The following is a 60,948-nucleotide window of genomic DNA, read 5'->3' on the forward strand; positions in this document are numbered from 1 at the left end:
AGGGAATGCTGGAAGTGGAAAAGCTGAGTAAATAATCAGGAACCACAGATGCAAGCATAACCAACAGAATACAAGAGATGGAAGACAGAATCTCAGATGCCAAAGATAAACTAGAGGAAATAAATTCATCAGACAAAGGAAGTCTTAAGTCCAACAAATCCTTAACACAAAATATCCAAGAAATATGGGACACCGTGCAAAGACCAAACCTAAGGATAATAGGTATAGAAGAAGGTCAAGAAAATCAACTCAAAGGTGCAGAAAACATATTAAACAAAATCATAAAAGAAAACTTTCCCAACCTAAAGAAAGACATGCCAATGAAAGTACAAGAAGCCTACAGAATGCCATATACAGTGGACCACAAAAGAAAGTCCCATCATCACATAATAATTAAAACACCAACCATACAGAATAAAGAAAGAATACTAAGAGCAGTAAAGGAAAAAGGCCAAGTAACATATAAGGCAAACCTATCAGAATTACACTGGATTTCTCCATGGAAACTCTGAAAGCCAGAAGGACCTGGATAGATATTCTAACAACTCTAAGAAATCATGGATGTCATCCCAGACTACTATACCCAGCAAAACTTTCAATCACTATAAATGGAGAAAACAAGATATTACATGACAAAAACAGATTTAAACAATGTGTAACCTTTAATCTACCCCTATAGAAAGTTCTCGAAGGAAAACTACAACCTAAGGAAATTAACTACACTCACAAAAACATAGGCAATAGATAATCCCACTTTACCAAAACCCAAAAGAAAAAGCAGGGTAAATCCATATACAATACTATTACCAACAACAAATCAAAAACAAACAAGAATAAGCACTCAATGGTCCTTAATTTACCTCAATATTAATGGTCTTAACTCGCCTTTAAAAACAGAGTGGATACAAAGACAGAATCCATCCTTCTGCTGCATACAAGAAACACAACTTCAAAGATATACATTAACTCAGAGTGAAGGGTGGGGATAAGATATTCCAATCAAATGGACCCAAGAAACAAGCTGGGATAGCTATTTTAGTGTCTAACAAATTAGACTTCAAACTAAAATCAATCAAAAGAGATGAAGAAGGTCATTTCATATTCATCGCAGGAAATATCCATCAGGTAGAAATCTCAATTCTAAACATCTATGCCCCAAATACAAAGGCACCAACATTGGTAAAAGAAACATTATTAAAACTCAAATCACAAATAAGACCACACACAATTATAGTGAGAGACCTCAACACCCCACTCTCACCACTGGACAGGACCACCAGACAGAAACTTAACAAAGAGACAAAGGAACTAACAGAAGTTATGACCCAATTGGGATTAACAGGCATCTATAGACCATTCCATCCAAAAAAAAAAAAAAAGACTATACCTTCTTTTCAGCATCACATGAAACCATCTCTAAAATTGACCACATACTTGGCAACATAGCCAACCTCAACAGGTACAAAAATTAAAATAACCCCCTGTATCTTATCAGACCACCATGCTTTAATGTTAGAATTCAGCAACAACACAAACTGCAGAAAACCTACAAACTCATGGAAATTAAGTAACTCCCAATTGCACAATTCCTGAGTCGAGGAAGAAATAAAAAAAAAGAAATTAAAGATTTCCTAGAATTCAATGAGAATGCAGACACAACATACAAAAACTTATGGGGCACTTTGAAAGCAGTAGTAAGAGGAAAGTTCATAGCTCTAAGTACTCACATGAAGAGAGTAGAGAATAGTCACACAAGAGAGTTGACATCGCAGGTGAAAGCTCTAGGACTAATGGAAGCAAATTCACTCGAGAGGAGTAAATGCCAGGAAATAATCAAACTGAGGGCCAAAATTGATAAAGTTGAAAAAAAGAAAACAATTTAAAGAATCAATGTAATAAAGAATTGGTTCTTCGAGAAAATCAACAAGATAGACAAACCTTTATCCAAACTAACCAAAAGGCAGAGAGAGAGAACATGCAAATTAACAAAGTCAGAAATGAAAAGGAAGACATAACAACAGACACAGAAGAAATCCAGAGAGTCTTCAGGTCATACTTTGAAAACCTGTACTCCACAAAATTGGAAAATTTAAAGGAAATGTACAATTTTCTGGATAGATATCAATACCAAAATTGAATCAAGAACAGATAAATAACTTAAACAGACCTATAAATTCTAAGGAAATAGAAGCAGTCTTCAAAAGTCTCCCACCCAAAAAAACCCAGGGCTAGATGGCTTCAGTGCAGAATTCTACCAGAAACTCAAAGAAGAGCTAATACCAATACTCCTCATATTGTTCCACACAATCGAAGCAGAAGGTTCATTGCCAAACTCTTTTTACGAGGCTACAATTACCTTGGTACCTAAGCTACACAAAGACACAACTAAGAAAGAGAACTACAAACCAATATTCCTCATGAACCTTGATGCAAAAATACTCAATAAAATACTGGCAAACAGAATCCAAGAACACATCATAAAAATCATCCACCATGATCAAGTAGGTATCCTAGGGATGCAGGTTTGGTTCAACACTTGAAAATCTATCAATGTAATCCACCATATAAACAAACTGAAGAAAAGCCAGGTGATCATCTCACTAGATGCCGAAAAAGCCTTTGACAAAATCCAACACCCCTTCATGATAAAGGTCCTGGAGAGATCAGGAATTACAGGATCATACCTGAACATAAGAAAAACAATATACAGTAAGCCAACAGCCAACATCAAACTGAATGGAGAGAAACTCAAAGCTATTCTTCTAAAATCAGGAACAAGACAAGGCTGTCCACTCTCTCCATATCTCTTCAATATTGTCCTTGAAGTTCTAGCTAGAGCAATAAGAAAACAAAAGGAGATCAAGGGGATACAAACTGGAAAGGAAGAAATCAAGTTTTCACTGTTTGCAGATGATATGGTAGTCTACATAAGTGACCAGAAAAACTCTACCAGGGAAGTCCTACAGATGATAAACACCTTCAGCAAAGTGGCAGGATACAAGATTAACTCAAAGAAATCAGTAGCCCTTCTATATATGGATGATAAATGTGCTGAGAAAGAAATCAGAGAAACATCACCCTTTACAATTGCCACAAACAACATAAAAAACCTTGGAGTAATGCTAACCAAAAAATTGAAAGACCTGTATCATAAGACTTTTGAATCTTTAAAGAAAAAATTAAAAAGGATTACCAGAAAATGGAAGGATCTCACATGTTCTTGGATAGGTAGGATCAACATAGTAAATATGGAAATGTTGCCAAAACCAATCTACAGACACAATGAAATCCCCATCAAAATCCCAGCACAATTCTTCACTGACCTTGAAAAAATAATTCTTAACTTTACATGGAAAAACAAAAGACCCAGGATAGCCAAAACAACCCTGTACAATAAAAGAAAGTCCAGAGGCATCACCATTCCCAATTTCAAGCTCTATTATAGAGCTATAGTCTTGAAAACAGGTTGGTAATGGCACAAAAATAGAAAGGTAGACCAATGGTTTCCAATAAAGTTGAAAACCCTGATATTAACCCACACACCTATGAACACCTAATTTTTGACAAAGAAACTAAAGCTATATAATGGAATAAAGAAAGCATCTTCAACAAATGGTGCTGGCATAACTGGATGCTGGCATGTAGAAGACTGCAGTTAGATCCATGTCTATCGCCATGCACAAAACGTAAGTCCAAATGGATCAAAGACCTCAATATAAACCCAGTCACACTGAATGTATTAGAAGAGAAAATAGGATATACCCTTGAACGGAATTGGTACAGGAGACTGCTTCCTGAACATAACACCAGTAGCACAGACACTGATATCCATAATTAATAAATGGGACCTCCTGAAACTGAGAAGCTTCTGTAAGGCAAAGGACACAGTCAACAAGACAAAACGACAGCCCCTGGATTGGGAAAAGATACTCACCAACCCCACATCTGACAGAGGGCTGATCTCCAAAATATACAAAGAACTCAAGAAGCTATTCTCCAAAATACCAAGTACACCAAGTACACCGAGTACATCCTAGAGTTATAGATCCTAATTACATGGGTGTAGTAAAGATCATGGTAGAATCTCCTAGAGGGATTACAGCCATTTCTCCTGGAGACAGGATAGCACAGCTACTGCTTTTGCCAAGTTTACATGATAAATTTCCAGCTCAAACCAGAGAGAGAGGAGAGGGAGGCTTTGGTTCCACTGGATCGAACTTAACTTTCCTAGCTTTAGACCTTGATCATCTTCTGATCCTTGAGTTAATAGTGAATGGTAAGAAAATCCTAGCTTACTAGATTCTGGAGCTGATAAGAGCATCATAGCCACCAAAGATTGGCCCTCTGTCTGGCCTATACAGGTCTCTTCTCAAACTCTACAAGGTTTGGGCTATGCTAAGGCTCCTGATATAAATACTAGACAATTGCCTTGAAAAGATCAGAAAGAGCATTCAGGAACCATGCAGCCTTATATGTTAGACTTACCAATTTCACTATGGGAAAGAGATTTGTTAAAGGATATGGGTTTTAAACTCACAAATGAATACTCAGAAACATCTCAAGATATCATAAAACAAATGGGATACGTCCCAAGTCCAGGCCTTGGAAAGCATCTACAGGGTCGAACTAGTCCTATTATTCCACAACTGAGACCAAAGAATCTAGGTCTCGGTTTTTCCTAGGGGCCACTGGGGCAGGTATTCCTATTACCTGGAAAACAGAGGAGCCTGTATGGGTTCCTCAATGGCCACTTTCCTCTGAAAAACTGAAGGCTGCTAGGACTCTAATGCAGGAGCAGCTGGATCTGGGGCATATAAAATCCTCTATATCTCCATGAAATACGATTTTTGTCATTAAGAAAAAATCTGATAAATGGAGATTGCTTCATGATCTCAGAGCTATTAATCAGCAGATACAAATTATGGGCCCTGTGCAACATGGTCTTCCACTTTTAACCTCTTTACCTGCATCATGGCCTATCATCTCTATAGACATTAAAAATTATTTCTTTTCCATACCTTTGTGTGCCAAGGATTCAGGGCACTTTGCATTTACGCTGCACTCTTATAATCATGAACAACCTGATCTAAGGTATGAATGGATAATGTTGCCACAGGGGATGGCCAATAGTCCTACTATATGTCAGTTGTTTGTTACAGAGGCCATTGCTCCTTTGAGAATGGACTTTCCAAAGATTAGATGTGTTCATTATATGGATGATATTTTATTGGCTGCCAAAGATGATAAAATGCTCAATAAGGCATATATAAAATTGATAAAATTACTTGAGATGCGTAAATTAGTCATAGCCTCCGAAAAGGTACAAAAGGACACTGTTATTAACTATCTAGGGGCTAAGATTCTCCCTCATACAATTATTCCACAGAAGATAGAGATTAGAAAAGATAATTTAAAAACTCTTAATGATTTTCAAAAGTTGTTTGGAGATATAAATTGGATAAGGTGTTATTTAAAATTACCTAATTATGAGTTAAAACCATTATGTACATGCTTATAGCCCAAATCTGTAGTTTTTGCTAGGACTCAAAGTTATAAATATGTTCCTGCTGTTTGAATAGATATCCAGATATCTGCTTTTTCTGCACTGTGGGCTTCAGTAAATAACTTTTAACCTCTGTTCCTAGTTTAAACATGTCTTAAACAGGTTTCTGCTTCTGGCAGACATTTGAGTATCAGTCGCTGACTACAGGCTGTTCTAAGTAGACTGGGAGCCCTGGACTTGCTGTGGATGTGAACCAGTCCAGCTGATATGGACACCCCCTGTCTCTGCAACAGTGTCTGCTAACCAGAAGCCCCTGATGGATTCCCCAAATTCCTTTTTTGCTTTTGACTAGCATTTCAACCTTCTGGGGTCCCTAACTTCGCCCCAAAGTCAGCAGGAAGTAGTTTGAGAAAGAATTCGACGCCCATTTTCCCTGGTTAAAATGCTAAGTCAGGAGGGACTCCCTTGCATGGGGATGGCAATATCTATCACTCCCTGATAGGGGCACTAGAGAGACAGCAATTCCATGATTGGAATTTCCAAAAAAGAAAATGGGGGAATGAAGGGACCAGCTTCCCTTTTGGCAGCAATAATGGCCGAACACGTGCTTCTATGACCTTGTCCTAGAAACTAGAAAGTCAGATGCCTACCTCGTGACAAGGAAACAATCAGAAGTTAGTCACTAGAAAGTCAGATGCCTGTCTCGTGAAAAGGAACCAATCAGAAGTTAGCTGGTGGCGCTATGCTTTATGGCTCTACGTGTGCTTTACAGACAAGTGCACAGCAATGACTCAGAGAGCATAGCAACCACCCTGGGAGGGCCTATGGGCCATAACAACCAGTTGACCAATCAATACAGGGCAAGCCCTCCAAGCCTGGAGGCATATCAATCCTGAGCCTGTGCGTACCCCTAGACACTACCCAAGCTGCTATGTTGGTACAGGCCTTTGCTGCTGTGGAAGCAGGACAATCCCCTCAAGCATGGTTATCCATGCTGACAGACAAATAGGTGTCTGTCTCGCCCTTGCTGAGTGAGTGATGCATATCTGAATCAGTTATGCTCAATGACGGGCACCTACCCTCTTGCTGAACAAATAAGCATACATGTGTTCCCTCGACCTAAGACATGAGCCTGTGAGGGCGACACGGTGACTCTTTGACGGGTAAGACAGGGACACTGGGGTTGAACCTGAGACAGAGATGACTGAAATCTGATAACAAATAGATACTGCTACTCCTATAATATTAAAACAAAAAGGGGGAACTGCTGGGAGCTGCAAAGTACCGTGCCCAAAAGATGGCGCCAGTTTCCACCTTCCGCCAGCCTGATGGCATGTGCTCTCTGTGGTAAACAACTCCTAATTTGGTAAAGGCCATGTATCCTCTTAATTCTGCTTGGAGACAACCTATCCTGGCGCGCCACGTAGGGTTAGGTGAATGGTAGATGTAGACTATATCAGGCCCCGTCTTCCTCTACCCAGGCCGCCATTCACTGTAAATCATGGTTCCCGATTAAACTGTGTGAAGAAGATTCCTCGGTGTTTCGTCGTTCTTGCTGGTCAAGGGTGGATGAGACACTGGATGTCTCTAAAATTTTGTTCAAATGACTGCAGAACCTGGGAAAGCTGTTGCTGCTATTGATGCATAACATATTGCCATTATTGGTCTTTATATATATATATATATATGCATATATATATATATATATAGCATATATATATGCTAATTGAAACTCAAATATGTGATGAATCCAAGGTGTTTCAGTGAGTCCTCACCTGTGCATGCAAATTTGATTTCATCTTTAGTAAGTAGTAAATTTATATGCTTGCTAAATAAAAAAAAGTAAGTGACACACTGGAAAAAAAAAGAAAACATCTTGTAATGACAACTCTTCCATCTTTTCTATTCTTTTTCTATTCATCTTTTTTAACTGCACTAGTTCCTCCCATACTCTGAAACAATCCAACTGGAGAACCAAATCCAGAGATTCTGACCTAAAATCGTATTTTGGTGCTGACTAACTTCTTTTGGTTTTCAAAGTATATTATAAATGTGTCTTTCCAACAACACTCACATTTTCTCCAAGCTTAATACAAATAAAAATATTAGTTGAATTTAAAAATGATAATGTCAATAATGTGGAGGTGACCAAGAAGATAAAGTAAGTCTTCAAATACCAAAAATAGGAAAAGTTCACAAATTATCAGAGTTTTAAGAAAAAATTGGTAATCAGTACCTGCCCAGGAGATGCGTCCTGAGCTTTGGTACTCTGAGCAAAATAGCATCCAATTGTAAACAGCAACTTAAAAAATGGACTTTGGGCATCAATTTCCTCCATGGAAGGTAACAAGAATATCAGCATAAATCTCTTTCTGTCTCCATATTCCTAACTTAAAGCTACTCTTACTGATGACAATCATAAGGACCTGAATTAATACTATGCATGTTTTCAAAAGTCAAGAAAGCAAACAAGACCTCTAAACCAAAATTGTAGCTCAAATGGTCTCTGATGATAGTGACCTGATACCCAAGAGATGCAAAGGAAAGCCTGCTCCAGAGGGTGCTCTTTAGACCGAGGACATGTGAAGGTCACATGGGTGTGCCCAATAAGAGGGCACTTGCCATTAGGAAAAAAAGCCACTATGAGAGTGTCAGCAGGAAGAAATAAACTCTCTAGAGTCTAAAGTTGTACAAACAAGATTATAGATAAAGAAACTATCATGTACAAAACACTAAATTTGTTAAAAAAAAAAAGAAAAGGAGGAAATGTAACAAGATGACCAAAATTCTATTAAAATTAGCAAGGCAGATTTGAAAAGAAATTGGAAGTCTTTTCCTAAAAGAGGTATGTGTGTGTGTGTGTGTGTGTATGTATGTATGTATGTATGTATGTATGTATGTATGTAAATTCAGATGTTATGTTTGTTGCATAAATGTACTTCAAATGTTATATTTTATTGCACTGAGTATAAATATGAAATGAGAAACTCATTACATGAGCTTTGTAAATTCAAATTAAACTCAAATAAAGAGAAATATTCATAAACTGAAAAAAAATTTGCAGGAAAATGGATGGAACTAGAAGAAACCATTCTGACAGGCAAGGTAACACAGTTACAAAAAGACAAACATGGTATGTACTCACTCATATGTGAATTTTAGGTGTAGAGTAAAAGATTACCAGCCTACAATCCACATTGCCAGAGAAGCTAGTAAACAATGAGGACCCTAAGAGAGACATACATGGTCCCCAGGAGACAAGATCTCCTCAGCAAATAATAGCATTGGGGAGGGGAGAGGGAACTAGGAGAATGAGAAGTGGAGAAGAGGAGGGGTGAGGAAGACGTGATGGGGCAGGGAGGATGAGTTTGGGGAAGAACAGAAGAGAGCAAGATAAGAGATAATATAATAGAGGGAGATATTATAGGTTTAAAGAGAAATCAGGCATTAGGGAAATGTCTGGAGAGCTACAAAGGTGACACCAACTAACAATCTAAGCTACAGAGGAGAGGCTACCTTAAATGCCCTCTCCTGATAATGTGTTTGATGATTAACTCATATGCCATCTGATAGCCTTCATCCAGCAGCTGGTGGAAATAGAAGCAGACACCCATAGTTAAACCTTGAACTGAACTGAAATCCAGTTGCAGAGAAGGAGGAGTGATGAGCAATGGGGTACAGACCAGGCTGGTGAAACTCACAGAAACAGCTGACCTGAACAAAGGAGAGCTCTTGGTCCCCAGACTGATAGCTGGGAAACCAGCATGGGACTGATCCAGACACCCTGAGTGTGGGTTTCATTGAAGAGACCTTGGAAATCTATGGGGCCTCTTGTAGTGGATCAGTACATATCCCTAGCATAGGAATGGACTTTTAAGCCCATCCCACATAGAGGTACACTCCCTGACTAGACAGAAGGAGGTTGGCCTAGGCCCTATCCCAAAGGATATGACAGACTTTGAAGATCCCCTATGGAAGGTCTTACTCTCCCTTGGGAACAGAAATGGTATGGGATAGGTAGGGTGTTAGTTGGGGGGGGGGCAGAGGAGGAGGGGAGGGAGAGGGACCTGGGATTAACATATAAAATAATTTTCTTTCTAATTAAAATAAAACCATTTAAAAACATTCTTAAAAACTTTACATTTTAATACTTTGTCTAATGTGCATTTATTGAAAAGGGATTTTTTTCACCCATAAAATATATTCTCATGTTGGATTCCCCTCCAACCCTTCCTAGACCTTCCTCCCACCTCTGTCATTGAAATCCACAACTTTTCTTTGCTTTCTCTACTTAGAAAACAGATAGGCATCTACATAATAAAATAAGATAAAATAAACCAGAATATCATAAATTCCATTTTGAAGATAAGGAAATACTTTTATTTAAGTGCAAGTTAATCTCTGCCCTCTCTGTTTTTACTGTCTCTCTCTTTCTGTGTTCATATGTATGTTGAGAGAGAGAGAGAGAGAGAGAGAGAGAGAGAGAGAGAGAGAGAGTGTGTGTGTGTGTGAGTCTGTGTGTCTGTGTGTGTGTGTGTGTGCGCGCGCACGCACGCCTCTTGGTTCTCCCTTCGTCCTGATCGCTGCTGAGGTGAGTGTCCCCTCTTCTCCTGCTGGACTCCAGCCACCACCCCTTCCTTGGATCTCTCTGGGACAGAGGCTGGCATAGAGTGGACCTGCCCAGACAGGGAGGATCTTCCTAAGTCTGGAAATACCTCACTCTCCTTTTCACCTCTGCCCTGACCTCTGCTGAGAGTCCTCATCCAGTGGATGATGAAAGCAGAGGCAGACACCCACAGCTAAACACTGAACTGAACTCTGGAACCCAGTTGCAGAGAGGGAGAAGTGAAGATCAAAGAGGTTGGGAGCAGGCTGGTGACCCTAGACTGATGTCTGGGGGGCCAGCAAGGGACTGATTCATACCCCTGAACGTGGATGTCAATGAGGATGCCTCAGCACTCTATGGGGCCCCTGGTAGTGAATGAGTATTTACCCCTGGCATAAGAAAGGACTTTGAGAGCCCATCCCACATAGAGGAATGCTATAATAGCCAGGACACAGGGGGGAGGACCTAGGCCCGGCCCAGGATGACAAGACAGACTTTGGGGGAACCCCCATGGAGGGCCTTACCCTCCCTGGGGAGCAGAGGGGAGATGAGCTGTCAGCCTGGTGGGGGTTGGGGGAGAGGGTAGGGCAAGGATGAGGGGATTGACATGTGGAGCAGCTTTGTTTATAATTTGAACTAATAAAAAATAATCACTAGGGAAAAAGTGTATGTGTGTGTGTGTGTGTGAGACCTGAGGACATAAGAGTTCTTTGGATCCTATGGGATGCATGTAGAGGCAGCTGTAATCTGCTAGACATGGGGCCTCAGAACTAAGTTCAGGTCTTCTGTGTGAGCTACAAATGCTCTAAAAGGTAAGTCACCTCTCGGGTCCCACAACTGCCAATAACAAGTTTCTGCTTATTTACAATTTAATAGCAGTTTGATTACATTATAGTGTGTGCAAAGTCCTCAAATACCCTCCAAGAAAATGGAGGAAGTAACAAGGTACATTTCTGTGCATATAACACCTGCATAACACTAAGTGAACAAGCACTTGTTAAGTATTTTCCTTTCTGAACACAATGTTAATTCAGTTATTAATCAAAAATACCACCCACTATTTGGCATTTGTCCCCTGTATTTCTGTGTCACAGGTAACTTCAGAGATGAGCTAGAGGTATCACCACATCTTTCGTGTCAGCTAGGTGGTCTCTGCAGTCACACCTGAACAGGATGTGACCATCTTAGTGAGGATGAAACAGTGAGGCACTGTATCTCACCTTCTGTGGAATCTGGGCGAGGCCTGCTGCAATCACATTGGCTCTTTCTTCTGTTAAGTTACCCACCATGGACCCCAGGGAAAACACCACAACACCGTGTTCTCCAGAAGACTGGACAAAGTCCTCTATTTCCTGTTAATGGAATATCAGCTCATCACAAAGAGCAGCAACACAAACCTGCATAAAAGCTGACACCACCCTCCACAGGAAGACACCGAGCAGCATTAGAAATGTTAGAGGAGTGGGTGCTTTAAAACTGTTCACATCCACATATAAGATGTACAGTTGCAGCCAACTGGACAGTTAGAGTTCTCTGTGTTACATGCATTCATAGTCATACAAACAATTCTGGAACATTTTCATGTTGAAAGGAAAGACTTGTTGATAATAAATTCAAAGATGTCTTTCTCGATTCCCAGTACCTTGACCCCCAAACATCTGCTTTCTGTTAGTATTATCTTGGCCACTAATGTGGATTACAGCAGGTATTCTTATTTTATTTCTGTCTTGGTCTTTGGCTAGTTTACTTAGCATAATGTCATTAAGGTCATACCATGCATCTCTTTACCTAGGTTTTTAAAGTATTATTGATATTTTTGGATTTGCAGAGTATATATTTTTGTCAACAATTCTAGTAATATCTAGGTTGCTTTCTCTACTCTTAGTTACTATTCTAATAATGTGAGGAGATACCAAGATTAAGGCAAGTTATAAAAGAAAGCATTTAATTGGGGGCTTGCTAAAAGTTTCACAGGGTGAGTCTATGAGCATCATGGTGGGGACCACCATGGCAGGCAGGCAGGCAGGCAGGCAGGCAGGCAGGCAGGCAGGCAGGCAGGCAGGCAGGCAGGCAGGCAGGTATGGGACTGGAATAGTGACCCAGTATTTAACCTGAACCATAAGTTGCTGACAGAGAGAAAGAGACCAGGATTGTTTTGGACATTTGAAACCTCATAGTCTACCTCCATGACACATTATCCCCAACAAAGCCACACCTAATTCTTCCTAAATGGGCCTCCAACTGGTAACCAAACATTCAAGTACAGGAGCCTGTGGGGACCATTCTTATTCAAAGCACCAAGCACTTCCCTTCAGGAATAGTGCTGCTATGGTCATCCTTGCATTGCTAGCTCATAGAGGTTCCTCATTCAGTTCCTTTACATGCATTCTCAGGAGTGGAATTCATTAACCACAAATCTACTTCTAATTTTGTTAAGGATGTCCATTCTCTTTCAATTTGTGTGTTTGTAACTGATACGGTTTTCATTGGAAATAATCTTCTATTTGCTTACAATTTATGTAACTGTGTCTGTACTGAAGTTTTGGGGTGTATGCATGTTTGTACAGGAGTATGTTTCACTTATATGATTGATAAAGAAAGTAAATAGACACACCTCAACTTCAACGGCAGACGTTACCTCAGAGCAAAGGATTGGGAAATGATTTTCCAATCAAATGGACCCAAGAAACAAGGTAGTGTAGTTATCCTAATATCTAACAAATTAGACTTCAAACTAAAATTAATTCAAAGAGATGAAGTAGGGCATTTCATATTCGTCTTAGGAAAAATCCATCAAGGTGAGGTCTCAATTCTAAAAATCTATGCCCCAATATAAAGATACCTACATTTGTAAAGGAACATAGCAAAAAAGTAAATAGAGCCATTTTGACTTGTGAAAATGTATTTTTCTTTGTTCATACCCTATTTTCTCTCAAATCATTTTGTATAGGACTGGGCTTTTGGACCAATCTCTGTATTTATTATATGTGTGTTCTTTTTACACTCAAATATAAGAAAAAGTTTTTTTAAAATAGAATTTTGCTGAATTAATTCAATCAAAATGAAATTCACACTCTTGTGATGTAATAGATAAATGTTTCTACTGGCTTCTTTCTTTTTCTAAATTCCTGTGGTACTCTGAGTTTGACACACATTCTGAAGAATAAAATATAACCACTCCTGCTGAAATGCAAGGAAAATAGAAGCAAACAAAGGGAACACTATTTACCTTAGGTAGAGGCTTGGCAGGTCTGCAGTGCAGTCCTCCAACAAAATCAAAATTTGGTAAGACAGGGTGAGGAAACTCCAAATCCCAGTAGGTTCGAATGAGCCATATATCTGCCTTGCCCATCATCTCCAGGAGTGTTGTGGGTCTTCCTGAAGAGAAATCAGAACAGTGAAGGTACAACAGGTGACACAATGTCAGGTGAAGATGATTGTGTCAGGTAGTCTTCTGAAAGCACTTTTGAAACTGTAGCCAGAGATGTTTACAAGTGTGGGATATAAATCATGTATTTGTATATCTATTTATATACCTGTCTATCTATCTATCTATATCTGTGTGTATAATATTTGATACAAATTAATAATGTATGTTTCTCATTCTTATGCTGAGAGTATATAAATTCACTGTGTAAGTGACATGGCAGAAAACATCACATGTGTAACACATCTTGGAAATTTATGATTACCAAATATCTAGATAGACCACCTAAAATTATTCAATGACATTAGATGTAAATCTTGTTTTTTATATTCAGGGAAACACATTTCTTGGAACTCTCCATCTAGTTTACTCTGTTTAACTGTTACAACCCTCAATGTATGTACCTCTAAGGGAACGTAGGATTTTGTACTATTTTGTTTTGTTTTGGGATTTTCTGATAGAGCCCAGGATGGTCCTTATATCACTGTTTCCAAGTGGACCTTGAACTCCAGATTCTGTTCATATAGCTCAAATGCTGGGATTACAGGTGTGTTCTGTTGTGCCCAATGTGAAATTTATGGGGGATTATACATTACTTCAGCACCTCATTTTGAGACAGGGTCTCACTATGTAGTCCTGGGTAACCTCAAAGAGAATTTCCAATGATTCCTGGGTTCCTTGTCCTCATATTGCTCTTGATTCATGATTGACAGTGTAATATTTAGGCCTGTGTAAGTCTGTTTGTAGATAATAAGTATAGCAAGTCATAAAATATGGAAAGAGAAATGTTTGGCCATTAGGTATGTTTTAGAACACTAACTTTTAATTGATATTTATACTTCAATCATACATTTTAAACACAATTTCAACCCTTCTAATACATATTCTTCCAGATCCTTCATTCATATGTTTTTTGTACTTGGTACATAAACAGTGTACTCACAGCTGTGCAGAAATTTGGTAGCTGGAATGAGAAATTAGCTCAAATTATAAAAGAGAAAAATAATGTATATAAAGGCAACAATTCTCAATGCTATGTAGATACCTATGATAGAAACACTTATTAATCAGTCCTCAGTCCATATGTGCAAATCATGAAGATATTGAGTGTGTTTAAAGCTACTATTTTAGGGGCTAGTGAAATAGTTTAGATGGTAAAAGTTTTTGGCATGAAACCTTAATAACTTGGGGTCAGTCCTCATGAATACCTGAACACCTGAATGGATCTTGACAATCCAAAAATAATGGAAGTAAAAAGTCAACAGATTTGAATTTGCAGTCCACAGAGCAAAAACTGCCCACCCATGACACAAGTGTTCATGTGCATGCTCATGATAATAATAATAGGAATAGCAATATAATGTTGTTGATGATGATGATGATGAGGGTGATGAGGGTGATGATAATTTTGTCATCACACAGGTAAAAGTACTGTTTTAAAACATGAGGCAAAATGGTTTGTGGATATGTTATTTCTTAGAGAAATTCTCAAAGCTTTGATGTGTGGAGGTTTGCCTTTCTGAAGTGTCCTGTGAAAGTCATAGCTAAGGCTTTGCAGTTGACCTTAGGACATAAGCTTTTCTACAATGCTTTAATTTCAACAGATAATTTCACAGACTTTTTACAATTTTCCCTAGGAGAGATAAATCGGTCTGCTGCCAATCCTATTCTTTCAAGTCTCCTTCAATGACACAGTAATTGAGAATATAACAACAATCCCAACTGAACAGCACTCACCTAATACTTCAGTATAAAGCTGATTCCACTTCTTCTCATTAAATGTTTGGAACCAGAAGTCAAAACAAAGCACATAGAGTACATTTTGCACCCTCTCCATGAACGTCATCTGATCACTCAATTCTGACAGAGCAGGTGGCACATAGGAAGGAGGTAGTGGGAGTCCTCCACTGTACTTTTCATATGTGGAGCCATAAAAGAAGCGGAGACTGAACACCAGTGGTATCTTGAGAATCTCAGCCAGCAGATCACCACAGGGTATGAAGGGATCTGCCAGGATGACATCAAAGCTTGAAGTTTGTAGTTTTTTCATGAGTTCCTTGTTGAAAACTACATCTTTGCAGAGACTTTCAAAATAATCTGAATCTACCCAAACCAGTTCTTGATACATTAACAAGTATCTCCAAAATGATAGCTTTGGCAGCTCATAAATGCTTTTCCTGATTGATTCCATGTAAAGTTCCTCCAAATCAGTCATGGAAAATGATGAAGGGTATGTCTCAAACTCAATAGCAGATGTGTCCTCAACCTCATAAGAAAGAGAAGCTGAGGGTATCAGAACAGTCACTTCATGACCCTTCTTCACAAGCTCATCTAGGATTGTCTTTAAGTTGAGCCAATGGCTGTATTCCATTGGCCACACCAGCACCTTCCCACTACTTCCAGATCCAAAGAAGCCACTCAGTTGTAGCAGGAGCAGGGCTGCTGTCATTTTCACAGACATCTGGTTAAATTCAGAGCTGTATTTCAAATGGTAATTGCTCTGCTCCTGCAGATATAGACACATGTAATAATTAGTTAAAGTATAACTTCTACCCACAAAAGCAAATATACACGGGATATTTATAGCCTATGGCTAAGTTCAAAAACAAGAAGGAAGATGTCAACCCAAGAAATGATTCCTGATTCTCAGTGACCTTGAATGTATAATGTACTTGGAGAACAGTGGAAAGTAAGATCTCTTTCTCCCCTACCTCCCAATGGCTTCCTTGAAAAAGAACTTTAAAGAAAGACAACTGTTGAGTCACATTTTTTAAAATATCACAGTTCTGCGTGTCTTCATATGAATGTTGGCAATAGAGATCATTTGCCATACTATTTAATGATTTTAGATATATGACTCAGAGGTTCTCAGTATATTCTCACAATTCTAAACACTGCTGTTAAATTTAGAGTCTATTTTATCTTAGATAGAAGCCCCGCTCTTTCAGCTTTTCCAACCTGCCCAACCAAGACTCTGCATTCTTGTAACTAGTCAGCCTGCAGGAGTGAATATATTCTGAGACACTTCTGCTTCCCTCCTTGACTATCAGACTATTGAAAGAATGGACCCCAAGAAATTAGAAGTTTCCCTGTGACCTTTTGCTGGGAGAAGAAAAGTCTGATGCCTGGGGACACCCAGGAGGAGTCTGTCCTCAAGAGGGCCATTTGCAAGTTAGTAGACAAAGCTTTCTAAAGAGCCTAGGAGCTAAGGGACCACATCATGGTGGACTGCTTAACTATGCACTTGGCTTGTCAGTATCCCAAAGCTGGAGTTAAGTATGGATGACTGGCTCTCTCTGGTTCTCTTCCTAAAGTGGTCACAATAAATAAATCTGGTGGGTTTTCTTTTTTTTTTTTTGCATTTCACAATTAATTTGTCTCCTGTGATTGGCTCTGTGTGTGTGTGTGTGTGTGTGTGTGTGTGTGTGTGTGTGTGTGTGTGTGTGTTTATTTGTTTGTAACCTGGCTTGTTGGGACACACACAGTGTGACACCTTAGGCATGAAATGGCCTTGTTTCTTATTCTGGGTTTTTTTTTTTTTTTTTTTTTTTTTTTTTTTTTTTTTTTTTTTTTAGAAAGTCCCCTATCCACTTACATTTTTTTTTTATGGAGACTTTTTTTTTTTTTTAAAGATTTACTTATTCATTTTATACAATGTTCTGTCTGCATGTATGACTACTCGCCAGAAGAGGGCACCAGATGTCATTACAGATGGTTGTGAGCCACCATGTGGTTGCTGGGAATTGAACTCAGGACCTCTGGAAGAGCAGTCAGTGCTCTTAACCTCTAAGCCATCTCTCCAGACCTATTCTTGGGTTTTTGTGTAGCTGGTAGAAAATGGGTGGTGCTTTGTGACTGGCTTTGATGCTTATAAGGTTTGGAAGTACTGTCATGTTATAGGACATAGACAGTTTTACTTTACTTAATGTTAAATCTATTTTGTAACATAAAGTCCACACGTTCTCATTTCTAATTTAGTTTTGTTCCCAATTTTTGACTAATATTGTTTTTTTTTTTTTTTTTTTTTTTTGAGAGAGGGTTTCTCTGTGAACTTTGGAGCCTATGCTGGCACTCGCTCTGGAGACCAGCCTGGCCTCAAACTCACAAATAATATTGTTTTTATTAATATTCATGTACTGTATGTTTGCCTTGTTCTACATTCTTGTCTCAATCCCTTATTTTCATTATTCCCTCCTCGAGGCAAAAAAGTCATCAGAAAAAGACCAGGGTGCCTCCCTGCATAAGCTCCTGTGGTGTCCTACACACAGCACCAAGCAAACCATGAGTTTCTATGTGGGCTCCACAAGGTAAGAGGACTGTGCAAGCTGGGAGAGGAAAGTGGGAAATCGGGTGGAAATACCATTATTCTCTTGGGCAGAACCGACATCTGACATCTGTTCTCTGGTAGCCAGCAAGAGGGAATCCTACAGAGTGAGATGACAGAGGTGCTCCTGAGTGTGCAGTGAAGGATACCTGTGCAACTCATGACCTGTCCTGAGGGTGAGTATGAAATTTGGGTGCAGCTGGTAGCCTGGGAGCTGGGAAGGCAGGAAGCATGGGCTGAGACTTCTTGCACGACCTTGCAAGTTTAATGGGCTCTGGGTGGAGACCTGTGGAAATCTAGATCCTACCTGTCTGCTACTGTGTCCCCATCGCAGTTCCCTGTAAGGGTGTATCTGCTCTTACTTCTCTCTGATGTGTAATACATGAGCCTTATGATCAGGAACTTTAAAGTCTAAAGAACTGGCAGATTGTTTCCACGGAGCTGCTCAGGTTGCCATCCACAACACAATACAATAGTATCCTGAGGTCTCCCCTTGCTCTCTATTGTTTCTGTCTAGATTATAATCAGGTAAGAGGAGGAAGCCTTTCCTCACTGTGGTTTTCAATTGTTTTGAGCTGAGCTTGGATGACCTGGAGTGTAATGAGGCTGGAAATACTTCTATCTGAATACTGGCCACAAGTAGCTGTTTCATGTTTCATGGAGATGTCAATTCAGATCCTCTGTGCATATTTCATATGACGTCTTCTCATGTGTTTTCCCTTCCACATTATGGGGTTATGTTCTTTCCTTATACAGCGATTAAGTCTCTCTCTCTCTCTCTCTCTCTCTCTCTCTCTCTCTCTCTCTCTCTGTGTGTGTGTATGTGTGTATGACTTTCAAATATATTCTTCAGGTTTGTGATTTGTCTTTTCAATATTCTCAGTGATATTTTTTGATGCAGAGAAGATTTCATTTATATGACTCCAAGTAATGAAGTTCAGCTTAACTGCTTCTTCTTTTGAGAGTAAACAGAAAAACAGACTTCAAATTCATTAAGAAATACTTTTCACACCATTATCAACATCTTATATTTATAATTATTACCTCTCCTTAGTTCATTTTAAAAGATCATTTGTAAGTGGTAAGAGTTTTGCCAATAGTTTTCTTAGTAGCCCTTGATAAAAAAAGAAAAATGAAAAAGCACAACCAAACAAAGAAACAACAAACCTTGCAACTTTTCCATGGATTGTTTTTGATACTTGTTAAATATCATCAAATTGTATTTTTATATTCTCTGTAACTTTAGCAGTCTCACACAATATATGAAAAAGCTTCAAAATAATAAAATCCAACATCAAACATTAAGAATCATTTAATGCCAATATATATTATTTTGTATTTTAATTAGAAAGAAAATTATTTTACATGTTAATCCCAGGCCCCTCTCCCTCCCCTCCTCACCTGCCCCCCCCCTCCCGGCAACTAATACCCTACATATCCCATACCCTTTCTGCTCCCCAGGGAGAGTGAGACCTTCCATAGGGGGTCTTCAAAGTCTGTCATATCCTTTGGGATAGGGCCTAGGCCAACCTCCTTGTGTCTAGTCAGGGAGTATACCTCCATGTGGGGTGGGCTTAAAAGTCCATTCCTATGGTAGGGATAAGTACCGATCCACTACAAGGGGCCCCACAGATTTCCAGGGTCTCCTTACTGACACTCACATTCAGGGTGTCTGGATCAGTCGCATGCTGGTTCCCCAGGCATCAGTCTGGAGACCAAGAGCTCTCCCTTGTTCAGGTCAGCTGTTTCTGTGGGTTTCACCAGCCTGGTATGGACCCTTATGCTCATCTGTCCTCCTCTGCAACTGGGTTTCAGTTAAGTTCAAGGTTTGGCTGTGGGTTTCTGCTTTTACTTTGACCATCTGCTGGATGAAAGCTGTACAATGGCATATGAATTAATCATCAATCTCATTATCAGAAGAGGGCATTTAAGGTAGCCCCTCCTCTGTAGCTTAGATTGTTAGTTGGTATCATCTTTGTAGCTCTCCAGACATTTCCCTAATGCCTGATTTCTCTATAAACCTATAATGTTTTCCCCAATATATAATTTATTATGATTATGTGTCCTTAAATTTTAGACATTACCTGTGCTAAAGAACATAATATATTTATGTAACAGTTGTGTTTAAATAAAAGTCAAAAGTCAAACCAAGCTCAACAAACAAATACCAAATGCTTATTTCCAAACTTATGACAATGAAAATAGATAGGAATTGTAAACACACACACACACACACAGAGAGAGAGAGAGAGAGAGAGAGAGAGAGAGAGAGAGAGAGAGAGAGAGAGAGAGAGAGAGAGAGAGAGAGAGAGAGAGAGAGAGAGAGAAAAAGAACACACCGATCTAACAAATTATGTATTTATTTATTGTTTTTGTTTTTTCTTTTTGAGAGAGAAGGTGGCTCATGTAGCCCTTGTTGTCCTCAAACTCTCTTTACATGTCATGCTGGCCTGAAACTCAGAGATCCACTTTCCCTTCCTCCTGGAGTGCTTAGGTTAAAGGCATGTGCTACCATGCCTGGCTACTGTCTTTGTTATTTCTTCTCTTATATTTTTTACATAAAATATTTTTTTTCCTTTTTGTGTTTGGAGGCAGGATTTCATTCTATAGAGTTGGCTGTCATGGAATCACTCTGTAGACCAAGCTAGTCTTGAACTCACAGAAATCCTCTTGTATCTGCCTCCAACATGTTGAGACTAAAAGAGTATGCCAGCACTGCCTGGCTACAAAAATATCTTTTATTAAAAATTAAAAAAGAAGATGCTTAAGTTAGCCAGGCATGATCATACACACTTTGGATACCAGCACCCGGGAGCAGGCAGATCTCTGGGAGTTCAAGGCTAACCTGGTGTACCAAGAGGGTTTGAGGACACCCAGAACTGCATAGTGAGATTTTGTCTCAAGGATAGGTAAACAATTCTCAAATGCAGAAACTGAAATTGTGTGCTAACCAAGACAGAAGGAGTGTGTTTAAAGTGAACCTTTGAAGGGCCAATCACTCTGAATCCACTTTATGTCATCTAAGATGAACTTTGTTTTCTGTTCAGGACTGTGTTGAATCCAAGTAATGGCAGGAGCCAGAGTCTGCTTCTATTATCCTATATTTTTTCCCTTTGAACAATCAGTGCTCTTTTAACCCTTGCAAGCTAAGTTTTCTATTTTCCTGTGTTGCCTTTATAGCCTGACCTGTAACCTGAGCACTTTGGCATAATCTGTTTCCAAGTTAAAAGAACTATTTGGCCAGCTTCAGCTCTCTCCTATATTTCATTTATTTCTAGTATCATTTTGGTTCTATTGTCCTGGTTTGGAAGGAGCAAGGGCTCTTGATATAGCTGAGTTTTCATCTGTCTTTTTGTAGGTTCCTCTGTACTGGTTGTAGTTACTCTTCTTTTTTCTGTTCTTGTCCAATGCTGATATTTTCCTGGGTAATGTGATCATAATTAATTCCCAACCTTTTGTGGGTCAGTCTTCTTTAAGTGTGGCAGGAAGATTGTCACAGTGTTCACTTAATTTTCGCTAAGTGTTTCGCTGCTTTTGAACTCTGATGCTTTGAAGTGTTTATGGTTGAAGGCTCAGCTCTGTGCTAGAAGTGAGATTGTTTCTAATGTCAGTGCATGTTCTTCTCATACAGGATTACCTTCTTAGTGATAAAATTTTGTTAATTCACCTGGCACTATAGTAATATTCAGCTTGCATTTGAATAGAAGTTTTCTTATCTGTTCTGGAATTCAGTGCTCACACTACAGGAGTCCATTTCAGTCAATGTTTTATTGCATGGATTAGGGTGGCAATGGGGTAGACCTGTCTGTGAATCTGCACTTCACAAAGAATTTTTATCTATAATATATGGAGCCACATCATTTGCTAGATACAGTTTTTCTTTTGTCTTGTTCTCATCTGGAGACTTGGCTTCTTGTAGATAACTCTGCTGTCTTCTTTGTGAGGTGATAACTATTATTTTCCTCTTTGCTATTAAAAGTCAAAAAGTAATTATAGGAACACTTTTACATCAGAAAGGTAGCCTTTGCCTTGGGATCAGGGTCACAAGTATACCCTGGTTTTTCTAAATAAATAAGCATGTCATCTGCATACAGAAATCACATTATGCCTTGAAGGATTCTTCCCATTGCTAGAATACCACTAGCACATCATATCTGAATCAGCCATGATATCAGATTAGGATATTCTTGTTTTTTGAATTCTAATTTTACCCTTCCCATGGGAATCTTATAGTGCATGCCAGGATTACAGAACTATATTCTTAGGTCTGAAGAGCGGGCTCAGGGGTTAAGAGCACTGACTCTTCTTCCAAAGGTTCAGAGTTGAATTCTCCCCAACTACATGCTGTCTCACAACTATCTGTAATGAGATCTGGTACCCTCTTCTGGCCTTCAGGCCTACATGCAGACAGAACACTATAAGTAACAATCTTATTTTACATACCCCATTCCCATGCCCTCTCACCCTCCCATACCCCCCATCGACCTCCCCAACCCACCCCCACCCTCTCTCCAAGGCTAGTAAGGCATTCCACAGGGGATCATCAAAGTCTGTAACATCATTTGGAGGAGGGCCTAGGCCCTCTTTCTTGTATCTGGTCTGCAATAGTATTCCTCCATAGGGAATGGGCTCTCAAAGTCTATTTGTGCAGTAGGGATAAACACTGGCTCCACTGTTAGAGGTCTCATAGGCTGCCCAGGCCTCCTAGCTGCTACCCACTTTCAGAGGGCTTGGTTCTTTCTAATGCTGGTTCCCCAGCTTTAAGACTAGGATATCTGTGCTCTCACTAGGCTAGGTCAACTGTTTCTGTGGATTTCTCCAGCAAGGTCTTAGCTACATTGCTCATCCCTTCTCCATCTCTACAACTGGATTCCAGGAGTGTGTCTCAGTGTTTAGCTGTGTGCAGCTTCAATCAGCTATTTGATGCAGGCTTATGCTTGTCTTTCTGTGATTGGGTTACCTCACTCATTATGTTTTCTTCCAGTTCCACCCATTTGCCTGTGAATTTTAAGATTCCATTGTTTTTCTTTCCCCCCGCTGAATAATACTCAATTGTGTAAATGTACCACATTTTCTCCATTCATTCTTTGGTTGAGGGGCATCTAGGTTGCTTCCTGGTTCTGGCTATTTCAAACAACATTGCTATGAACATTGTTGAACACATGTCCTTGTATGAATGTGCACTCTTTGGGTTATTTGCCCAAGAGTGGAATTGCTGCATCTTGATTCCCATTTTCCTGAGAAGCCACCATACTGACTTACAAAGTGGTTGTACAAGTTTGCACTCCAACCAGTATTGGAGGAGTATTCCTCTTTCTCCACATCCTCTGCAGCATAGACTGTTATTGGTGTTTTTGATTTTAGCCATTCTGGCCAGTTAAGATGGTATCTCAGAGTTGTCAGTGTTAGATGTATCTCAGAGTTGTTTTGATTTGCATTTCTCTAATGGTTAAGGATGCTGAACACTTTCTTATGTGTCTTTCAGCCATTTTAGATTCCTCTATTAAGAATTCTCTATTTAGTTCTGTACCCCACTTTTGAATTGGATTGTTTGGTGTTTTGGTGGCTAGCTTCTTGAGTTCATTGCATATTTGGAAATCAGCCCTCTGTTGGATGTGGAGCTAGTGAAGATCTTCTCCTATTCTGTGGGCTGCAGTTTTGTCTTGTTGACAAAACTTTGTCCTTTGCCTTACAAGCTTCTCAGTTTCAGGAGGTTTCAGTTATTAATTATCGATCTCAGTGTCTGTGCTACTGGTGTTATGTCAGGAAGTGGTTTCCTGAACTAGTTTGTTTGTGGGTACCACCTACCTTCCCTTCTGAGAGGTTCAGGGTGGCTGGATTTATGTTAAGGTCTTTGATCCATTTTGACTTAAGTTTTGTGCATGGTGATAGACATGGATCTATCTGCAGTCTTCTCCATGCCTGAATCCAGTTATGCCAGCACCAGTTGTTGAAGATTCTTTCTTTTTTTTCCCATTGTATAATTTTAGCTTCTTTATCAAAAATCAGGTGTTTGTAGGTGTGTGGGTTAATATCAGGGTTTTCAATTTGATCCATTGGTCTATCTTTCTATTTTTGTGCCAATACAAAGCGCTTTCAGGATTATAGCTCTATAATAGAGCTTGAAGTCAGGGATGGTGATGCCTCCGGAAGTTTCTTTATTGTACAGGGTTTTTTTTTTTGTTTTTTGTTTTTTGGATATCCCAGGTCTTTTGTTTTTCCATATAATGTTGAGAATTGTTCTTTCAAGGCCTATGAAGAATTGTGTTGGAATTTTGATGGGGATTTCATTGAATCTGTAGATTGCTTTTGGCAAGATTGCCATTTTTATTATGTTGATCCTACCTATCCAAGATCATGGGAGATCTTTGCATTTTCTAGTATCTTCTTTAATTTCTTTCTTTATAGACTCAAAATTCTTATAATACAGGTCATTCACTTGTTTGGTTAACATTTCTACAAGATGTTGTATGTTGTTTGTGGCAATTATAAAGGGTGATGTTTCTCTACTTTTGTTCTCAGCCCATTAATTGTCTATATATAGTAGGACTATTGAGTTTTTGAGTTAATTTTGTATCCTGCCATTTTGCTGAATGTGTTTATCAACTGTAGGTGTTCCCTGGTAGAGTTTTTCGGTTCACTTATGCAGACTATCATATCATCTGCAAATACTGAAAGTTTGACTTCTTCCTTTCCAATTTGTATCCCCTTGTTCTCCTTTTGTTGTCTTATTGTTCTAGCTAGAACTTCAAGTTCAGTATTGAAGAGATATGGAGAGAGTGGACAGCCTGTTTTTTCTCTCCTTTTAGTTTGATGTTGACTATTGGTTTGATGTATATTGCTTTTGTTATGTTTAGGTATGTTCCTGTTATTCCTGATCTCTCCAAGACCTTTATCATGAAGGTGTATTTGATTTTGTCAAAGGCTTTTTCAGGATTTAGTGAGATAATCATGTGTTTTTTTTCTTTCTTAGTTTGTTTATATGGTGGATTACTTGATGGATTTTTGTATGTTGAACCATCCCCGAATCCCTGGGATGAGCCTACTTGATCATGATGGATGATTTTTCTGATGTGTTCTTGGATTCGATTTGCCAGTATTTTTGTATCAATGTTCATGAAGGATATTGGTCTGTATTTCTCTTTCTTAGCTGTGTCTTTGTATGGCTTGGGTATCAAGGTAATTGTAGCCTCACAAAAAGAGTTTGGCAATGTCCCTTCTACTTCTATTGAGTGGGACAGTTTGAGGAGTCCTTGTATTAGCTCTTCTTTGAATTTCTGGTAGAATTCTGCACTGAAATCATCTGGCCCTGGGCTTTCTTTTTGTGCGGGGTAGACTTTTGATGACTGCTTCTATTTCATTAGGGGTTATAGGTCTATTTAAATTGCTTATGTGTTCTTGATGTAATTTTGGTAAGTGATATCTATCCAGATAATTGTCCATTTCTTTTAAATTTTCCAATTTTGTGGAGTGCAGGTTTCCAAAGTATGGCCTGATGAATCTCTGGATTTCCTCAGTGTCTGTTGTTATGTCCCCTTTTTCATTTCTGATTTTGTTAATTAGCATGCTCTCTCTCTGCCTTTTGGTTAGTTTGGATAAAGGTTTGTCTACCTGGTTGATTTTCTCAAAGAACCAATTCTTTGTTTCATTGATTCTTTGTAGTGTTTTCTTTGTTTCTACTTCATTGATTTCAGCCCTCAATTTGATTATATCCTGGCATCTACTCCTCTGGGATGAGTTTGCTTCTTTTTGTTATAGAACTTTCAGTTGTGCTGTTAATTCTCTAGTGTGACTTTTCTCCAGTTTCTTCATGTGGGCACTTAGTGCTATAAACTTTCCTTTTAGTACTGCTTTCAAAGTGTCTCATAAGTTTGGGTATGTTGTGCCTTTATTCTCGTTGAATTCTAGGAAGTCTTTAATTTCTTTTTTTATTTTTTCCTTGACCCAGGAATGGTACAATCACACATTGTTCAATTTTCATCTGTTTGGAGGGGTTTCTGCAATTTGTGTTGTTGTTGAATTCTAAACCATGGTGATCCTATACGATACAGGGAGTTATTCCAAGTTTTTTGTATCTGTTGAGGTTTGCTATGTTGTTGAGTGTGGTCAATTTTAGTGAAGGTTCCATGTGGTGCTGAGAAGAAGGTATATTCTTTTGTGTTTGGATGAAATGTTCTATAGATGTCTGTTAATCTCAGTTGGGTCATAACTTCTGTTAGTTCCTTTGTTCCTTTGTTAAGTTTCTGTCTGGTGATCCTGTCTAGTGGTGAGAGGGGCATGTTGAAATCTCCCTCTATAAGTGTGTGAGGTTTTATGTGTGATTTGAGCTTTAGTAATGTTTCTTTTACGGATGTGGGTGCCTTCATATTTGGGGCATAGATGTTCAGAATTGAGAGTTCATTTTGATGGACTTTTCCTGTGATGAATATGAAATGACCTTCTTTATCTCTTTTGATTGATTTTAGTTTGATATCTAATTTGTTAGATATTAGGGTTTCTACACCAGCTTGTTTCTTGGGTCCATGTGATTAGAAAATCTTTTTCTAACCCTTTACTCTGAGGTAACATCTGCCTTTGATGTTGATATGTGTTTCTTGTATGCAGCAGAAGGATGGATTCTGGATTCTGTCTTCATATCAATTCTGTTAGCCTGTGTCATTTTATTGGTCAGTTAAGACCATTGACATTCAGAGATATTACTGACCATTGATTGTTAATTCTTGTTTGTTTTGGACTTAATGGTGGTGGCGGTATTGTATATGGATTTCCCCCCCTTTTTTCTTTAGGTGCTTGGTAAACTGGGGATTATCTATTGCCTATGTTTTAGTGAGTGTAATTATTGTCCTTGGAGTTTTCCTTCCAGTACTTTCTGTAGGGCTGGGTTAGTGGTTACATATTATTTAAATGGGGTTTTGTCATGAAATATCTTGTTTTATCCATCTATAGTGATTGAAAGCTTTGCTGGTATAGTAGTTTGAGCTGGTATCCATGTTCCCTTGGCATTTGTAGAACATCTATCCAGGACCTTTTGGCTTTCAGAGTTTCTATTGAGAAGTTGGGTGTAATTGTGATAATTTATATGTTACTTGGCTTTTTTCTTTGCTGCTATTAATACTTTTTCTTTATCCTGTAAGTTTGGTGTTTTGATTATTATGTGGAGAGAGGACTTCTTTTTGTGGTCCAGTCTATTTGGTGTTCTGTAAGCTTCTTGTACTTTCATAGGCATATCTTTCTTTAGGTTGGTGAAGTTTTCTTCTATGATTTTGTTGAATATAGTGTCTGTACCCTTGAGCTGTATTTCTTCACCTTATTCTATACCTATTATTCTTAGTTTTGTCCCATATTTCTTGGATACTTTCTGTTAGGGACTTGTTGGACTTGAGATTTTCCTGGGGTGATGACAGTATTTCCTCTAGTGAGTCTTTAACACCTTATATTCTCTTACATCTCTTTTATTCTGTTGGTTGTATTTACATCTGTAGTGCCTGATCATTTACCCAGCTTTTCTATTTCCAGCATCCCCTTATTCTGTGTTTTCTTTATTGTTTCTATTTCAGCTTTCAAGCCTTGAACTGTTTGAATTGTTTCCTTCACTTGTTTGGTTGTTTTTTCTTAGCTTTCTTTGCACCCTTTAAGAGATTTGTTTATTTCTTGAATTTTTTGATTTGTCTTTCCCTCCATTTCTTGTATTTTTTGTTTGCTTTTTCTTCCATTTCTTTGAGTGATTTTCTCATTTCCTCTTTGAGGGCCTCTAATATATTCATAAAGTTGTTTTTAAGGTCCTTCTCTTCTGCTTAATCTGTGTTGGGATGTTCAGGTCTTGCTGCTGTGGAGTCCCTAGATGCTGGTGGTATCATATTGGTCTTTCTGTTGTTGAGTGTATTTTTATACTGTCATTTCCCCCTCCCTTCTTCTAGTGTGTTCAGGTGGGATCGTTCTCTCTTCTCTCCTCTCCTGGTGGGCCAAAAACTTCAGTGTCTGCAACTCTGGACAGACCAACCTCACATGGTGTTCTCCTCACTCAAGCAGAGTGTGTAGAGGGGGCCAAGAATTAGGTGTGGTCATACTCCATGTGGTGAATGCTGCCTGGGTGGGTCCACTACATGCAGAGTAGGTCCAGAAAGTTCCAACGGGGGATGGTTGGATTTGGGCCCCAGCAGAGCCCACACTCACATCAAGCAGAGGGCAGAGGGCAGGGGGTGGGCAACACCGAGTTGTGGCCAACTCTGGATAGTGCCTCCTGCTGGCGTGGGTCCACTACATTTGGAGCAGGTTCAGGATGTTCCAAGGCAGGGATGGTGGGATTTGGGCCCACCACTCTCACCTCAAGTAGAGGGCAGAAGGTGGAGGGTGGGCTAAGACTCACTGTATACATACTTAATAAATAAACCTTTTTTAAAGAAGAACTAGATTCTTAGATTCATTGAAAAACCATTTACTGAACATCAGATGGTTCTCTGAAGTGGGGATATATGAAGACTTGTTGTCTGTCCACGATGAACCTAATATAGGGTGGGTGTATGCTGTCCTGAAATTACAAATTAGTGATGAAACCTTTCAGTGCCATGTCCCGAGTGCCATTTGCTTTTTTATTCCTGTTGTTTAGGATTCCTGGATTTTTACTCACTGCAACAGAAATAAAATCTGATGGTGATGTGATGGCACATGTCTATATCAGAGCAGTAACTGAGAAGACCTCAAGATAAAGTTGGAGTTGTGTAACTCCCAGATTCATCCTTAACTAGCTTTCTTATTCAATACAGGACCTCCTTACTTATTCAGTGCAGGGACATCATGATATAGAAGGACTCACCCTGCTGTGGACAGGACACCTGGATGGTCCCTTCTGTATCAGGTCAGTGGGTATGCTGTGGACAGGACAATATTATGGACCATAGGTTGAGCACTCCTACATCAATCAAGAATCAAAATACATTCCCACAGACTTACCAGTAGGTCAGACTTTCTTCACAGATGACTCTAGGCTTTGTCAAGTTAGTAACTGAAGCTGAAAAGATTGATAACTAAATATTTTCCAATATATTTAAGCCCCTACTCTACTGGGAACAATCTGATAGTATAAACCTGGTTAAAGGTAAAGAAACTCCTAGCTTGGAACCCACTGTCACTCTTTTGCTGAATGGTCATGCTGACAAATTACATTCTAAATGTTTATGTTAATAGGCAAAGATGTGGATTGTTTTCAGCTTTTGTCAGTGAAGCATTTGTTGTAGTGTGCACCAATAAATGCAGAGATTTCCAACTTCTCAAAAAGTGAGAGTGATCAGGTCCATACTATGTCTCAGTGAATACTACAGAAGAACGGTGAAAGAGTGTAAGAACCCAATGAGGAGGGCAAGCGCTATGGAACACTTACTTCTGGGCATGCAGTGGTCATTGCATTCATAAATTCAAAGGAATTGTCAGCTGCAAAGGACTTGCATAAGATTAGGAGCCAAAATTCCATAAAAATGGGGAGGAGCTCCTAATACTCTAGTCATAAATAAAGAAAAATGGCAGTCTAAGATTCCAGGAAAAGATAATCATTATTATGCAGATTGGGGGGACACTGGTAAACTGCACACGATCCATCAATGTCTCGCCCACATGAATGCATGTATTCATCTACAGACAGTACTAACTGGACTTACTAGTTTGTTAAAAATAAAATAAGAGAACAGGAATTTGCAATTGGAATATATTGGGTGAGATCTAATGGGAAGAAGGGATCTGGTCATGGGGGAGGAATATAATATTTCCCTGAATCAAGGTAAGAGATTCTGAATGAATAAATTAAAGAAAATCAAGAAAAGAAATTGTGAGTTGTGGAGGCATTTCAGAATTGGGATATAATATGAGATAAGTGATTTTTGGATGGGAATAATTTGTGGTGTTGCCTTTCATATGTACTTTAAAAGGGCGAAGAAAAGGAACCTTTGACAGCTCAAGTGTACTTCAAAAGGCTGAAATAGAGTGATAATGTCCAGGTCAGTTGTGATGAAGGAACACACAGAAAGCCTCCCTTGCGGTGATGCACCGGAGGAGGTCCATGTGTCTGTCCTCCCCACTTCAGTTACTCCCTTTTCTTCTTCTTTCCACCTTTAGCAAACTTCTGACAACAAAAGAGACAGCACTTTGTGATGATGAAGATCACAGTCACCACACAGGCAAGCAGGAATCCAAGCACATCCAGAGAGTGGTATTGGAACCAGGTGAGGTCATGTGCTGCCACACGAAGGTGCTTGGCTCCTTTATTGCGCATGACATACTCAACCCAGAAGACAGCTCTGTCCAGGGGCTTCACTGGCTGATCATGGTGAATTCTTGATAGCCGCATGGCATTCTCCTTATAGCTAAAGACATCAACAGCAAGAAACAGTTAATTTACTGAAGTGATTGAAGCCAAAGAAAGGTTCTGGGGAAGCATCACTGAGAGTCAACAAACTCCATAGAGGAGCTCTAGGTACAGTGTGGTTTTCACTGGGACATGTAAGCTGGCAACTTCTGTGAAATTCTTTCCAAAACTGAAATGGGAAACATTTGGGGAAGGAAATCTTTGCAGCAGAACCAACGTTCCTAAGCCCTTTCTAGCACTGTGGTGAGGTGGTTCTTACAGTTTGACAATGACACATTGATGCCCTTGAAAAGAAATTGTGTCAAAGTTCTTTGAAAACCCAATATAAGCATTATTAGTAATTAAAAATGGCAACTTGTGAGAAAGGCAAATACTTTGCACAATATGACCTACGGGCTGGGATGTAGGTCATTGATAGGTTGTGTAGAATGCTCCAGGACCTGAATTCAACCCCTAGTTCTACCCACAGAGACAGAAGCACAGTAATGACAAGGATGGTGAGGAACTGGTATTTGTCAACATTTTTATTTTTTAACCTGTTCTAATTGTGTCTGTGTATGGAGGTCAGAGGAAAACTTGTGGGAGTTAGTGGTCTGGTTTTACACTGTAGTTTCTGGGAATTGATGTCAGATTGACAGGCTGATCAGTGACTGCAGAATGTGGAGGTATTACTACCATAAGTGGATGCTGGAGTGGAATTCAGCACAACTACAGAAAGAACATGGATTTCCCCAATAATTACCCTGGGTTTCAGCTCTCTTACTATTAGGAATCTGTTTAATGAAATAGTACACAACATATCAAAATGATAGTTTCATAGTGGTTTGAGTGACACTGGTCATGATAGTTAAGAAGTGGAATTGACTGATGTACCCAATGTTGGATGATGGATAAAGGAGTTGTGGTATGAAAAGTAGTTGATTATTATCAGTCATTATAAAGAAGGAAATCTTGATTTTACAATAAGGATAAAATTAGATGCTATCATACTAAGCTATATAATCTAGGCCCTAAAATACTGGTTCTCAGTCTGTGGGTCACTGCCATCAGAAAACACGTATTTCTGATGGTCTTAGGAATCTCCAATGATAAAGTTATTTTTTTCTGCCACTTCATAATGGCAATTTTGCTACTGAGAAGTGTCTTAGTTCCTAAGACACACAGGTTGAGAACTACTGCCATAAAGAAAAACACTGCAAGTTCTCACCATTGTGTGGAAACTACCAGGGCTGATTTCATGGAAGTAGAGTGTGGAACTGTGGAAACAGTTGGTTCAGAATGCAGAAAGTGAGTGGAGACAGAGAGAGGTGAGGTAACATGAACAGCCTGCCACTGATAGCAGGATAGTGCTCTACAGTGAGCCAATGACTGTCAATTACAAGTTACAGGACTGATTAAGTAATGAGGGGATTTTGGCATGAAATCCCAAATGCACACGGAGACAGAAATGGAAGTGTTCATATTTTGCCATAATGTATTATACATATATAACTATATACATATGGATATATAGTCCTAATTATTCTAGTTTTGCAATTTAGGTATTATTATTTAAAGAAAGAATAAGAGTTTTCAGAAATTCGTTATCTTGAAATACGTTATAGTTTTTAGCTTAATTATTCTGCGTGTTGATTTGATCCTGTTTGTGCAAGTTGTGTCCCATCATTTAGGAAGAGAAAATGTTTCCCACCATCAAATTATTCTAACCTATCTTCTTATACAGTATGTCCACAGGAACTGTTTGCATTCTTTTTTTTTCTTTTTTTCCGAGACAGGGTTTCCCTGTGGCTTTGGAGGCTTTCCTGGTACTAGCTCTTGTAGACCAGGCTGGTCTTGAACTCACAGAGATCCGCCTGCCTCTGCCTCCCGAGTGCTGAGATTAAAGGCATGTGCCACCACCGCCCGGCCTGTTTGCAGTGTTGGTTGACAGTAAAATCTCCTTCCACAATTGTTAAACGGATTTTATATCATTGTTATTGTTTTGAAACTTAGACTAAAGAAGAAATGTATTCTCCTTTTACTTTGGAGAGAACCTATCTTGACTAGTACTAAATTGAACAAAATCACTGTACTCACGAAGCGTCAGTTGTGACTGTCTTCACTGCATTGAGCAAATCTGTACTGGACATTGTGAGAAAGTCCAGTCTAACACCTGCTCCTTTGATCTTCATGTGAACAACATTATCAAATTGGTCTCCAAACAAAGGAATGCCAACCACAGGGACCCCGTGGTAGATGGCCTCATAGAGGCCGTTGGTGCCACCATGAGTTATAAAAACTCTGGTTTTAGGATGACCTAGCAAGGGGAGAGATTAAGAACAATTATTAATCTTATGTCTGAGAAAAAAATGAGAGGCAAAGAAAAGGCAAAGAAAGGGCAAATACTCTCTAGATAACAATATCATAATAAAGGGATTGCACTGAATTCCTCCCATGTCTTAGAGGAAGGAGACCCACAAGTCCAGGAAGATGATTGAAGACCACATAGGGGTAGTGGAGTGTGGAAGTAGAAATGGAAAAAAAAAAGGAAGAGCTCCTCTGAAGTGGAGCAAACAGTATGTGCAAGCACAGGCAGAGTTTCAGGAGAATATTTTCTCCTAAGAAACTGTGAAGCCACTGCTCGTGATAGGTTGCCTCCACGTAGTAGGGGGTTGGTTGCTCATAATGATGGATGAGACTTAGGACAATCAATACGTCATCAAATATAAGACTGCCTTATGATATGGAGTTTTGGGAGAGCTAGAAAATGAAGAGCCATTCATGAGAGAATGCCATTCATTCTGGCATCAAAAATTGGGCTATCCTAAGGGAAATGTAGATACAAAGGTATGGAATATGAGGTGAACACAAACATGAAGAAGTGGCTTAAGTGTATCTGACTGATAATTACAGCAGAGATAAAAACGGATTGTCCCATCGCGAATGTGACTGTACATCATATTCATATATGTTCTTCATCCATTTTCTCCAAGTCTAGATCACTGTTGTCATAAATGCATTAGTTGACATTCGCCTTTCAGAGCAGCCACTCCTCATGTCTCAGGGGTCTCCTGATGCTTACCAAGAAGGTCATTCTGGGGGATCCATTTGTACAGCCGAGTGTTGGATCCCAAGGTGTCTGGCTTCTTGCCTTCAAATCGCCAAAGAACCTGTTAATGTGAAGCTAGTCTCTATTACTTTGGTCAAATATCAAGTTACTCCTGTTAGAATTCTGGCTAGATTAAGAAACAATGGAGATAAATGCCCAGTCTCTAAGAGCCAGGCAGTGAGGATGGATGATGGGAACCATGAAGAGTACCACACCCAGGATGCAAGTGCCCTTCACTGTCCTGCTTTTGTTCTCATGCTTGTCCAAGTTTCAGCATGTCATCTCACATTTAGTCAACAGCAACTTAGGTGTAGTTATGTCCAATAATGTCAATCAGGAGTTAAGAAATGTGTGAATGTAATTCTAGATCAATAATCCATCACAGTTACTACTATATACCTGTTTCGTTTTTCTAATACATATTTATAGCAGTTTTTATCTTCCAAATTCACTACAACTATTTGTCCATGGTATTTGAGTTAGTTCACTTATAAACCTTTTATCATGTATTTTATTAGATTAGACTCTGAAATTGTGACACTGTCTAAGTACATGGTCACTCAAGTCACCTGCCTTTTCAGTGTTAACAGGCTCAGTCCCAAAGGTGTATTTGAAAGTTGGAAAATCCTGTCTTATCTGTTTTAAATTCCCTAGGAAACATAGCAGCATAGGTCATCTTTAAATGTAGGTGATTATATTTGACCAAGATTACACAGGAATGTAACAGTGTGACAATACTCCAGTTTTAAATGTTACATATTAATTCTTTTGTCTATTTTCCATTCATTGAAAAGACATTTTTTCCATACATAAAATATTTTCTAATTTCGTATTGTCCTCCAACCCATCTAAGACCTTCCTCCCCACCCCTCTCATTGAAACCCACACCTTTTCATCTCTTTCTCTCCTTAGAAAACAAATAGGCATCTATAATAAAAATAAAATAAGATAAACAAAACAAGCAAACTAGGATGGCTCAAATTCCATTTTTAACGTAAGGAATTATCCTATTTTAGTGTAAGTTAATCTCTCCCTGTCTCTTACTTCTCCCTCTTCCTCGATTTCTCTCTCTCTGTGTTCATGTGTATGGTAAGTGTGTGTGTGTGTGTGTGTGTGTGTGTGTGTGTGTGTGTGTGTGTGTGTGTGTGTGTATGTGTGTGTGTGTGTGAATGAGGCCATAAGAGTGCCTTGGATCCCTTGGGATGCTGGTATAGGCAGTTGCAATCTGCCAGACATGGGACCTCAGAACTAAGTTCAGGTCTTCTGTGTGAGTAACAAATGCTCTAAAGGTTAGGTCATCTCTCAGTGCCCACAACTGCTAATAACAAGTGTGTGATTATTTACAATTTAATAGCAGTTTGATTACATTGAGTGTGTGCAAAGCCCTCAAATACCCTCCACAAAAATGGAGGCAGTAACTAGGAACATTTCTGTTTATACAAGACCTCCCTAACGTCAAGTGCACAAGCACTTGTTAAGTATTTTCCTTTCTGAACACAATGCTAATTCAAAGTTGTTAATCAAAAACACCACCCACTATTGGGCATCTACCCCCTGTATTTCTGTGTCACAAGTGACTTCAGAGATGTGCCAGAGCTATCAGGGTAGCTTCAATGTCACAGAGGTGGTCTCTGTAATCACACCTGGACAGGATGTGACCATCTTAGTGAAGATGAAAAGTGAGGCACTGTATCTCACCTTCTGTGGAATCTGGGCAAGGCCTGCTGCAATCACATTGGCCCTTTCTTCTGTTAGCTTACCCACCATGGACCCCAGGGAAAACACCACAACACCGTGCTCTCCAGAAGACTGGACAAAGTCCTCTATTTCCTGTTAATGAAATACCAGCCCATCACAAAGAGGAGCAACATCAAGCCTCCTGCATAAAAACTGACAGCACTCTCCACAGGAAGACACCGAGCAGCATTAGAAATGTTAGAGGAGTGGGTGCTTTAAAACTGTTCACATCCACATATAAGATGTACAGTTGCAGCCAGCTGGACAGTTAGAGTTCTCTGTGTTACACATATCCACAGTCATACAAACAATTCTGGAACATTTTCATGTTGAGAAGCAAGACTTGGTGATATTAAATTTAAAGTTGTCTTTCTCCCTTCTCAGTACCCCCAAACATCTGCATTCTGTTTGTATTATCTTGGTCACTTACGTAGATTACAGAAGCCATTCTTATTTTATTTCTGTCTTGTTTTTGCATAGTTTACTTAGCATAATGTCATTTAGGTCATACCATGCATCTTAAAAACTAGGTTTTTAAGTGTTATTGATGTTTTTGTATTTTCAAAGTATATAATTTTTATCAACAATTTAATGTTTTCTAGGTTGCTTTTTCCACTCTTAGTTATTGTTCTAATATTGTGAGGAGACACCAAGATTAAGATAAGTTATAAAATAAAGCACTTAATTGGGGGCTTGCTAGAAGTTTCACAGGGTGAGTCTATAAGCATCATGGTGGGGATCGCCATGGCAGGTAGGCAGGCAGGCAGGCATGGGACTGGAATAGTGACCCAGTATTCAACCTGAACCATAAGTTGCAGACAGAGAGAAAGAGACCAGGATTGTTTTGGGCACTTGAAACCTCATAGTTTACTTCCTATGACACATTACCCCCAACAAACCCACATCTCCTAATTCTTCCTAAACAGGGCACCAACTGATAACCAAACATTCAAGTGCAGGAGCCTGTGGGGACCATGCTTATTCAAAGCACCAAGCACTTCCCTTCAGGAATAGTGCTGCTATGATCATCCTTGCATTATTATCTCATAGAGGTTCTTCATTCAGTTCCTTTACATACATTCTCAGGAGTGGAATTCATGGACCACAAATCTATTTCTAATTTTGTTAAGGATGTCCATTCTCTTTCAATTTGCGTTTTGTAACTGATATTAGTTTCATTGGAAATACGTTTCTATTTGCTGACATTTTATGTTACTGTGTCTGTAGTGCTGTGCATGGGTGTATGTATGTTTGTACAGGAGTGTGTTTTCTCTTGCTTGATTAATAAAGAAAGTAAATAGACACACGTAAAGTTCAATGGCAGACGTTTCCTTAGAGTATAGGGTTGGGAAAAGATTTTTCATTTAAATGGACCTAATAAATAAGCTGGTGTAGCTATCCTAATATCTAACAAATTAGACTTCAAACTAAAATTAATCCAAAGAGATGAAGATGGGCATTTCATATTATTCTCAGGAAAAGTTCATCACCATAAAGTCTCAATTCTGAACATCCATGTTCCAAATATAAAGGCACCCAATCCATTACAGAGACATTACTAAAGAAAGTAATTAGAGCCATTTTGACTCGAGAAAATGTGTTTTTCTTTGTTTACACTTCATCTATTTTCACTCAAATCATTTTGTATCGCACTGGGATTTTGGACTAATCTCTGCATTTAGTATATGTATGTTCTTTTTACACTCAAAAATAAGAAAAAGTTTTAAAAAATAGAATCTTGTTGAATTAACTTAATCAAAATGAAATTCACACTCTTGTGATGGAATGGATACATGTTTCTACTGGATGCTTTCTCTTTCTAAATTCTTGTGGCTCTCTGAGTTTGACACACATTCTGAAGGAATAAAATATAACCACTCCTGCTGAAATGCAAAGAAAACAGGAGCAAACAAATGGGACATTATTTACCTTAGGCAGAGGCTTGGCAGGTCTGCAGTGGAGTCCTCCAACAAAATCAAAATTTGGTAAGACAGGGTGAGGAAACTCCAGATCCCAGTAGGTTCGGATGAGCCATATATCTGCCTTGCCCATCATTTCCAGGAGTGTTGTGGGTCTTCCTGAAGAGAAATCAGAACAGTGAAGGTACAACTGGTGACAAAATGTCAGGTGAAGATGAGTAAACCAGGTAGTCTTCTGAAAGCCTTTTGATAATGTAGCCAGAGTTGTTTACAAGTGTGTGGCTTGAATCATGTGTTTGTGTGTCAGTCTATCTGTCTGTCTATATCTGTGTGTATAATGTTTGATAAGAGTAAATTTGATAGTAGATAAATTCACTGTGCAAGAGACATGGGAGAAAAATACTACATGTGTAACGTATCTTGGAAATTTATGATTACCAAATATTTAGATATGCCTTTTAAATATAATCAATGCCATTAGATATGAATCTATTTTGTCATATTCAGGAAAACACATTTCATGGAACTCTTCATCTAGTTTACTCTATTTAACTGTTAGAACCTTGATGTATACGTATGTATTAGTATATGTATATGTATATGTATATGTATATGTATATGTATATGTATATGTATATGTATATGTATATGTACATGTATGTATACATATGTATGTATTGATGTGTGTTCCTCTGAGGGAACTGAGAATTTTGTGCTGTTTTGGTTTGCTTTGAGATTATCTGATACAATAGAGCCCAGGATGTCCCTTATGTCACTATGTAGCCAAAATTGACCTTGGACTCCAGATTCTCTTCTACATCTCAACTACTGGGATTACAGGTGTGTGCTGCGTTGCCCAATGTGAACCGTTTAGGGGATTGTAGACTGCAGCAGCACTTCATTTTGAGACAGGGTCTCACTACATGCCTAGCTAAGCTCAAAAATAATTTTCATTTATTCCTGGGTTCTTGTCCTCATAGTGCTCTTGATTCATGATTGACAGTGTAATATTTAGGTCTGTGCAAGGTTGTTTGCAGATAATAAGGATAACAAGTCATAAAATATGGAGAGAGAGATGTTTGGTCATTAGGTATATTTTAAAAGTCTGTAACTAATAATCACTATCTACACTTCAGTGTTACACATTTCAAACATAATTTCTACCCTCCTAATAAATAAATATAGATTCTCCAAAATCCTTAATTCATATGTTTTCTGTTCTTGGTACATAGTGTATTCACCAGATGTACAGAAATTCAGTAGGTGAAATGAGAAATTAGTTGAAATTATCAATAAGAAGAATAATGTATAAAAAGGGAAAAGTTCACAATGCTATGTAGATACCATTGCTAGAAATGCTTATTAGTACTCAGTGTATATGTACAAATGAAGATATTGAGTTTGTTTAAACTACTATTTTAGGGGCTAGGTGGTAAAAGTGTTTCAGTCTCCAAAATGCCTGAACACCTGTATGTATCTTGACAATCCAAGGGAAGTGAAGTAGAAACTAACAAATTCGAATTTGACCTCACATACGTTTCTCAGATCACAAACTGCCCACCCATGACACAAGTGTGCATGTGCATACTCATGATAATAATAGTAATAAGAGCAATATAATGATGATGAAGATAATGATGGTGATGCTAATGATGCCACCACACAGGCAAAACTACTGTTTTAAAACATGAGAGAAAATGAGTTGTGGATATGTTATTTCTTAGAGAAATTCTCAAAGATTTGTTGTTCAAGGGTGTGCCTTTCTGAAGTGTCCTGTGAAAGTCATAGCTAAGGCTTTGCAGTTGACCTTAGGACATAAGCTTTTCTACAATGCTTTAATTTCAACAGATAATTTCACAGACTTTTTACAATTTTCCCTAGGAGAGATAAATCATTCTGCTGCCAATCCTATTCTTTCAAGTCTCCTTCAATGACACAGTAATTGAGAATATAACAATCCCAACTGAAAAAGCACTCACCTAATACTTCAGTGTAAAGCTGATTCCACTTCTTTTCATTAAATGTTTGGAACCAGAAGTCAAAACAAAGCACATAGAGTACATTTTGCACCCTCTCCATGAACGTCATCTGATCACTCAATTCTGACAGAGCAGGTGGCACATAGGAAGGAGGTAGTGGGAGTCCTCCACTGTACTTTTCATATGTGGAGCCAGGGAAGAAGCGGAGACTGAACACCAGTTGTATCTTGAGAATCTCAGCCAGCAGATCACCACAGGGTACGAAGGGATCTGCCAGGATGACATCAAAGCTTGAGGTTTGTAGTTTTTTCATGAGTTCCTTGTTGAAAACGACATCTTTGCATAGACTTTCAAAATAATCTGAATCTACCCAAACCAATTCTTGATACATTAAAAAGTATTTCCAATATGATTGCTTTGGCAGCTCATAAATGTATTTGTTCATTGACTCCATGTAAAGTTCCTCCAATTCAGTCATGGAAAATGATGAAGGGTATATCTCAAACTCAATAGCAGATGTATCCTCAACCTCATAAGAAAGAGAAGCTGAGGGTATCAGAACAGTCACTTCATGACCCTTCTTCACAAGCTCATCTAGGATTGTCTTTAAGTTGAGCCAATGGCTGTATTCCATTGGCCACACCAGCACCTTCCCACCACTCACAGATTCAAAGAACCCACTCAGTTGTAGCAGGAGCAGGGCTGCTGTCATTTTCACAGACATCTTGGTTAAATTCAGAGCTGCATTTCAAATGGTGATTCCTCTGCTCTTGCAGGCATACAAAGTATAATAATTAGTTAAAATATAACTTGTACCCACTAAAGCAAACACACACAGGATAGCCACAGCCTCTGGGTGCTAAGTGCCAAAACCATAATGCAGTTGTGAACCAGTGAAATGATTCCTGATTCTCAGTGACCTTGAATGTGCTGGGTGAAGAGTGGAAAGTGAAGAGTGGAAAGTGAGACCTCTTTCTCCCCTATTTCTTCATGTAGCTTCCTTGGTAAAAAACTTGAAAGAAAGATATAGCTGTTGAGTCACAGTTAAAAATAAATCACAGTTCAGTGTGTCTTCATATGAATGTTGACCATACAGATCATGTACCATACTATTAAATGATTTTAGATATATGAATCAGTGGTTCACATTATAACCTCAGAATTCTAAACACTACAATCAAATTTAGAGCCTATTTTATCCTAGATAGAAGTCCTGTTCTTTTCACTTTTCCATTGGTTCCATCTCTGCCCAGTCAGGATACTGCTTTCTTGTAACTAGTCAGCCTGCAGGAGTGAATATATTTTCATGAGACACTTCTGCTTTCCTCCTTGACTATCAGACTATTGAAAGAAAGGACCCCAGTGAAGTTTCCCAGTGACTTTTTGCTGGGAGAAGAAAAGTCTGATGCCTTGAGGGCACCCAGGAGGAGTCTGTCCTCAAGAGGACCATTTACAAGCAATGTAGACAAAGCTTTCTGAAGAGCCAAAGAGCCAATATAATGGGGGCAAGTGACCACACCATGGCTGGACTGATTAGCTATGCATATGGCTTGTTAGAATCCCAAAGTTGGAATTGTGCATGGCATGAATGACTGACTCTCTCTGGCTCTCTTCTTAAAGTGATTGCAATGGATGAATCTGTTTTTCTTTGTATCTGCATTTCACAATTAATTTGGCTCCTTTGATTGTGTGTGTATGTATGTTTGTGTGTATGAATTTCAAATTTATTTTTCATGTTTGTGATTTGTCTTTTCAGTACTTTCAGTGCTAGCTTTTGATGCAGAGAAGTTTTTATTTATATGAATCTGGTTAATGAAATTCAGCTTAGCTGCTTCTGCTTTTGAGGGTAAACAGAGAAACATATTTCAAATTCATTAACAAATATATTTTCACATATTTATCAAAATCTTATATTTATAATCTTTACCCTTACTTCTTAAAACATTTTAAATGATTATTTGTAAATGGTAAGAGTTAGGGGTTCATTTTTAACACTTCATGCCAATAGTTTTCTTAGGAGCCCTTGATAAAAAAATAAAATGAAAGAACAAAAACAAAACAAACAACAAACCCTTAAATGTTTCCAAGGATCATTTTGATCCTTGTCAAATATCAACCAAATTGTATTATTTTATATTCTTTATAACATTAGCACTCTCACACAAGATATAATAAATCATAAAAATAATAAAATCCACCATCAAACATTAAGAATTATTTAATGCTGATACCTAATTTATTATGATTATGTGTCCCTAAAAACTTTAGACTTTATCTATGCCAAAGAGCATAATATATTTATGTAGCAGTTGTATTCAAATAAAGACAAAAGTCAAACCAAGCTCAGCAAACAAATATGAAATGTAATTTCCAAACACTATGACGATGGAAATGGGTACAATTCGTAAACACACACACACACACACACACACACACACACACACACACACACACACACACCAACCTAATAATTTATTTATTTATTTATTTATTTATTTTCTGTTTTTGAGAGAGAAGATGGCTCATGTAGTCCTTGCTGTCCTCAAACTCTTTTTGCAGTTCATGCTAGCCTGAAACTAAGAGATCCTCTTGCCTTTCCCCCTGGAGTGCTCAGGTTAAAGGCATGTGCTACCATGACTGGTTACAGTCTTTGTTATTTTTTTATTTATATATTTTTTTTACATAAAATGCTGTTGCCTTTTTGTGTTTGGAGGTAGGGCTTCGTTCTATAGAGTTGGCCATCATGGAACTCACTCTGTAGACTAAGCTAGTCTTGAACTCACAGAAATCCTCTTGAATCTGCTTCCAACAAGCTAGGACTAAAAGAGTGTGCCAGCTCTGCCTGGATACAAAAATAACTTTTATTAAAAATTAAAAAAGAAGAAGCTTATGTTAGCCAGGAATGATCAACACACCTTGAATACCAGCACCTGGGAGGCAGTTGCAGGCAGATCTTTGTGAGTTCAAGGCCAACCTGGTCTGCCAAGAGAGTTTGAGGACACCCAGAGCTGCATAGTGAATTTCTGTCTAAAATATACAGGTAAACAATCACAAAGGGAAAGAGATAAAAGAAAAGAATAGAAATAAATAAAAAGAAACCTTTCACTTCAAACCCTGGTGTTGGAGTATTGACTCAGCAGCTAAAGGCACTGGTTGCTTTTCAATAAGACCCAGGTAGATTCCCAGCCCCCACATGGCTCACAGATATCTGTAACTCCAGTCACAGTGTTTGCTATGCCATTTTCTAGTTTTGAATGTACCAAGCATGCATGAGGTACATACACATTTATTTTGGAAAAAAAGTTATATAGCATATATAAATGAATAAAACTTAAAATAGGGCCCTAAGATGCAATTGTAAGCAAGTAGGCTTGGAGAGGGATTTGAATCCCCTGTAGAAATAGTTCCCTTAAAAATCTGCAGTATGGGAATTAAGGAGGCAATATACCTTTAAATTCTCAATATGCTGAAGTGGAATTGTGTGCTAACCAAGGCACAAAGAGGGTGTTTAAAGTGAACCTTGGAAGGAACCACCCCCCCACCCCCCTCCACCACCCCGGCCATGCACTTGATCTCATCTAAGGTGAACTTTGGTTTCTGCTCAGGACTGTGTTGAATCTAAGTATTGATAGGAGCCAGAGTGTACTTCTGTTACTTCTGTTATCTTATATTTTTTTCCCTTTGAAAATTAGTGTTCTTTTAAACATTGTGAGCTAAGTTTTCTTTTGGCCAGTGTTGCCCTTATAGATAGACCTGTAATTTAAGCACTTTGGCATAATCTGTTTCCCTAACCACGGAACTCATTGGCCAGCTTCAGCTCTCTTCCTTATTTCATTTGTTTCTTTTCTTTTTTTATTTAGTATTCACCAACATTTATTTATGCAAAATTCAAGTTCCAATGATACAGTCTTTTTTACACAGTAATTTAAACAGATTTGGCATCTGAGAAACCCATTTGGGGCCAGTCCTTCTCCAGATACAGACTAGAGGGATACAGAGATCAGGTGAGGACAGGAGAAGACACAGGCAGCAGGAGCATAGCGGGATATTCTGACATTAGGGAAGGCAGCTGTTCTCATCCTGGAGCTGGGCATCAGCATCTGCCTACTTCCATTGCTAACAAATGAGGGAAAAGGTAAGCAGGCAGGATGGTTGCTGTGACAGCTGCAGCAGCCACACAAGGCCATCTGCACACCCAGGGACACACAAAACACCTTAGAGATATAGTTCATCACAGGATGGTGACTGGTGAGGTCTCCCCCAGAAAAGGAGTGGACCGGGAATAAGTGACACTTTGAAAAAAGGCCCTATGCACAAAAATAGACTGGAAGACCGGAATAGAATTGAAAACCCTGATATTACCCCACACACCTATGAACACCTGATTTTTGACAAACAATCCAAATTTATACAATGGAACAAAGAGAACATCTTCAACAAATGGTGCTGGCATAACTGGTTGCAGACATGTAGAAGACTGCAGTTAGACCCAAGCCCATCGCCTTGCACAAAACTTAAGTGAAAATGGATCAAAGATCTCAACATAAATCCAGCTACACTGAACCTATTAGAAGACAAAGTGGGAAATACCCTTGAATTAATCGGTACAGGAGACAGGTTCCTGAACATTACACCAGTAGCACAGGCACTGAGATCAACAATTGATAAATGGGACCTCCTGAAACTGAGAAGCTTCTGTAAGGCAAAGGAGACAGTCAGTAAGACATAACGGCAGCCCACAGACTGGGAAAAGATATTCACCAACCCCACATCTGACAGAGGGCTGATCTCCAAAATATACAAAGAACTCAAGAAGCTAGTCCCCCAAACACCAAACAACCCAATTAAAAAGTGGGGTACAGATCCAAATAGACAATACTCGATAGAGGAATCTAAAATGGCTGAAAGATACATGAGAAAGTGTTCAACATCCTTATTCATCAGGGAAATTTAAATCAAAACAACTCTGAGATACCATCTTATTCTTTTCAGAATGGCTAAAATCAAAAATACCAATGACAGTTTATGCTGGAGAGGATGTGGAGAAAGACAAACACTCCTCCACTGCTGGTGGGAGTGTCAACTTGTACAGCCACTGTGGAAATCAGTATGGTGACTCCTTAAGAAAATGGGAATGAGTCTACCACAAGATCCAGCAATTCCACTCCTAGGCATATACCCAAAAGAAGCACATTCATATAACAAGGACGTATGTTCAACCATGTTCATTGCAGCATTATTTGTAATAGCCAGAAACTGGAAGCAGTCTAGATGCCCCTCAACCGAAGAATGGATAGAGAAATTGTGGTACATTTACACAATGGAGTACTACTCAGCAGAAAAAAACAATGGAATCTTGAAATTTGCAGGAAAATGGATGGAACTAGAAGAAACCATTCTGAGCGAGATAACCCAATCACAAAAAAGACAAACATGGTATGTACTCACTCATGAGGACCTGCTTTATGACACATAGTACTGACCGTGCTTTATCAGAGCTGTTTTTAATGATGTTGCTCAGAATGGTTTCCTCCCAGATGATGACTGAGAAACTAATTAAAAAAATGGTGCCAAGTACCACAAGAGTAACAGAACTGTGCTATTTTCTTGGATTTTGTTTTTTACTTTTTTTTGTTGTTGTTTGCTTGTTTTTTGTTTTTTTTAAAATGGAGTGTGCTGGATGTCTCTACAATTTTGTTCAAAGGACTGCAGAACCTGGAAAAGCTGTTGCTTCTATTGATGAATAACATATTGTCATTATATATATATATATATATATATATATATATATATATATATATTGAAACTCAAATATGTGATGAATTGAATCCAAGGTGTTTCAGTGAGTGCTCACCTGTGCATGCAAATTTGATTTCATCTTTAGTAAGTAGTAAAGTTATATGCTTGCCAAAAAGAAATAAATGACACACTGGAAGACAAATGTCACACAATTTCAATTTTATGTGTAACCTAGAAATGATGAACTTATGGGAACAGGGAGCAGAATTGTGGATATTAGGCTTCAATGTGGGTCTTTTAACAATGGGGAAACGATTGGTTTAAGGATATAAAACTGCAGTTGGACAAGAGGCATGGACTCTGTGAAATCTTGAGGTCTACTGAGAGCATGATAAATATGGTTGATAACAATATGCTATATTTTAAAAGTTGTGAGATAGTATACTTTAAGTGTTCTCAAAACAAAAATGATGAATATGTGTGATATAACATGTTAATTGGTTTAATTTAGCCATGCCATTGTGAACACACTGTATTGTGTATCATAATTGTGCATGACTTTATTTATGAGCTAAATAAATGAATGGAAAAAAAAGAAAAATGGCCCTATGGTCTGAGTCAAGTGTTATAGGAAGATTGGCTTTCAGCACTTCCAGGCCCTGGAGAAAAACTTCCAGCCTGACCATTCAAGGAAGGGGACATGCTTGAGTAGCTCAAAACAACTTCAGGTCAAACTATGTGAACAGGAGCAACTACATTATAAATAGGACAGAAATTGTGCCACAGATGAGTCTCAGAGACCCTTGAACCTGAGTAGGCCTTGGTCCACAAGGGGAGAGAGGCCTGGCCTGGGGATGCTAGGCCACTTCCTTTGAGCTGCCAATGGTCTCTTGGGGAGGGACGGTGGCAAAGGACTAAAGAGCCTTCACTTCATGGTCTGGGCCATTGCACCAGTTGCTAAGATGGCACAACCAGGGAGCAGCTCTAACATTGGCCCAGTGACAGTCAATTAGGACCCAAAGGGTATTAGACCTGAAGAGTCAGTGGACCTTGCAAACAAAAGAGTAGTAGGAGCCGGCGTTGGTGGCATATGCCTGTAATCCCAGCAGATGCAGGCGGACCTCTGTGAATTTGAGGCCAGCTTGGTCTACAGAGTGAATCTCAGAATTCCAGGACAGGCTCCAAAACAATACAGAGAAACCCTGTCTCGAGTTAAAAAAAAAAAAAAAGAGTAGAAGGACACAGGCCCACCTTCAAAGGGAAGCAAACACTTCACCCATATAACATGAGACTGGGTCCTCCTGCAGACTCAGAGTGGCTGGACAAGGGCTTTGGGTGTCAGAAGCGATGTCATTGCTGGGGGCCAAAGTGCATGGGCAGGTTGTGTGCCAGGGCCACATACACGTGACCAAAGGTGTAGTTCACAGGCTTTTTTCTTTGCTGCTCTTAATACTTTTTCTTTATCCTGTAAGTTTGGTGTTTTGATTATTATGTGGAGAGAGGACTTCTTTTTGTGGTCCAGTCTATTTGGTGTTCTGTAAGCTTCTTGTACTTTCATAGGCATATCTTTCTTTAGGTTGGTGAAGTTTTCTTCTATGATTTTGTTGAATATAGTGTCTGTACCCTTGAGCTGTATTTCTTCACCTTATTCTATACCTATTATTCTTAGTTTTGTCCCATATTTCTTGGATACTTTCTGTTAGGGACTTGTTGGACTTGAGATTTTCCTGGGGTGATGACTGTATTTCCTCTAGTGAGTCTTTAACACCTTATATTCTCTTACATCTCTTTTATTCTGTTGGTTGTATTTACATCTGTAGTGCCTGATCATTTACCCAGCTTTTCTATTTCCAGCATCCCCTTATTCTGTGTTTTCTTTATTGTTTCTATTTCAGCTTTCAAGCCTTGAACTGTTTGAATTGTTTCCTTCACTTGTTTGGTTGTTTTTTCTTAGCTTTCTTTGCACCCTTTAAGAGATTTGTTTATTTCTTGAATTTTTTGATTTGTCTTTCCCTCCATTTCTTGTATTTTTTGTTTGCTTTTTCTTCCATTTCTTTGAGTGATTTTCTCATTTCCTCTTTGAGGGCCTCTAATATATTCATAAAGTTGTTTTTAAGGTCCTTCTCTTCTGCCTAATCTGTGTTGGGATGTTCAGGTCTTGCTGCTGTGGAGTCCCTAGATGCTGGTGGTATCATATTGGTCTTTCTGTTGTTGAGTGTATTTTTATACTGTCATTTCCCCCTCCCTTCTTCTAGTGTGTTCAGGTGGGATCGTTCTCTCTTCTCTCCTCTCCTGGTGGGCCAAAAACTTCAGTGTCTGCAACTCTGGACAGACCAACCTCACATGGTGTTCTCCTCACTCAAGCAGAGTGTGTAGAGGGGGCCAAGAATTAGGTGTGGTCATACTCCATGTGGTGAATGCTGCCTGGGTGGGTCCACTACATGCAGAGTAGGTCCAGAAAGTTCCAACGGGGGATGGTTGGATTTGGGCCCCAGCAGAGCCCACACTCACATCAAGCAGAGGGCAGAGGGCAGGGGGTGGGCAACACTGAGTTGTGGCCAACTCTGGATAGTGCCTCCTGCTGGCGTGGGTCCACTACATTTGGAGCAGGTTCAGGATGTTCCAAGGCAGGGATGGTGGGATTTGGGCCCACCACTCTCACCTCAAGTAGAGGGCAGAAGGTGGAGGGTGGGCTAAGACTCACTGTATACATACTTAATAAATAAACCTTTTTTAAAGAAGAACTAGATTCTTAGATTCATTGAAAAACCATTTACTGAACATCAGATGGTTCTCTGAAGTGGGGATATATGAAGACTTGTTGTCTGTCCATGATGAACCTAATATAGGGTGGGTGTATGCTGTCCTGAAATTACAAATTAGTGATGAAACCTTTCAGTGCCATGTCCCGAGTGCCATTTGCTTTTTTATTCCTGTTGTTTAGGATTCCTGGATTTTTACTCACTGCAACAGAAATAAAATCTGATGGTGATGTGATGGCACATGTCTATATCAGAGCAGTAACTGAGAAGACCTCAAGATAAAGTTGGAGTTGTGTAACTCCCAGATTCATCCTTAACTAGCTTTCTTATTCAATACAGGACCTCCTTACTTATTCAGTGCAGGGACATCATGATATAGAAGGACTCACCCTGCTGTGGACAGGACACCTGTCCTGGACCACCTGGATGGTCCCTTCTGTATCAGGTCAGTGGGTATGCTGTGGACAGGACAATATTATGGACCATAGGTTGAGCACTCCTACATCAATCAAGGATCAAAATACATTCCCACAGACTTACCAGTAGGTCAGACTTTCTTCACAGATGACTCTAGGCTTTGTCAAGTTAGTAACTGAAGCTGAAAAGATTGATAACTAAATATTTTCCAATATATTTAAGCCCCTACTCTACTGGGAACAATCTGATAGTATAAACCTGGTTAAAGGTAAAGAAACTCCTAGCTTGGAACCCACTGTCACTCTTTTGCTGAATGGTCATGCTGACAAATTACATTCTAAATGTTTATGTTAATAGGCAAAGATGTGGATTGTTTTCAGCTTTTGTCAGTGAAGCATTTGTTGTAGTGTGCACCAATAAATGCAGAGATTTCCAACTTCTCAAAAAGTGAGAGTGATCAGGTCCATACTATGTCTCAGTGAATACTACAGAAGAACGGTGAAAGAGTGTAAGAACCCAATGAGGAGGGCAAGCGCTATGGAACACTTACTTCTGGGCATGCAGTGGTCATTGCATTCATAAATTCAAAGGAATTGTCAGCTGCAAAGGACTTGCATAAGATTAGGAGCCAAAATTCCATAAAAATGGGGAGGAGCTCCTAATACTCTAGTCATAAATAAAGAAAAATGGCAGTCTAAGATTCCAGGAAAAGATAATCATTATTATGCAGATTGGGGGGACACTGGTAAACTGCACACGATCCATCAATGTCTCGCCCACATGAATGCATGTATTCATCTACAGACAGTACTAACTGGACTTACTAGTTTGTTAAAAATAAAATAAGAGAACAGGAATTTGCAATTGGAACATATTGGGTGAGATCTAATGGGAAGAAGGGATCTGGTCATGGGGGAGGAATATAATATTTCCCTGAATCAAGGTAAGAGATTCTGAATGAATAAATTAAAGAAAATCAAGAAAAGAAATTGTGAGTTGTGGAGGCATTTCAGAATTGGGATATAATATGAGATAAGTGATTTTTGGATGGGAATAATTTGTGGTGTTGCCTTTCATATGTACTTTAAAAGGGCGAAGAAAAGGAACCTTTGACAGCTCAAGTGTACTTCAAAAGGCTGAAATAGAGTGATAATGTCCAGGTCAGTTGTGATGAAGGAACACACAGAAAGCCTCCCTTGCGGTGATGCACCGGAGGAGGTCCATGTGTCTGTCCTCCCCACTTCAGTTACTCCCTTTTCTTCTTCTTTCCACCTTTAGCAAACTTCTGACAACAAAAGAGACAGCACTTTGTGATGATGAAGATCACAGTCACCACACAGGCAAGCAGGAATCCAAGCACATCCAGAGAGTGGTACTGGAACCAGGTGAGGTCATGTGCTGCCACACGAAGGTGCTTGGCTCCTTTATTGCGCATGACATACTCAACCCAGAAGACAGCTCTGTCCAGGGGCTTCACTGGCTGATCATGGTGAATTCTTGATAGCCGCATGGCATTCTCCTTATAGCTAAAGACATCAACAGCAAAAAACAGTTAATTTACTGAAGTGATTGAAGCCAAAGAAAGGTTCTGGGGAAGCATCACTGAGAGTCAACAAACTCCATAGAGGAGCTCTAGGTACAGTGTGGTTTTCACTGGGACATGTAAGCTGGCAACTTCTGTGAAATTCTTTCCAAAACTGAAATGGGAAACATTTGGGGAAGGAAATCTTTGCAGCAGAACCAACGTTCCTAAGCCCTTTCTAGCACTGTGGTGAGGTGGTTCTTACAGTTTGACAATGACACATTGATGCCCTTGAAAAGAAATTGTGTCAAAGTTCTTTGAAAACCCAATATAAGCATTATTAGTAATTAAAAATGGCAACTTGTGAGAAAGGCAAATACTTTGCACAATATGACCTACGGGCTGGGATGTAGGTCATTGATAGGTTGTGTAGAATGCTCCAGGACCTGAATTCAACCCCTAGTTCTACCCACAGAGACAGAAGCACAGTAATGACAAGGATGGTGAGGAACTGGTATTTGTCAACATTTTTATTTTTTAACCTGTTCTAATTGTGTCTGTGTATGGAGGTCAGAGGAAAACTTGTGGGAGTTAGTGGTCTGGTTTTACACTGTAGTTTCTGGGAATTGATGTCAGATTGACAGGCTGATCAGTGACTGCAGAATGTGGAGGTATTACTACCATAAGTGGATGCTGGAGTGGAATTCAGCACAACTACAGAAAGAACATGGATTTCCCCAATAATTACCCTGGGTTTCAGCTCTCTTACTATTAGGAATCTGTTTAATGAAATAGTACACAACATATCAAAATGATAGTTTCATAGTGGTTTGAGTGACACTGGTCATGATAGTTAAGAAGCGGAATTGACCGATGTACCCAATGTTGGATGATGGATAAAGGAGTTGTGGTATGAAAAGTAGTTGATTATTATCAGTCATTATAAAGAAGGAAATCTTGATTTTACAATAAGGATAAAATTAGATGCTATCATACTAAGCTATATAATCTGGGCCCTAAAATACTGGTTCCCAGTCTGTGGGTCACTGCCATCAGAAAACACGTATTTCTGATGGTCTTAGGAATCTCCAATGATAAAGTTATTTTTTTCTGCCACTTCATAATGGCAATTTTGCTACTGAGAAGTGTCTTAGTTCCTAAGACCCAAGGTTGAGAACTACTGCCATAAAGAAAAACACTGCAAGTTCTCACCATTGTGTGGAAACTACCAGGGCTGATTTCATGGAAGTAGAGTGTGGAACTGTGGAAACAGTTGGTTCAGAATGCAGAAAGTGAGTGGAGACAGAGAGAGGTGAGGTCACATGAACAGCCTGCCACTGATAGCAGGATTGTGCTCTACAGTGAGCCAGCCAATGACTGTCAATTACAAGTTACAGGACTGATTAAGTAATGAGGGGATTTTGGCATGAAATCCCAAATGCACACGGAGACAGAAATGGAAGTGTTCATATTTTGCCATAATGTATTATACATATATAACTATATACATATGGATATATAGTCCTAATTATTCTAGTTTTGCAATTTAGGTATTATTATTTAAAGAAAGAATAAGAGTTTTCAGAAATTCGTTATCTTGAAATACGTTATAGTTTTTAGCTTAATTATTCTGCGTGTTGATTTGATCCTGTTTGTCCAAGTTGTGTCCCATCATTTAGGAAGAGAAAATGTTTCCCACCATCAAATTATTCTAACCTATCTTCTTATACAGTATGTCCACAGGAACTGTTTGCATTCTTTTTTTTTCTTTTTTTCCAAGACAGGGTTTCCCTGTGGCTTTGGAGGCTTTCCTGGTACTAGCTCTTGTAGACCAGGCTGGTCTTGAACTCACAGAGATCCGCCTGCCTCTGCCTCCCGAGTGCTGAGATTAAAGGCATGTGCCACCACCGCCCGGCCTGTTTGCAGTGTTGGTTGACAGTAAAATCTCCTTCCACAATGGTTAAACGGGTTTTATATCATTGTTATTGTTTTGAAACTTAGACTAAAGATGAAATGTATTCTCCTTTTACTTTGGAGAGAACCTATCTTGACTAGTACTAAATTGAACAAAATCACTGTACTCACGAAGGGTCAGTTGTGACTGTCTTCACTGCATTGAGCAAATCTGTACTGGACATTGTGAGAAAGTCCAGTCTAACACCTGCTCCTTTGATCTTCATGTGAACAACATTATCAAATTGGTCTCCAAACAAAGGAATGCCAACCACAGGGACCCCGTGGTAGATGGCCTCATAGAGGCCGTTGGTGCCACCATGAGTTATAAAAACTCTGGTTTTAGGATGACCTAGCAAGGGGAGAGATTAAGAACAATTATTAATCTTATGTCTGAGAAAAAAATGAGAGGCAAAGAAAAGGCAAAGAAAGGGCAAATACTCTCTAGATAACAATATCATAATAAAGGGATTTCACTGAATTCCTCCCATGTCTTAGAGGAAGGAGACCCACAAGTCCAGGAAGATGATTGAAGACCACATAGGGGTAGTGGAGTGTGGAAGTAGAAATGGAAAAAAAAAAGGAAGAGCTCCTCTGAAGTGGAGCAAACAGTATGTGCAAGCACTGGCAGTGTTTCAGGAGAATATTTTCTCCTAAGAAACTGTGAAGCCACTGCTCGTGATAGGTTGCCTCCACGTAGTAGGGGGTTGGTTGCTCATAATGATGGATGAGACTTAGGACAATCAATACGTCATCAAATATAAGACTGCCTTATGATATGGAGTTTTGGGAGAGCTAGAAAATGAAGAGCCATTCATGAGAGAATGCCATTCATTCTGGCATCAAAAATTGGGCTATCCTAAGGGAAATGTAGATACAAAGGTATGGAATATGAGGTGAACACAAACATGAAGAAGTGGCTTAAGAGTATCTGACTGATAATTACAGCAGAGATAAAAACGGATTGTCCCATTGCGAATGTGACTGTACATCATATTCATATATGTTCTTCATCCATTTTCTCCAAGTCTAGATCACTGTTGTCATAAATGCATTAGTTGACATTCGCCTTTCAGAGCAGCCACTCCTCATGTCTCAGGGGTCTCCTGATGCTTACCAAGAAGGTCATTCTGGGGGATCCACTTGTACAGCTGAGTGTTGGATCCCAAGGTGTCTGGCTTCTTGCCTTCAAATCGCCAAAGAACCTGTTAATATGAAGCTAGTCTCTATTACTTTGGTCAAATATCAAGTTACTCCTGTTAGAATTCTGGCTAGATTAAGAAACAATGGAGATAAATGCCCAGTCTCTCAGAGCCAGGCAGTGTGGATGGATGATGGGAACCATGAAGAGTACCACACCCAGGATGCAAGTGCCCTTCACTGTCCTGCTTTTGTTCTCATGCTTGTCCAAGTTTCAGCATGTTACCTCACATTTAGTCAACAGCAACTTAGGTGTAGTTATGTCCAATAATGTCAATCAGGAGTTAAGAAATGTGTGAATGTAATTCTAGATCAATAATCCATCACAGTTACTACTATATACCTGTTTCGTTTTTCTAATACATATTTATAGCAGTTTTTATCTTCCAAATTCACTACAACTATTTGTCCATGGTATTTGAGTTAGTTCACTTATAAACCTTTTATCATGTATTTTATTAGATTAGACTCTGAAATTGTGACACTGTCTAAGTACATGGTCACTCAAGTCACCTGCCTTTTCAGTGTTAACAGGCTCAGTCCCAAAGGTGTATTTGAAAGTTGGAAAATCCTGTCTTATCTGTTTTAAATTCCCTAGGAAACATAGCAGCATAGGTCATCTTTAAATGTAGGTGATTATATTTGACCAAGATTACACAGGAATGTAACAGTGTGACAATACTCCAGTTTTAAATGTTACATATTAATTCTTTTGTCTATTTTCCATTCATTGAAAAGACATTTTTTCCATACATAAAATATTTTCTAATTTCGTATTGTCCTCCAACCCATCTAAGACCTTCCTCCCCACCCCTCTCATTGAAACCCACACCTTTTCATCTCTTTCTCTCCTTAGAAAACAAATAGGCATCTATAATAAAAATAAAATAAGATAAACAAAACAAGCAAACTAGGATGGCTCAAATTCCATTTTTAACGTAAGGAATTATCCTATTTTAGTGTAAGTTAATCTCTCCCTGTCTCTTACTTCTCTCTCTTCCTCGATTTCTCTCTCTCTGTGTTCATGTGTATGGTAAGTGTGTGTGTGTGTGTGTGTGTGTGTGTGTGTGTGTGTGTGTGTGTGTATGTGTGTGTGTGTGTGAATGAGGCCATAAGAGTGCCTTGGATCCCTTGGGATGCTGGTATAGGCAGTTGCAATCTGCCAGACATGGGACCTCAGAACTAAGTTCAGGTCTTCTGTGTGAGTAACAAATGCTCTAAAGGTTAGGTCATCTCTCAGTGCCCACAACTGCTAATAACAAGTGTGTGATTATTTACAATTTAATAGCAGTTTGATTACATTGAGTGTGTGCAAAGCCCTCAAATACCCTCCACAAAAATGGAGGCAGTAACTAGGAACATTTCTGTTTATACAAGACCTCCCTAACGTCAAGTGCACAAGCACTTGTTAAGTATTTTCCTTTCTGAACACAATGCTAATTCAAAGTTGTTAATCAAAAACACCACCCACTATTGGGCATCTACCCCCTGTATTTCTGTGTCACAAGTGACTTCAGAGATGTGCCAGAGCTATCAGGGTAGCTTCAATGTCACAGAGGTGGTCTCTGTAATCACACCTGGACAGGATGTGACCATCTTAGTGAAGATGAAAAGTGAGGCACTGTATCTCACCTTCTGTGGAATCTGGGCAAGGCCTGCTGCAATCACATTGGCCCTTTCTTCTGTTAGCTTACCCACCATGGACCCCAGGGAAAACACCACAACACCGTGCTCTCCAGAAGACTGGACAAAGTCCTCTATTTCCTGTTAATGAAATACCAGCCCATCACAAAGAGGAGCAACATCAAGCCTCCTGCATAAAAACTGACAGCACTCTCCACAGGAAGACACCGAGCAGCATTAGAAATGTTAGAGGAGTGGGTGCTTTAAAACTGTTCACATCCACATATAAGATGTACAGTTGCAGCCAGCTGGACAGTTAGAGTTCTCTGTGTTACACATATCCACAGTCATACAAACAATTCTGGAACATTTTCATGTTGAGAAGCAAGACTTGGTGATATTAAATTTAAAGTTGTCTTTCTCCCTTCTCAGTACCCCCAAACATCTGCATTCTGTTTGTATTATCTTGGTCACTTACGTAGATTACAGAAGCCATTCTTATTTTATTTCTGTCTTGTTTTTGCATAGTTTACTTAGCATAATGTCATTTAGGTCATACCATGCATCTTAAAAACTAGGTTTTTAAGTGTTATTGATGTTTTTGTATTTTCAAAGTATATAATTTTTATCAACAATTTAATGTTTTCTAGGTTGCTTTTTCCACTCTTAGTTATTGTTCTAATATTGTGAGGAGACACCAAGATTAAGATAAGTTATAAAATAAAGCACTTAATTGGGGGCTTGCTAGAAGTTTCACAGGGTGAGTCTATAAGCATCATGGTGGGGATCGCCATGGCAGGTAGGCAGGCAGGCAGGCATGGGACTGGAATAGTGACCCAGTATTCAACCTGAACCATAAGTTGCAGACAGAGAGAAAGAGACCAGGATTGTTTTGGGCACTTGAAACCTCATAGTTTACTTCCTATGACACATTACCCCCAACAAACCCACATCTCCTAATTCTTCCTAAACAGGGCACCAACTGATAACCAAACATTCAAGTGCAGGAGCCTGTGGGGACCATGCTTATTCAAAGCACCAAGCACTTCCCTTCAGGAATAGTGCTGCTATGATCATCCTTGCATTATTATCTCATAGAGGTTCTTCATTCAGTTCCTTTACATACATTCTCAGGAGTGGAATTCATGGACCACAAATCTATTTCTAATTTTGTTAAGGATGTCCATTCTCTTTCAATTTGCGTTTTGTAACTGATATTAGTTTCATTGGAAATACGTTTCTATTTGCTGACATTTTATGTTACTGTGTCTGTAGTGCTGTGCATGGGTGTATGTATGTTTGTACAGGAGTGTGTTTTCTCTTGCTTGATTAATAAAGAAAGTAAATAGACACACGTAAAGTTCAATGGCAGACGTTTCCTTAGAGTATAGGGTTGGGAAAAGATTTTTCATTTAAATGGACCTAATAAATAAGCTGGTGTAGCTATCCTAATATCTAACAAATTAGACTTCAAACTAAAATTAATCCAAAGAGATGAAGATGGGCATTTCATATTATTCTCAGGAAAAGTTCATCACCATAAAGTCTCAATTCTGAACATCCATGTTCCAAATATAAAGGCACCCAATCCATTACAGAGACATTACTAAAGAAAGTAATTAGAGCCATTTTGACTCGAGAAAATGTGTTTTTCTTTGTTCACACTTCATCTATTTTCACTCAAATCATTTTGTATCGCACTGGGATTTTGGACTAATTTCTGCATTTAGTATATGTATGTTCTTTTTACACTCAAAAACAAGAAAAAGTTTTAAAAAATAGAATCTTGTTGAATTAACTTAATCAAAATGAAATTCACACTCTTGTGATGGAATGGATACATGTTTCTACTGGATGCTTTCTCTTTCTAAATTCTTGTGGCTCTCTGAGTTTGACACACATTCTGAAGGAATAAAATATAACCACTCCTGCTGAAATGCAGAGAAAACAGGAGCAAACAAATGGGACATTATTTACCTTAGGCAGAGGCTTGGCAGGTCTGCAGTGGAGTCCTCCAACAAAATCAAAATTTGGTAAGACAGGGTGAGGAAACTCCAGATCCCAGTAGGTTCGGATGAGCCATATATCTGCCTTGCCCATCATTTCCAGGAGTGTTGTGGGTCTTCCTGAAGAGAAATCAGAACAGTGAAGGTACAACTGGTGACAAAATGTCAGGTGAAGATGAGTAAACCAGGTAGTCTTCTGAAAGCCTTTTGATAATGTAGCCAGAGTTGTTTACAAGTGTGTGGCTTGAATCATGTGTTTGTGTGTCAGTCTATCTGTCTGTCTATATCTGTGTGTATAATGTTTGATAAGAGTAAATTTGATAGTAGATAAATTCACTGTGCAAGAGACATGGGAGAAAAATACTACATGTGTAACGTATCTTGGAAATTTATGATTACCAAATATTTAGATATGCCTTTTAAATATAATCAATGCCATTAGATATGAATCTATTTTGTCATATTCAGGAAAACACATTTCATGGAACTCTTCATCTAGTTTACTCTATTTAACTGTTAGAACCTTGATGTATACGTATGTATTAGTATATGTATATATATATGTATATGTATATGTACATGTATGTATACATATGTATGTATTGATGTGTGTTCCTCTGAGGGAACTGAGAATTTTGTGCTGTTTTGGTTTGCTTTGAGATTATCTGATACAATAGAGCCCAGGATGTCCCTTATGTCACTATGTAGCCAAAATTGACCTTGGACTCCAGATTCTCTTCTACATCTCAACTACTGGGATTACAGGTGTGTGCTGCGTTGCCCAATGTGAACCGTTTAGGGGATTGTAGACTGCAGCAGCACCTCATTTTGAGACAGGGTCTCACTACATGCCTAGCTAAGCTCAAAAATAATTTTCATTTATTCCTGGGTTCTTGTCCTCATAGTGCTCTTGATTCATGATTGACAGTGTAATATTTAGGTCTGTGCAAGGTTGTTTGCAGATAATAAGGATAACAAGTCATAAAATATGGAGAGAGAGATGTTTGGTCATTAGGTATATTTTAAAAGTCTGTAACTAATAATCACTATCTACACTTCAGTGTTACACATTTCAAACATAATTTCTACCCTCCTAATAAATAAATATAGATTCTCCAAAATCCTTAATTCATATGTTTTCTGTTCTTGGTACATAGTGTATTCACCAGATGTACAGAAATTCAGTAGGTGAAATGAGAAATTAGTTGAAATTATCAATAAGAAGAATAATGTATAAAAAGGGAAAAGTTCACAATGCTATGTAGATACCATTGCTAGAAATGCTTATTAGTCCTTAGTGTATATGTACAAATGAAGATATTGAGTTTGTTTAAACTACTATTTTAGGGGCTAGGTGGTAAAAGTGTTTCAGTCTCCAAAATGCCTGAACACCTGTATGTATCTTGACAATCCAAGGGAAGTGAAGTAGAAACTAACAAATTCGAATTTGACCTCACATACGTTTCTCAGATCACAAACTGCCCACCCATGACACAAGTGTGCATGTGCATACTCATGATAATAATAGTAATAAGAGCAATATAATGATGATGAAGATAATGATGGTGATGCTAATGATGCCACCACACAGGTAAAACTACTGTTTTAAAACATGAGAGAAAATGAGTTGTGGATATGTTATTTCTTAGAGAAATTCTCAAAGATTTGTTGTTCAAGGGTGTGCCTTTCTGAAGTGTCCTGTGAAAGTCATAGCTAAGGCTTTGCAGTTGACCTTAGGACATAAGCTTTTCTACAATGCTTTAATTTCAACAGATAATTTCACAGACTTTTTACAATTTTCCCTAGGAGAGATAAATCATTCTGCTGCCAATCCTATTCTTTCAAGTCTCCTTCAATGACACAGTAATTGAGAATATAACAATCCCAACTGAACAAGCACTCACCTAATACTTCAGTGTAAAGCTGATTCCACTTCTTCTCATTAAATGTTTGGAACCAGAAGTCAAAACAAAGCACATAGAGTACATTTTGCACCCTCTCCATGAACGTCATCTGATCACTCAATTCTGACAGAGCAGGTGGCACATAGGAAGGAGGTAGTGGGAGTCCTCCACTGTACTTTACGTATGTGGAGCCAGGGAAGAAGCGGAGACTGAACACAAGTGGTGTCTTGAGAATCTCAGCCAGCAGATCACCACAGGGTAAGAAGGGATCTGCCAGGATGACATCAAAGCTTGAATTTTGTAGCTTTGTCATGAGTTCCTTGTTCAAAACAACATCTTTGCAGAGACTCTCAGAATATTCTGATTCTAACAAAAACAGTTCTTGCAACATTAAAAAGTATCTCCAAAATGATAGCTTTGGCAGCTCATAAATGTATTTGTTAATTGCCTCCATGTAAAGTTCCTCCAAAATAGCCTTGGAAAGTGATGAAGGGTATATTTCAAATTCAATAGCAGATGTGTCCTCAACCTCATAAGAAAGAGAAGCTGAGGGTATCAGAACAGTCACTTCATGACCCTTCTTCACAAGCTCATCTAGGATTGTCTTTAAGTTGAGCCAATGGCTGTATTCCATTGGCCACACCAGCACCTTCCCACCACTCCCAGATTCAAAGAACCCACTCAGTTGTAGCAGGAGCAGGGCTGCTGTCATTTTCACAGACATCTTGGTTAAATTCAGAGCTGCATTTCAAATGGTGATTCCTCTGCTCTTGCAGGTATACAAAGTATAATAATTAGTTAAAATATAACTTGTACCCACTAAAGCAAACACACACAGGATAGCCACAGCCTCTGGGTGCTAAGTGCCAAAACCATAATGCAGTTGTGAACCAGTGAAATGATTCCTGATTCTCAGTGACCTTGAATGTGCTGGGTGAAGAGTGGAAAGTGAGACCTCTTTCTCCCCTATTTCTTCATGTAGCTTCCTTGGTAAAAAACTTGAAAGAAAGATATAGCTGTTGAGTCACAGTTAAAAATAAATCACAGTTCAGTGTGTCTTCATATGAATGTTGACCATACAGATCATGTACCATACTATTAAATGATTTTAGATATATGAATCAGTGGTTCACATTATAACCTCAGAATTCTAAACACTACAATCAAATTTAGAGCCTATTTTATCCTAGATAGAAGTCCTGTTCTTTTCACTTTTCCATTGGTTCCATCTCTGCCCAGTCAGGATACTGCTTTCTTGTAACTAGTCAGCCTGCAGGAGTGAATATATTTTCATGAGACACTTCTGCTTTCCTCCTTGACTATCAGACTATTGAAAGAAAGGACCCCAGTGAAGTTTCCCAGTGACTTTTTGCTGGGAGAAGAAAAGTCTGATGCCTTGAGGGCACCCAGGAGGAGTCTGTCCTCAAGAGGACCATTTACAAGCAATGTAGACAAAGCTTTCTGAAGAGCCAAAGAGCCAATATAATGGGGGCAAGTGACCACACCATGGCTGGACTGATTAGCTATGCATATGGCTTGTTAGAATCCCAAAGTTGGAATTGTGCATGGCATGAATGACTGACTCTCTCTGGATCTCTTCTTAAAGTGATTGCAATGGATGAATCTGTTTTTCTTTGTATCTGCATTTCACAATTAATTTGGCTCCTTTGATTGTGTGTGTATGTATGTTTGTGTGTATGAATTTCAAATTTATTTTTCATGTTTGTGATTTGTCTTTTCAGTACTTTCAGTGCTAGCTTTTGATGCAGAGAAGTTTTTATTTATATGAATCTGGTTAATGAAATTCAGCTTAGCTGCTTCTGCTTTTGAGGGTAAACAGAGTAACATATTTCAAATTCATTAACAAATATATTTTCACATATTTATCAAAATCTTATATTTATAATCTTTACCCTTACTTCTTAAAACATTTTAAATGATTATTTGTAAATGGTAAGAGTTAGGGGTTCATTTTTAACACTTCATGCCAATAGTTTTCTTAGGAGCCCTTGATAAAAAAATAAAATGAAAGAACAAAAACAAAACAAACAACAAACCCTTAAATGTTTCCAAGGATCATTTTGATCCTTGTCAAATATCAACCAAATTGTATTATTTTATATTCTTTATAACATTAGCACTCTCACACAAGATATAATAAGTCATAAAAATAATAAAATCCACCATCAAACATTAAGAATTATTTAATGCTGATACCTAATTTATTATGATTATGTGTCCCTAAAAACTTTAGACTTTATCTATGCCAAAGAGCATAATATATTTATGTAACAGTTGTATTCAAATAAAGACAAAAGTCAAACCAAGCTCAGCAAACAAATATGAAATGTAATTTCCAAACACTATGACGATGGAAATGGGTACAATTCGTAAACACACACACACACACACACACACACACACACACACACACACACACACACACACACAACCTAATAATTTATTTATTTATTTATTAATTTTCTGTTTTTGAGAGAGAAGATGGCTCATGTAGTCCTTGCTGTCCTCAAACTCTTTTTGCAGTTCATGCTAGCCTGAAACTCAGAGATCCTCTTGCCTTTCCCCCTGGAGTGCTTAGGTTAAAGGCATGTGCTACCATGACTGGTTACAGTCTTTGTTAGTTTTTTATTTATTTTTTTTACATAAAATGCTGTTGCCTTTTTGTGTTTGGAGGTAGGGCTTCGTTCTATAGAGTTGGCCATCATGGAACTCACTCTGTAGACTAAGCTAGTCTTGAACTCACAGAAATCCTCTTGAATCTGCTTCCAACAAGCTAGGACTAAAAGAGTGTGCCAGCTCTGCCTGGATACAAAAATAACTTTTATTAAAAATTAAAAAAGAAGAAGCTTAAGTTAGCCAGGAA

The 60,948-nt window shown here is 38.8% G+C and overlaps 3 protein-coding genes across 6 annotated transcripts in view; all 3 read right to left on the reverse strand.

The window, feature by feature from the left end:
* LOC100751325 (UDP-glucuronosyltransferase 2B4) overlaps positions 1-15,997 on the reverse strand; it is a 21,249-nt gene extending 5,252 nt beyond the window's left edge. The window contains exons 1-3 of one of the 2 annotated variants that reach the window (XM_035452563.1): positions 15,526-15,997; positions 13,339-13,487; positions 11,330-11,461 (exon numbers count right to left, since the gene is read on the reverse strand). In XM_035452563.1, coding sequence (XP_035308454.1) covers positions 11,330-11,461; positions 13,339-13,487; positions 15,526-15,997 — 753 coding nt within the window. Of the gene's footprint in view, positions 1-11,329; positions 11,462-13,338; positions 13,488-15,273 lie in introns of both variants that reach the window. The other variant, XM_027390995.2, reaches the window with a different exon arrangement.
* Positions 15,998-29,933: 13,936 nt separating this feature from the next.
* Positions 29,934-39,662, reverse strand: LOC113832765 (UDP-glucuronosyltransferase 2B31-like). Of its 2 annotated transcripts, none has more exons than XM_035452808.1 (6): positions 39,191-39,662; positions 36,970-37,118; positions 35,002-35,133; positions 33,277-33,364; positions 32,292-32,511; positions 29,934-30,213 (listed from the first exon to the last, which is right to left on the reverse strand). In XM_035452808.1, the coding sequence occupies exons 1-6, from the start codon at positions 39,660-39,662 to the stop codon at positions 29,934-29,936; spliced, it is 1,341 nt and encodes a 446-aa protein (XP_035308699.1). The 2 variants fall into 2 exon arrangements, with proteins under 2 accessions (XP_035308699.1, XP_027246798.1); XM_027390997.2 differs by having other exon boundaries at positions 38,939-39,662.
* Positions 39,663-49,102: 9,440 nt separating this feature from the next.
* Positions 49,103-58,788, reverse strand: LOC113832766 (UDP-glucuronosyltransferase 2B31-like). Of its 2 annotated transcripts, none has more exons than XM_035452795.1 (6): positions 58,317-58,788; positions 56,132-56,280; positions 54,164-54,295; positions 52,449-52,536; positions 51,464-51,683; positions 49,103-49,382 (listed from the first exon to the last, which is right to left on the reverse strand). In XM_035452795.1, the coding sequence occupies exons 1-6, from the start codon at positions 58,786-58,788 to the stop codon at positions 49,103-49,105; spliced, it is 1,341 nt and encodes a 446-aa protein (XP_035308686.1). The 2 variants fall into 2 exon arrangements, with proteins under 2 accessions (XP_035308686.1, XP_027246800.1); XM_027390999.2 differs by having other exon boundaries at positions 58,065-58,788.
* Positions 58,789-60,948: the final 2,160 nt, after the last annotated feature.

This window comes from Cricetulus griseus, assembly GCF_003668045.3.
Source record: "Cricetulus griseus strain 17A/GY chromosome 1 unlocalized genomic scaffold, alternate assembly CriGri-PICRH-1.0 chr1_1, whole genome shotgun sequence".
NCBI classification, from domain to species: domain Eukaryota; kingdom Metazoa; phylum Chordata; class Mammalia; order Rodentia; family Cricetidae; genus Cricetulus; species Cricetulus griseus.

What these genes read in the sequence shown, in the direction of transcription:
- LOC113832765 (XM_027390997.2), bottom strand. Translation starts at nt 39,662, where the DNA reads ATGTCTGTGAAAATGACAGCAGCCCTGCTCCTGCTACAACTGAGTGGG. An exon ending in CTGCCAAGCCTCTGCCTAAG is followed by an intron (nt 35,134 to 36,969) that starts GTAAATAATGTC and finishes TTTCATTAACAG; the next exon opens with GAAATAGAGGACTTTGTCCA. An exon ending in TTGCCCAGATTCCACAGAAG is followed by an intron (nt 33,365 to 35,001) that starts GTGAGATACAGT and finishes TCACATTAACAG; the next exon opens with GTTCTTTGGCGATTTGAAGG.
- LOC113832766 (XM_027390999.2), bottom strand. Translation starts at nt 58,788, where the DNA reads ATGTCTGTGAAAATGACAGCAGCCCTGCTCCTGCTACAACTGAGTGGG. An exon ending in CTGCCAAGCCTCTGCCTAAG is followed by an intron (nt 54,296 to 56,131) that starts GTAAATAATGTC and finishes TTTCATTAACAG; the next exon opens with GAAATAGAGGACTTTGTCCA. An exon ending in ACAGTCACAACTGACCCTTC is followed by an intron (nt 49,383 to 51,463) that starts GTGAGTACAGTG and finishes TGATGTCTTTAG; the next exon opens with CTATAAGGAGAATGCCATGC.